This window comes from Pteronotus mesoamericanus, unplaced genomic scaffold (assembly GCF_021234165.1).
Source record: "Pteronotus mesoamericanus isolate MK-2021 breed Mesoamerican mustached bat unplaced genomic scaffold, CSHL_Meso_final scaffold_21, whole genome shotgun sequence".
Classification (NCBI taxonomy): Eukaryota; Metazoa; Chordata; class Mammalia; order Chiroptera; family Mormoopidae; genus Pteronotus; species Pteronotus mesoamericanus.
The window spans coordinates 935716-1007804 of record NW_026555310.1 but is presented as its reverse complement, the minus strand read 5'-3'; the positions used below and the strand labels follow the sequence as shown (position 1 = coordinate 1007804).

The 72089-nt window shown below is 39.3% G+C and overlaps 2 protein-coding genes and 1 non-coding gene across 3 annotated transcripts; 2 read left to right on the top strand and 1 right to left on the bottom strand.

Moving 5' to 3' along the window:
- Positions 1 to 36114: 36114 nt before the first annotated feature.
- On the bottom strand, positions 36115 to 61556 carry TESPA1 (thymocyte expressed, positive selection associated 1). Its single transcript, XM_054590730.1, has 10 exons — positions 61394 to 61556; positions 60451 to 60493; positions 53416 to 53465; positions 52804 to 52857; positions 52015 to 52051; positions 51650 to 51748; positions 47287 to 47495; positions 44804 to 45612; positions 43593 to 43686; positions 36115 to 36323 (listed from the first exon to the last, which is right to left on the bottom strand). The coding sequence occupies exons 1-10, from the start codon at positions 61554 to 61556 to the stop codon at positions 36115 to 36117; spliced, it is 1767 nt and encodes a 588-aa protein (XP_054446705.1).
- LOC129084538 (mitochondrial import inner membrane translocase subunit Tim8 A-like) lies at positions 48929 to 50162 on the top strand. The gene is made up of 2 exons (XM_054590732.1): positions 48929 to 49060; positions 50004 to 50162. The coding sequence occupies exons 1-2, from the start codon at positions 48929 to 48931 to the stop codon at positions 50160 to 50162; spliced, it is 291 nt and encodes a 96-aa protein (XP_054446707.1).
- Positions 61557 to 61933: 377 nt separating the features above from the next.
- On the top strand, positions 61934 to 62038 carry LOC129085138 (small nucleolar RNA U13). Its single transcript, XR_008530645.1, has one exon. It is a non-coding gene; the product is annotated as a small nucleolar RNA U13 (small nucleolar RNA).
- Positions 62039 to 72089: the final 10051 nt, after the last annotated feature.

Sequence of the window (72089 nt, the reverse complement as noted above, 5' to 3'; positions counted from 1 at the left end):
CTTATATCCATTTCAGATAATTTTCCTTAATTCTTCCTTCCTAATTTCCAAATATCTTTAATTTTTTCTTCTTTGTTGTGGTTGTTTTTACCTGTGGTCTTTTACAGAAACTGCTATGAGGTCTGATCTGTGCTCTGGGGATACAATGGTGGTCAAAAAAAAAAGTCTACAGAGCTCTAACATTTCCTGCTCCAGCTCGCTCTCTTCCTGAGGATGGCAGCTCTTCCTCCCAAACCAACCTGGCGTCGTAGGTGAGGACAGTGCTGTCTGCTCTGACTCTTGAGTACTGCCCTCTCAGGATTTAATCTGCCTCATTCGTCTGACGGGGCCACTCTAATGGCTCTTGTCAGCCTAGTGTCTGCTGTCACTCCTAGACTGCCTGGGGGAAAAGAGATTGGCATATTATTTGCTGCTCAGGAGACAGACCGACAATCAGTGAGTGGAGTTCATGAGCGTAACGTAAATTTATCCAGGTATTTACTATTTTTCTTCTCCACATTCGTAAGGCATTTCAAAATACACATCTTCAATACTGTGTTCATTATTCACTCTTCCTCTGCCCCTTACCATTCCCACCTCCTCAAAGTTAGTCCTAGTCCTTTTAAAAACAAGACTTTCTATTCTATTCCGTTGATCTGCGTGTCTGTTCCTTTGCCAGTACCATGCAGTTTTGACTACTATGGCCTTGTTAGTATAGTTTGATATCAGTTAGTGAGATTCCTCCAACTTTGTTCTTCTTTCTCAAGATTTTTGTGGCTATTCTGGGTCTTTTGTGGTTCCATATAAATTTTTGGACTATTTTTTCTAGTTCTGTGAAATACCCCATTGTTATCTTGATAGGAATTGCATTGAATCTATAGATTGCTTTGGTAGTATGTATGGACATTTTATTTTATTTTTTAAATTATTCTTTTATTGTTCAGATACCTTTGTCTCCATTTTCCCACCACCACTTTCTCCCGCCCCACCCACCTCCACCTCCCACCCTCAGTCCTTCCCCACTTTGGCTTTATCCATGGGTCCTTTATACATGTTCCTTGACCCTTCCTCTTCTCTTTCCCGTTACTCCTCTCTTTTCTTCCCTCTCGTTTCTGTCAGTTTGTTTTTTTCTTTCATTGTTGCTGGTCATATTTCTCTCGCTTGTTTGTTTTGTGGATTAGGCTGCACTTATAGGTGAGATCATGTGGTATTTGTCTTTCACCCCCTGGTTTATTTCACTTAGCATAACGCTCTCCAGTTTCATCTATGCTGTTGTGAAAGGTAGTAGCTCTTTTTTTCTGCTGTGGAGTATTCCATTGTCTAAATGTACCATAGTTTTTGACCCACTCATTTATTGATGGGCACTTAGGTTGCTTCCAGCATTTGAATATTGTAAATTGTGCAGCTATGAATATTGGGGTGCACAGGTTCTTTTGAATTGGTGTTTTGGTATTCTTAGGGTATAATCCCAGCAGGGGACTTGTTGGGTCAAAAGGCAGTTCCATTTTTAGCTTTTCTGAGGAAATTCCAAACTGTTTTCCACAGTCGTTGCACTGGTCTGCATTCCCACCAACAGTGCACTAAGTTTCCTTTTTCTTTACAACCTCGCCAGCACTTGTTGTTCATTGATTTGTTTATGATGGCCATTCTGACCGGTGTGAAGTGGTATCTAATTGTGGTTTTAATTTGCATTTCTCTGATGGCTAGTGATGATGAGCATCTTTTCATTTGTTTCTGATCCCTATGTGTGTCCTCCTTTTAGAAGTGCCTGTTCAGGTCCTTTGCCCATTTTATTATAGGATTGTTTGTCTTCCTGGAATGGAGTCATGTGAGTTCTGTATATGTTTTGGAGATCAAACCCTTGTCTGAGGTATCATTGACAAACATATTTTCCCATACAGTCAGTTCCCTTTTCATTTTGCTGATGTTTTCTTTAGTCATGCAGAACCTTCTTATTTTGGTGAAGTCTCATTTGTTCTTTTCTTTATGTCCCTTGCTCTAGAGGACATATTGGTGAAAATATTGCTGCACAGAATATCTTAAATTTTCCTGTCTATGTTGTCCTCTAGGACTTTTATGGTATTGTGACTTATATTTAAGTCTTTTATCCATCTCGAGTTTATTTTCATGTATGGTGTAAGTTGGTTGGTGGTCAAATTTCATTTTTTTGCATGTAGCTGTCCAGTGCTCCCAACACCATTTGTTGAAGAGGCTATTTTTACTCCATTTTATGCTTCTGTCCCCTTTGTCGAATATTAATTGACCATAGAGACATGGGTTTATTTCGGGGCTCTCTGTTCAGTTCCATTGATTGATGTGTCTGTTCTTATGCCGGTAACAGACTGTTTTGATTACAGTGGCCTTGTAATATAGTTTGATGTCAGGTATTGTGATTCCTCCTACTTTGTTCTTTTTTTTTCCTCAAAATTCCTGCAGCTATTCAGGGTCATTTATGGTTCAATATAAATTTTTTAAATGTTTGTTCTATATCTGTGAAATATGTCATTGGTATTTTAATAGGGATTGTGTTGAATCTATAAATTGTCTTTGGGTAAGTATGGACAATTTGGTGATGTTAATTCTTCCAATCCATGAGCACGGTATATGCTTCCATTTATTTGTGTCTTCTTTCATTTCTTTCTTAGTGTTGTGTAGTTTTCTGAGTACTGGTCTTTTACCTCCTTGGTTAAGTTTATTCCTAGGTACTTTATTTTTCTTGTTGCTACAGCAAATGGGATTTTTTCCCTGTTTTCTGATTCTGATATTTCATTTTTGGTGTACAAAAATGCCTTTGACTTCTGAATATTGACTTTGTATCCTGCTGTATTGCCAAATTCACTTATTAGGTTGAGTAGCTTTATGGTGGAGTCTCTAGAGTTTTCTATGTACACTATCATGTCATCTACAAACAAAGACAGTTTTACTTCCTCCTTTCCAATTTGGATGGCTTTTATTTCTTTTTCTTGTCTGATCACTGTGGCTGGGACTTCCAATAGTATGTTGAGTAGAAGGGGTGAAAATGGACATCCTCGTCTTATTCCTGATCTTAGTGGGAAAGCTTTTAGTTTTTGCCCATTGAGTATGATGTTTGCTGTAGGTTTTTCATATATGGCTTTTAGTATGTTGAGGTATGCCCCATTTACTCCCACCTTGCTGAGTGTTTTTATCATAAAGGGATGTTGTACCTTATCAAATGCTTTTTCTGCATTAGTTGATATGATCATGTGATTTTTGTCTTTCCTTTTGTTTATGTGATGTATTATACTTATTGATATATGATTATTACACCATCATTGCATTTCTGGGATGAATCCCACTTGATCACAGTGTATGATCTTTTTAATGTATTGCTGGATGCAGTTTGCCAATATTTTGTTGAGGATTTTAATATCTATGTTCATCAGCGATATTGGCTTGTAGTTTTCTTTCTTTGTTGTGTCTTTATTTGGTTTTGGGATTAGGATGATGTTGGTCTCATAAAAGGAGTTTGGGAGTCTTACCTCTTCTTGGATTTTTTGGAATAGCCTGAGAAGGACAGGTTTTAGCTTTTCCTTAAATGTTTTGTAAAGTTCTCCTGTGAAACCGTCTGGTCCAGGGCTTTTGTGTTTTGAAGCACTAATTGATTACTGCTTCAATTTCACCAGCTATTATCAGTTTGTTCAGGCTTTCTGCTGCTTCTTCATTCAGTGTTGGAAGGTTATATTTTTCTAGAAATTTGTCCATTTCACCCAGGTTTTCACACTTTTTGTCATATAATTGTTCATAATAATTTCTTAATATCCTTTGTATTTCTGTGACATCAGTTGTAATTTTTCCTCTTTCATTTCTGATAGTATTTCCTTGGGTCCTCTCCCTTTTTTCCCTGATGAGTCTGCTTAAACACTTGTCGATTTTATTTATCTTTTCAAAGAACCAGCTCCCAGATTTCATGATCCTTTGAATTGTTCTTTTAGTCTCTATGTCATTCATTTCTGCTCTGATCTTGATTATTTCCTTCCTTTTACTCACTCTGGGCTTTGTTTGTTGTTTCTCTAGCTCTTGAAGATGTAGGATTAGGTTGTTTATTTGAAATGTTTCTATCTTTTTCAGGTAGGCCTGTATTGCTATAAACTTCCTTCTCTGGTCTGCCTTTGCTGTGTCCCATCTGTTTTGGACTGCTGTGTGTTCATTTTCATTTGTTTCCAGAAACTTTCTGATTGCTTCTTTGATCTCATTATTGACCCATTCATTGTTTAATAGCATGCTATTCAGTCTCCATTAGTTTGAATGTTTTGAGTTTTTTCCTTGAGGTTGGTTTCTAGTTTCAAATCCTTGTGGTCTGAGAAAATGCTTGTTCTGATTTCAATTTTCTTGAATTTGTTAAGGCTTGTTTTGTGTCCTATCATGTGGTCTATCTTTGAAAATGTTCCATGTGCATTTGAAAAGAATGTGTATTTTCCTTCTTTGGGATGAAAGATTCTATATATATTAGTTAAGTCCATTTGATCTAATGCATCATGCAGTTCCACAATATCCTTGTTGATATTTCATTTGGAAGATCTATCCATTGTTGACAGTGGGGTGTTAAAATCCCCTATTATCAGTGAGTTGCTCTCTACATCTTTCTTGAAGTCCTCTAAGATTTTCCATATTTATTTGGGTGCTCATATGTTGGGTGCATATTAAACCTGTATGTTTATGTCTTCTTGATGGATTCTTCTTTGAGTATTATAAAGTGTCGTTCTGTGTCTCTTTTTATGGCCTTGTTTTGAACTCTATTTTGTCTGATATAAGCATTGCAAGTCCGGCTTTCTTTTCCTGTCCATTTGCTTGGAATATTTGTTTCCATCTCTTTACTTTCAGTCTGTGTAGGTCCTTGGTTCTCACGTGGGCCTCTTGTAGACAGAATATGTGTGGGTCATGTTTTATAATCCATTCAGCTACCCTATGTCTTTTGATTGGAGCATTTAATCCATTTATATTTTAAGTTATTATTGATAGGTACTTATTCATTTTTTTCCCTTTGTACCTGTGTTCCTCTCTTTCTCACTCTTATTCTTCATCTTCTTAAAGCAGTCACTTTAGCATATCTTGCAATGCTGGTTTGGTGGAGGTGTATTCTTTTAGTTTTTTTTTTTGTCTGGGGAACTCCTTATTTTGCCTTCCATTTTAATTGAGAGTCTTGCTGGATAGAGTAGTCTTGGTTGCAGGCTTTTGCTTTTCGTTTCTTGGAATATTTCTTCTATTTCCTTCTGGCTTGTAGTGTTTCTGTTGAGAAGTCAGCTGCTAACCATATCGGGGCTGTCTTGTATGCTAACATCTCTTTCTCCCTTGCTGCCTTTAAGATTATCTTTGTTTTTGATATTTGCGATTTTAAATATGATGTGTCTTGGAGTGGGCCTCATTGGGTTCCTCTTGAATAGGACCCTTTGTGCTTCCTGGACTTGTGTGAGTTTTTCTCTCCTCAAATGAGGGAAGCTTTCCATCATTACTTTTTCAAACAGATTCTCTATCCCTTCCTCCTCTTCTTCTCATTCCGGTATCCTTATTATACAGATATGATTGTTTCAGGTTGTCCTGCATTTCCCTAAATGCCTCTTCATTCTTTTTGAGTCTTTTTTCATTTTCTTGCTCTTTCTGGGGGCTTTTTTCTAACTTATTCTCCAGCTCGCTTTCAATCCTCTGCTCCATCTAGGCTGCCTTTGATTCCTTCTCCTGAGTTCTTCAATTCAGAAATTGTGTTCTGTTTCCTCTTTCCTTTTGTTGATAGTCTCTATGTCCTTTTTCATGCTTATACATTTTGCAGTAAGTTCCTTGTAGTTTCCCTGTAGTTTTTTGTACTTCTGTCTGAGCTCAGTGAGTTCATTGAGCTTCCTTAGAACTGTTGTTTTGAATTCAATATCTGATAGTTTACTTGCCTCTATTTCCCTTAGTTCTCTTTCTGGGGATTCCTCCTTTCCCTTCAACTGGGTGTTGTTTCTTTGTCTTCCCATTATTTGTGAGACTTTTTTTGCTTTTGCTTCTTAAATTGATCTGTCTTGACTTTCTAACTTTGTGGTGTGAACTTCTATGGTAGGAGGCCTGTGAAAATCAGTGGTGCAGTCTCCTTGATCTCCTGAACTTGCTGCTCTTTGGATGCCTTTTATGATGTTTATGTTGGCTCTTTGTAAGGAATTGGGTTTTGATTGTTGTTTGGTCATCTTTTGGTGGGTTCTACCCTCCAGCTGATTGACTGAGGGTCACTCTGCCCACCACGTCTTGTGCGTTTTTGTGCAAGTGGTTCCAGAACAAAACCACAAAGCCCAGGAAACAAAACACATCTACAAAAACAACTCCTCCCTGCAATCCCACTATCCACCACAAATGAACCAGTATTAATAAGGGTGTAAAGAGATTAAGACTATTATAAGAAAGGAGACAAATTAACTATTAGTATAAAATCTAATGACTTAATATGCACAAACTTGATGGACCTGGAATGAACATTAAAGAGCTATGTAGTAAAGAAAATATTGCAAACCATGGAAAAGACCACAATGGATTTCATCTTGGTAGTTACTGTTGTTTTTTCTCTCTGGATCTGCCTCTGATGATATCATATGTTGACCCTGTCTGACCTTAGGCAGTCTGTTCGAGAATTTCATGGATCTACTGTCTGTGACCCTTCATTCAGTTGTTAATCTAGTCACTCTGCACTCAGCAGTCAAACTTAGGCACCACAGAGCAGGGCAGAGTCCCTCCTGAGGGTGGGACTGTTGTTTCCTCTCAGGCTACTGCCTCTCAGGGGAGTGGTCTGCCTGAGCCAGATGGCTGCTGCCATATGAGGGGTGAGTCAGCACTGGGATCCTGCGGCCTAATCCCTCAGTTCTTTCTCAAAAGCATCCTTCTCCAGTCTCCTCAGACATCTCCAGCCCATTCTGCTCTGGCCTTTGCTGGAGCCCAGGGTAAGTGGATGCATATAAAAATTTATGCATTGGCCCTTTACACACCTCTTTGCATCTCCAGCTGCCCATCCCTGGGAGAGAGCAATCCTGCCATTTTTTGTAGCTGGCTGTTATCTCTGTACTTTTTGGATTCTAGTACTTACAGTTTAGATCCTACTCTCAGGGGGAATCCAACTGGCCATTTAAATATCCCTCTGGCGCTGCTGCCCATGGGTGCCTAGCCAGCCTTCTCAAGTCTCCACCATACTCCTTACCAGTCAGGTTGTGCTAAAGCTGGTTCTTCTATCGGTCCGAGCTTATAAGGTATTTCTATTTCTGTTGTTCAGTTGTTTGTTCCAGGTGATTTCTCCACAATTTAGTTGTAATTCCACATTGGCCCTTGGAGGAGGTCAATATGACTTGCATTCACTCCTCTGCCATGTTGCCCTTGGACATTTTAATAATGTTAACTTTTCCTATCCATGAACACAGTATATGCTTCTACTGATTTTTATCTTCTTAAATTTCTTTCTTCAGTGTCTTATAATTTTCAGAGTATAAGTCTTTTTTATCGTTGGTTAAATTTATTCCTAGGTATTTTATTCTTTTTGAAGCAATTGTGAATGGGATTGTTTTCTTAGTTTCCTTTTCTGCTAGTTCATTATTCATGTGTAGAGATACAACTGATTTCTGTGTATTTTGTGTCCTGCTGCTCTACTGAATTCATTTATCAGTTATAGTAGTTTTTTTGTAGAATCTTTAGGTTTCTCTATATACTGCATCATGTCATCTGCAAATAATGACAGTTTTACTTCTTCCTTTTCACTGTAGATGGTTTTTATTTTCTCTTCTGGTTTGATTGCTGTGGCTAGAGCTTCTAGTACTATATTAAGTAAGAGTGGCAGAAGTAAACATCCCCATCTTGTTCCTGATCTTAAGGGAAATGCTTTTTGTTTTTGCCCATTGAGTATGATGTTGGCTGTGGATCAGAGAAAGACCAGTACTGTATGACTTCATTTATATTTGAAATCTAATGGACAAAATAAACTAACAAACAAAACACAAACAGACTCATAGATATAGAGAAGAGACTGACAGCTGTCAGAGGGGAGGGGAGTTAAGGGGCTGGGTAAAAAAGGTGAAGGGATTAAGAAAAAAACAACAACTCAGGCCTGACTAGTGTGGCTGAGTTGGTTGAGGTTACCAGTTTGATTCCTGGTCTGGACACATGCCTGGGTTGGGGGTTCAGTCCCCGGATGGGGTGTGTTTACAAGGCAACTGATTAGTGTGTCTCTCTCACATCAATGTTTCTCTCCTTTTTCTCCTTCCCTTCCCTTCTCTCTAAAAATAAATAAATAAAATATTAAAAAAGAAAACAACTCCTGGACACAGACAACTATATGGTGATTACCAGAGGGAATGGGGGGTGGAGAAAGGTAGAAGAGCATAAAGGAGGAATAAATGGTGATGGGAGAAAACTTGACTTGGAGTGATGAACACAATACAATATACAGATGATGGATTACAGAACTGTACACCTGAAACCTATATAATTTTATTAACCAATGTCACCCGATTAATTCAATTAAAAAAATAAAAACTATTATTAGAAGTGCAAAAAAAAAAGTTAGAGCTATTATTCCATTTGGCTTGAACATAATTGCATGGCAAAGAACTTCTAAAATATCTCCTACAGCAGGTAGAAAAACAGTGAGAGTGGTTTATTATTTTCTTGTTTTCACACAGTAATTTTAATTACACTGTGTTTTATTACTTTCTGAACAAACAATTGAAGAACATGACCCAGACATAATGGCTGTCATTGCATGAACTGCCTTATTGCTTTTACAGTTCGTAAATATTTCTTCAGCCAACTTCACAATAGCTGGGTGAGACCCAGAAATCTCTCTGAAAGCAAGTATAGAGAGCAAGATAAATTTATCACGGATCCATCTTGCTGTCCAAGTATCTGATGCTATCAGGCACTGAAGCAGAACATTATATAGCATCAGTGAAATAGAATTCAGCTACATATGTTCTACAAAGAACTTCGTACCTAAAATCTAAAAATCATTCTTCAAAAACTGAAAATGGTTATTTGTCTATAGTAATAATTTCAATAATATTTTTACTTAAATTTTTAACTTGGGCTCAAAGCATCATCTTCTTAAATTGTTATTGTAAAGCCTGTTGGTTTAAAGTTTGATTAGAGTACAACGTGTTTTTCCAGTGTTTCACAAAGTATTTCTTTATTATTTTCCTCGTTTAGTTATGTCCTTTGTAGCTGCTATTAAAGGCTATTTTGTTTAATGTCATGTATGTTGGTACATTAAACATTATCAGTATCAATTAATCTTCCTTTTATTGTTTAAAATATATTTTATAAATATTTGTAGGTTCAAAAGAATATGCTGTTATTTCTAAGTTCATCTAGTCAATGCCAGATAAATGTACTATGTTCTTATTTGCATTAATCAACAACCAATCTATTTAACTATTTAAAGGTTCTTAAGAATTATTTTTATATATACAATTAATGGATGTTATAATCATTATTAATTGATACTGTGTCAGAGGTAGGTTCAATGACTTGTTAGTAGGACTTAGAAAAGATGTTATGCTCATGGTTACAGTTTATTAGATCAATATTATATAGATTAAAATCAGAAAAAAAAAAGTTGCATAAAGTAGAATCCAGGAGAAACCAGGCATGAGCCTCATGTTGTCCTCATTCTCTAGAAATGGTATGTGACAATATGCATGTACTATTGCCAACCAGGAAAGCTAATCCGGGGTTTTTATTGGAGGACAGTCATGTAGACATGGCACATCCATGGGACTGACCTTAGCTATTAATCTCCAGCAACCCCACAGATTGAACAGATGTAGGCATGGTGCTCGGTGTGACTGACCTGAGACACTTAGTCTCTAGATCTTGCTGACATTAAACTGATACGGTGTGGCCTATAGCCCCAACTAAATAGAAACAAGTATTCACCATAAATCATGTTGTTAATAAAAACTATTTGACATGGCCCAAGTTCCTAGGTATTCAAAGACAAATTCCCAGGATATTTGAAGATCTTGGAGGTTCTCTCCCAGGAATCAGTCAAGAGCCAGTCTTTTCTTTAAATTGTGCAGGGTTTGAAAACCCCAAGCCTGCTGAGTTAACCTTTCATTGCACACTTGCAGAATTCATTCTTTCAACACAATGCTTATGTGAAGGTTAGCAATGTCTCTGATATGACACATAGTATTTGTATTACTGATGTTTTTAGGTTATTAGCTGTGAAGGTACTTATGAGACAGTCTGGTCATTGGTCACGGGAGCCTCAGTAATGTCAGAAATGGAAGTAGGTATTTAGATAAAAGGCTGAGGCTGAAGTCAAAGTGGAAGAGCAGATTCAGAGAGAGGAGGAGTCCTTAGTTTTTATAGATTCCACAGCTGCATCTTCCTCCTGCTCCTCAGTCCCGGTGCCAAGCCCTCATGAGTTAAGTCCTAAAGGCCTGTGTAGTTATCTAACAGACACACACATACTCTTACACATATATATCTACTAGAATATTTAAAATCCACTCTTCTTTACTTTAGATGAGTTGACCTTCCTGGAACAGTGAAATAACGAGGCACTATTAAGATGAAATTATGTTAGGAGCACCAGAAAAACCAGAATCCTATTGCAACGCAGTCATTCCTCCAGTCCTTAGAGATCCTAAGGGGCTATATGTACACAAGAGAAAGAAAGCAAAGTAAAAGCAAAAGGAACATCAAAGCAATTCTTTATATTTAACCAGGGCTTTGGTGGCAAATTCCAGTGGCAGGACTCTGGTAAGTTAGGCAGCATCATATAGTTCGTTCATTCAACAAATTTTAATGAGTGCTGAATATGTATCAAACATTGTTTGATATGATGGAGCTATAGGAAGTGTAGGATGGATCTATAGGAAACAACAGCCAGCTAAATAAGGAGACTGATTTTATTCAGGCTCTTCCAATGAGAGCCCCCACCCCCGCACTGTCTCCCCGTTTGGAAATGGGTGTCAGTGGGGTGGTTCTGCCTTAGATATTACAGAAAGGAAAAAACAAGTTGAAGATGGTGTGACTTAGAATGTAAGTAGTTGAAAGTAGGGAAGTCCACTCAGTTATATGAAGAGAATGTGGGTTTCTCTGTGGTTAGATGTCATGAGGGGACACAGGGAAGCTGGAGGTTCTAAGTCTGGCTTTGTCAGTAGGTTGGGCAAAAACAGAAAGGTCTGTATTGGGCCTTGTTGAGCAAACAAAGCAAAGCTCCTATTCTCACGGAGATTGCATTCTAGTACAGGAAGACAGACAATCAAACTAGTAAACATAAATATATAATACATCAGATAGTTAGACACTTTGAAGGCAGGCAGAATCAGATACAATATGATATTTTTCTTTATGGCAGTATGATTAGAGAAGAATTCTCCTTGGAAATGACATTTAAGCAGTTATCTGAAGTAAGTGAGGGGGTGAGCCTGGTAGATATTTGGGGATGAGTGAGTCAGGCAGAAAGAACAGGAATATAGACCTGCTGGGGCAGAACATGCCTCCCCCGAGTGAACAAGAGCAAGGAGGCCACCATGGCCGGGGACAAGTGAAAAAGGGGGTTTGGATATGATCAGAGAAGTGGCTGGAGACCAGATCATGTGGGGCTTGTGAGGAACGAGAAGCCATTGGGGGTTTCTCAAGTAGGTTCTCATAAGCCCAAAGCCACATATTAAAAACTCTGACGATATAAAACCATACCTGAAATAACCAGTAGAAATTGAACTATGAATAAGTACCAGAAGAGGACTGTTTATATCCCATTTTTTCTATTAGTTACTGGATCCAGTTAGCATCCTAAAATCTGACCAATCATAACCATATTCCTCTTTTTGGGGTGAGAGGAAAGAAGAGGGTAGAGAGTATTTATTTAAATTTTTTTCCTGGAGTTTAACAAACTTATGATTAGCTCACTATGTGCCCAGGCACTATTCTAAACAGCTTACATTGATGAATTAGCTTGATTCCTAAACACCCTCTAAATTAGGTGCTATTAGTAATCTCATTCTTCAGATGTGTAAATTGGGAATAAGAGAAATTAAATAATTTGCCCAAGGTCTTCCTTGGTCAAGTTGTTAAGTTGTCAACTTGTTAAGTCGTCAAGTTGTTATTCAAATGCGGGCAACATGGTTGTAGTTTATGCCGTGGAAAATCAGTGATATATCACATATATACCCACTTGAGACCAAAGCAATTGACCATACAGCTTGTTTGATGTTGCCAGAAAAGCATACGGGTTGTGTCAGTGTAGAACTTAAGTCAGTTAGTTACAGCGCAATACAGAAAGAGGTCACCTCTGCTTCTTTCCACTTCCTGTTTTTACATTTGGGTGCAGTGTCTGAACTTTGGTCACGGCACAGTTTCATAGTGACCACCAGATGGCAGTATAACACAAGTACAATGTCAGTAATTTAAAGAAATGTCCTGTGTTGAACAATCTTGTTTTCCTTCCATTTTCATGCTTCCATACAAAAATAATGTCTACAGAGATATTAACAGATATTAACTATCGATAATATTTACATTCTTTTTTCTCAGTTACAGCCTCGTGAATCTTTCCAGTGGTCTGGGTGGAGCCTGGGTAGGTTCCTGTGTGGCTGTTTCACGGCCTGGGCTGCTTCCACTGGTTATATTTTCACATCCAGCATCTACACCAGCTTTTTGGTGAATCACATCCAACTGTTGAGAGAATACAATATTTCATTTTCCAAAGAACTAAATGTGAAACACTAATATTATTTTCCACCCCCAGGGATTTACTGAGGCCTCCTTCTTCCCAATTGTGGCTTTTCTCTTTTCCTTTGGTGCCAGGACTCCTGACATTTGGATGCTGAAATTAACGTGGGTGCTGTCTGTGGACATCAGTATGGTCTCGCCTCACCTGCAGCCTGTCCTGCTCATCTGTTTCTCTGCTTCCTGAAGGACCTTGAAAATATTGAAGCTTGTTCTGGTATTTATGGCAGCTGCCATAGCCTCCAAGGAGGTTTTCACATCAGAGAAACATAAGAATATCTGGCCTTGGTCAAGCCACCTTTCTTCTAAGAACAGATCCTTGGGGAGATAAGACTACAAAGAAGTCAAGAAAAGCAAGAAACAAGGGTTTTGGTACGTGGTTAAGAAATTTCTTGAACGACTAAGCTATGGCTGGGGAACACAAAATATGATATACAAATGATGTATTATAGAATTGTACGCTTGAAACCTGTTTAATTAATCAATGTAACCCCAATAAATTCAACTAAAAATATGTATAAAAAGAAATTTCTTCACACTTAACACCTGTTTCTTCTACGTTGTACACTTACCTGAGAATTGGCTCTCTCTTGTGGATGCTTATACTTTTGGGACCCTCAAAGTGGAGACTGTTTATGATCCCACATTTCATGTTCAAATGAAGGATCTTCACTTATCAGTACCAGCTTCCAACTTCCTCATTGTCAGACCTCCCTGTCACACTGTGAAGCTCACTGTCCTCCTCCCTAATTTAAGCCCTGATGCCATCACCCGGTCTTCCTTCCTCTATTTATCCTTTTATAGCTTTTTAATCACTCTGGAAACACCCACACCATATCCGTCTTGTTCTTTGTTGAACATTTTTTACAACCTGTTACTTAGTAGTCAGTTATTAAGCAGTTATGAGTTTGATTGATTGAAATAATTGTTATCTTGTATTTGTCTAGTAAATTGAGATATCTAGTAAACAGGGTTAGACTAGTCATCTTAAAACTGGGGCGCCATAACTTAGAGGTATACAGTAACATAGCATAAAGGGAATACATTTCCAGATTCTCAATTTTCACATATTCTGTCCTGAAATTTATCTCCCTGAGAACCTGCCTATGGTCAAGAAATCATGCTGGCTTGCTTTTTCCTCCTCCCCTTTCACAATTACTTGTCTCCTACTTTAAAAAGAAAAACATATTTTTCATCTATGCAGATAAGATGCATTAGCCTGATGTGTAAAAATATCTAGGTTTTCAAATAGAAAGATATTTGACGTATGGTTCTTGTGCTAAGAAAGTGACTTTAATAATGAAATAGTCAATCATTTTTGAAATCAAGTTGTTTCTAAATTTTTTGTCATCTGATAGATTAATTTTTTGAGGATGTTTTTATTGATTTTAGAGAGAGAAGAAGAGGGAAAGAGAGAAAGAAACGTTGATGTGAAACATCAATAGGTTGCCTTGCATTTGCCTGCCCGTGCCCCCACCTGGGGATGGAACCCACAACCTAGGTAGTGCCCTGACCTTGGACCAAACCTGCAGCATTTTGGTGTATGGGACAATGCTCCAAGCAACTGAGCTACCTGGCCAGGGCTACTACTTTTTCTCTCAAATTGCTAATTCACTCATGTGCTTCACTCAACCTATTGTTTATTCCTTCTAATGTATTCTTCATTTCAGATATTGTATTCTTTATTTCTGCCTGGTTCTTTTTTAATCATTTTTTATTGTTATTCTATTACAGTTGTCCCAATTTTCCCCCCTCTGCCCTCCTCCACCCGTCCCACCCCGAGCTCCCACAGTCATGACACTGTAGTCCATGTCTGTGGGTCCATTATCTGTGGGTCATTCATACATGTTCTTTGTTTGGTTCCTTCAAGAAGAAATCTAATAAACAAAATAAACTATCAAACAAAATAGAACCACAGTCAGGGAAACATGAAACGAACTTAAAGTGCCCAGATGGGAGGGAGGAGGGAGATAATGGTAGAAAGAAGAGGAAGTGACTGGTTCTTTTTTTTTTTTGGTTTTTATGTCCTTTTTAATGTTTGCCATTTCTTTTTTAAAAAATTATATTTTATTATACTATTACAGTTGTCCCAGTTTTTCTTCCTTTGCTCTCTTCCACCCAGGACCCACAAGTCCCTCAAGCAATCCCCCCACCTTTGTTCATGTCCATGGGTCATGCATATAAGTTCTTTCGCTACTCCATTCCCTATGCTGTACTTTACATCCCCATGGCTTTCTGTGACCACCAATTTGTACTTATTCCCCTCACCTCTTCACCCATTCCCCCAAGCCCCCTTTCAATCTGGCAACCATCAAAACGCCCTCTGTATCCATGATTCTGTCCCTGTTCTTGTTTGCTTAGTTTGTTTTTTTGATTCAGTTGTTGATGGATATGTGTTTATTGCCATTTTATTGTTCATAGTTTTGATTTTCTTCTTTTTCTTAAGCCCTTTTAACATTTCATATAATAATGGTTTGGTGATGATAAACTCCTTTAGTTTTTTCTTGTCTGGGAAGCTCTTTATCTTCCCCTTTATTTTAAATGATAGTTATGCTGGGTAGAGCTGTCTTGGCTGTAGGTCTCTGATTTTCATGACTTTGAATATTTCTTGCCAATCCTTCTAGCCGGCAGAGTTTCTTCTGAGAAATCAGCTGACAGCTTTATGGGAACTCCCCTGTAGGTAACTCACTTCTTTTCTCTTGCTGCTTTTAAGATTCTCTCTTTATGTTTCACCTTTGGCATTTTAATTAGAATGTGTCTTAGAGTGGGCCTCTTTGCATACATCTTGTTTGGGACTCTCTGTGCTTCTTGGACTTGTATTTTTATTTTCTTCACCAAATTATGGAAGTTTTCTTTTATTATTTTTTTTCAAGATTTCCAGTTTCTTGTTCTTCCTATTCTCCTTCTGGTACCGCTATGATGCAAATATTGGTATGCTTGAAGTTGTCCCAGAAGCTCCTTACACTATCCTTGTTTTTTTTTTATTCTTTTTCCTTCTTGTTCTGATTGGTGTTTTTTTTTTTGTTTGTTTGTTTCCTTACATTCCATATCATTGATTTGATTCTAGGCTTCATCCACTTTACTGTTGTTTCCCTGTAAATTGTTCTTTATTTCCATTAGTGTAGCCTTCATTTATGTCTGGATCTTTTTTTATGCTGCTGAGGTCCTCACTAAGTTCCTTGATCATCCTTATTACCAGTGTTTTGAATTCTGCGTCTGATAGATTGTTCATCTCCATTTTGTTTATTTTTTTATTATTATTTTTTTTTTGGAGTTTTGATCTGTTCTTTCACTTGGGCCATGTTTCTTTGTCTCCTCATTTTGGCAGCCTCCAATGTGTTTATTTCTATGTATTAGGTAGAGCTGCTATGACTCCTTGTCTTGGTAGCATGGCCTAATGTAGTAGGTGTCATATAGGGTCCAGTGGCACAGCCTCCCCTTTCACTAAAGAAAGGTGCTTGAAGTGTGCCTTCCATGTGGGCTGAGTACGTCCTCCTCTTGTAGTTGAGCCTTGATTGTTGTTGGCTGGTCAATGGGAGTGATTTACCCAGGCCAGTCAGCTGCAAGAACTGGATTGCTGACCACCAACCTCCACTCTCTGTGGAGGATCAGCTGTGTGGGGGCAGGGTGATGGTGCACCGATGTTGCTGTCCATTGGGTGTGCAAGCTCTGCCATTTCCCAGGTGGTGTAGACCAGGGTCAGCCACCTCCTGTGTTGTGCCCGGGGCCACCAGCATGAGCTACCAAGCAATCTGCAGATGGCTGCTACTTGTGCTGGGCTGTGAAGCTCCCAGGCAAAGCCAAACTGTGATCCAAAGCTGGCTGCTGCTAGTGCCAGGCCTAGGATGCTTAGCAAGACGTAAAAGGCTTGCCAATACTGGTTGTTGCTTGTTTGAGAGGATTTAGGAAGATGTGAAGCCTGAGCTGAGACCAGCCATTCATATGGGAAAGCGACTCTTAACAGCTTGGGTGAGCCTGTAAGTTGGGTGCAACAGAGCCTCAGGGATTCATCAGGATGGAACCAACTGTGTTAGCCAGGTTGAAGGAGTCTCAGATATGGTCCCTGTTTGCCAGCTCTGTGGCTCTGTTTGGGTGGGGGGCTCAGAAAAGGAGCAATGCCCATGTCCACCTTTTTGTCTGGGAGAAAGCTGTCTCCCAGCTCTTGCCTTGATGCCAGACACTTCAGTTTCTCCATATATGCTGCTGGTGCCTTTCAAGCTGGCACACTGGTGCTGGGGCTCAGATGCAGTGAGTCTGAGTAAGTCTGTGTGTGGCCACTTTAAGAGGAACTGCTTGATTCCAATAGTTACTTTCATTGACTCCAGCCCCACTAGTTTTTATAGCAGAAGTTATATCTGATTGGCAGAAGTTAAGGGGGCTTATTTTCTTGGCACTGGTACTTTGGGCTGGGAAGCCTGGTGTGGGACTGAAACCCCTTGTTCCTGAGATATCCCTCCTGAAATTTTATCCACCACATGTGGGTGGAGGACCAGCCAGTTTCACTTCTCCATGTCTCCTACCTGGACAAATGTGGTTTCTTTAGTTCTGTAACTGTCAGACTTCCATTCAACTTGACTGATGGTTGTTATATAGTTCAGTTGTGATTTTGATGTAGTTGTGCAAGGAGGTAAGCTGTGTTTGCTTATGCCTCCATCTTGACTGGAAGTTGGATCTGCTTGCTATCTCTTTGTTGAAGTTTTCACTAAGCTCCTTGGGCATCCCTATTTTGAACTCTTTCTGGTAAATTGCTTGCCTCCATTTCATTTAGATCTTTTTCTGGAGATTTATCTTCCTCTTTCATTTGGGGCTTTTTTCTTTGCCTCTTTGTGTTTATTTCTATGTATTAAGTAGATCTGTTATGACTCCCAGTCCTGGAGGGTGCTTTTATGAAGGAGGTGTCCTGTGGCACCCAGTGGTGCATTCTTCCTGATCACCTGGTTGGGTGCTCTAGGAATGTTCCTTGTGTGGGTTGTGTGGGCCCTCCTATTGTAATTGAGCTTTGGTTGTTATTGGGGTGTTCATGTGTTGGGTTGACTTTCAGGCTGAATGAGAGGACCAACTCTGACCACAGTGTAGAAGCTGCTGTGCAAGTGATGACTACATAAAGCAGAATTTGTTTAAATAGTGTCTGGAGCCTTCCAAGACCTCTCTTTTTGATATGCCATTTGTGAAACTACTTGGATCTTGCCCTGATGTTGCCTGAAGCTGACCACTGGGGGTGTTGGTTCTGGGGCATCTTCAGAGGGACTTTAGTACATGCCAATGTCAGATGTTTTTTGTGACTGGCTCTTGGCAACCTGTTTGGAGCAGTCAAGATGTGGCTTCTTCTGCAAATTCTTTGTTATAAGATAGCTTTTATTCAGCTAGTCTTTAGTTGGTTATTCAGGTTGATCGTTCTTATTTTAGTTGTAATTCCAGTTTGTTCCTGGGAGGAGGTGAGTGTAACATCTACCTAGTCTGCTACCATCTTGGATCTCAGTTAAATGATATGTTTAACACATAACTTCCAAGGAACCCAAGAATTGAGTAACATTGTTAAAACAAAAGTTTATCCTTTTCTATCAGCTGGTTTATTTGAAAACATTTTGTTAGTGCTCACAAATAAAATTAAAAAAAGAAATGGTATTGATGCTGAACCATTCTTGGATACATAAGTTGATTAGAAAAAGTCCATCCATGAAATGCATAGCCAATTATATATTTTTATGTATGATATTTGTCAATATTTATAATTTACACATACTACTTCGATCAATAGTGAATAAATAAAATTTGTACTAATAACTAAATTCAGAAGTACATTTTTAGAACTTGGCATTTTCTGACTACAGAAAAGATTTAAATAATATACATATTTTTGTTGAAGAAAAATATTGTAGAGTAATCAATAAAATACTTTTAAGCATAAAAATATACTAAAATATTTAGTATTTAAATATTTCTCTGAGGGGTAGAATATAAATATAGGTTAAGGAGCAGAAGAAACTTTGTAAAAATTTTAACTTTAAAAACAGCTTGTCTTTTAAAAAGGTTTGACAGTGGGTGTCAAATTGCTATGGCATTTAGATCTCATTGGATGCATTTTAAAAAGTGAAGTAACAGTTTTATTTAAAATGTCAATAGTATAATGTGTTGTAAGTTATATCACTTGTAACTATTTAAACTTAAATAATTTCTTTAAAAATCTTAAATGTCAATTTAAAAGTGTGTGAGAGGGTATATACTTTTTTCCAAATCCTTTTAGGGTGCTTGTGAGTAAAATGTTTAGTGGTCACTTGACTAGGCCACATGAGTGCCTTCTTTGACTTCAGTCCTAAATGGCCCAAGATTGAATCTTGGAAGTCACTACTCAAGTGGGATGAACAGTTTATACCTACAAATATTAGAGGAGAAAGAGCCAAACTGAAGATTCTCTAATTGCCTTTACCTATTTAAAAAAAACCCATCTTCACACTTGTTCTGAAATCTGACCAATTAGAGCATCATTCCTTCTCCCGGAGAAAAAGTGAGGTGTCAGTGATGGGAAAGATAGAAAGGGGTTTTGTACAGCTCCCAAGTGATAGTGTGAATTAAGGAATAAAATAAATGAAACTGGAAATAACAAGTTGGGATATTCTCATGATAGCAAGTCACGACCTGCTTAACCTGCTCTTACCTTTGAACACTTGCCACTGAATTTAATATTATGCAACACATCTACTCCTCATTTTCCACTATCTTTTAGCCCTGGTAATCACTAATTTGTTCTCTATCTATAAAATTTTATTATTTTACATCACATTTTTTAGAATGATTTTTCTATTATATGGAAGGTAAAATAAAAATTAAATTATAGGCATACTTCATTTTATTGCACTTTATAGATATTGTACTTTTTACAAATTGAAGGTTTGTGGTAGCCTTGAGCTGGGCAAGCCTATTGGCATGATTTTTCTAATAGCATTTGCTCACTTTGTGTCTCTGTGTCACACTTTCATTATTCTCACAGTTTTTCAAAATTTTAACTATTATTATGTTTGTTTTTTGTGATCTATAATCATCAATCTTTGATGTTACTATAGTAATTGTTTTAGGGTTCCAAGAACTGTGCCCATATAAGATGGTGAACTTAATTGATAAATCTTGTGTATGTTCTGACTGCCCTGTCAACTGCCTTTTCCCCAGTCTCTCTTCCTCTCTTAGGGCCTCCTTATTCTCTGAGGCAACAATATTAAAATTAGGCCAACTAATAACTTTGCAATGGCCTCTAAGTGTTTAAATAAAAAGAAGAGTCATGTATATCTCACTTTAAATCAGAAGCTAGAAATGATTAAACTTAGTGAGGAAGGCATGCCAAAAGCTGACATAAACTGGAAGCAAGGAATTTTGCACTAAACAGTTATCCGGATTGTAAATGCAGAAGAACACTCTTGAAGGAAATTAGAAGTGCTATTCCAGTGAACGCACAAATGATAAGAGAGTGAAATGGCCTGATTGCTGATACGGAGAAAGCTTTATTCCTCTGGATAGAAGATCAGACCAGCCACAATATTTTCTTAAGCCAAATCCTAATCCAAAGCAAAGTTCTAACTCTCTTCAATTCTGTGAAGTCTGAGAGAGATGAAGAAGCTGCAGAGGAAAGTTTGAAGCTAACAGAGGTTGATGCATGAGGTTTGAGAAAAGAAGCTGTCTCCATAACAGAAAAGCACAATGTGAAGAGAAACTGCTGATCTAGAAGTTGCAGCAAATTATCTAGAAGATCTAGCTAAGAAAATTAATGAAGGTGGCTAAAACAAACAACTTATTTTCAATGTAGAAGAAAGAGCATTAGTGGAAGAAGATTCCATCTAGGACTTTAATAGCTAGAGAAGAAAAATCAATGCCTAGCTTCAAAGCTTCAAAGGACAGGCTGAATCTCTTGTTAGGCGATAATGCAGCTGGTGACTTTAAAATGGAAACCAGAGTTCATTTTCCATTCTGAAAATCCCAGGGCCCTTAAGAATTATGCTAAATCTACTCTGCCTTTGCTCTATAAATGGAACAAAGTCTGGATAACAATACATCTGTTTATAATGGTTTACTGAATATTTTAAGCCCACTATTAAGACCTACTGCTCAGAAAAAATGATTCCTTTCAAAATATTGCTGCCCCTTCACAACACCATGTGGTTACCCAAGAGGTCTGATGGAAACGTACAATGAGATTAATATTGTTTTCATGGCTACTAACACAAAATTCATTCTGTAGCCCATGGATCAAGAAGTAATTTCAACTTTCAAGTCTTATTATATAAAAAATACATTACATAAGGCTATAGCTTCCATAGATAGTGATTCCTCTGATGGATCTGGGCAAAGTAAGTTGAAAACCTTCTGTAATAAATTTACCATTCTCAATGCCATCAAAAACACTTGTGATCATGGGAAGAGGTCACTATATTAACATTAACAGGAGTTGGGAAGAAGTTGACTACAACCTTTCAGTGCAGGAAATGACCACCAAAAGATTGAAATTAGCAAGAGAACTACAATTAGAAGCACAGTCTGAAGATGTGACTGAACTGCTGCAACCTTATATTTAAACTTTAATGGATGAAGGGTTGTTTCTTATCGATGAACAATGAGAGTGGTTTCTTGAGATGGAATCTACTTTTGGTGAAGATGCTATGAAGACTGTTGAAATGACAACAAAGGATTTAGAAGATTAAATAAACTTTAATGATAAAGTAGTGGTTTGAAAGGATTGACTCTAGTTTTGAAAGATGTTCTACTAGGGGTAAAATGCTCTCAAACAGCATCATAACCACAGAGGAATCATTCGTGAAAGGAAGAGTCAATTGAATTGGCACCCTTTATTGTTGTCTTATTTTAAGAAATTGGCCACAGCCACCCCGTCTTCAGTAACTGCCACCCTGATCAGTCAGCAGCCATCAACACTGAGGCAAGAGCCTCCACCAGCAAAAAGATTATGACTCGCTGAAGGCTCAGATAATAGTAATCTTTTTTTTTTTTTTAGCAATAAGTGTTTTAAAATTAAGCTATGTGTATATTTTTAGACAAAAGATGATTGCATACTTAACAGACTATAGCATACTATAAATATAAGTCGTATATGCACTGGGAAATGATAAAATTTGTGTGACTCACTTTATCATAATATTTGTTTTATCGTGGTGGTCTAGAACCAAACACACAATATCTCCTCAAGATACCTGTTACTCTAAGAGTCCTGCTAGACAATAAAAAATTGATCATATTTAATTTGGACTAATAACATCTTTGTGTTTGGGTTCTTTTTATGCAACAGTATTTACTGTCCCTCTACAACTCCCAAAACTGCCTAGGAGAGGTAGTACTGGAATCTTGCCCTTCTCTTTAGGTGAGCATAGATTTTATTTGTGGTTTAGAAAATTCCTTACCTTTTTCTTGTTATTCTTTATTTCTAATTCACATTGAACTTGAAACATATTTTCACTTGCTGATTTCCCTAGTACAGTCCCTCCTTACAGTTGCAGATTCTGGGTCTCAATTTTCCTCTCCCACACATCCAGATTCTTGGTAATTTATATTTGACACTTTCAATTTCATTAAAGTAAATAAATAAGGTACTCGGTATGATTTTTGTCCTTATTCCCAAGTCCACAGTTTGCATTTGTATATTCCACTCCTCTGCATGCTTTGATTGGCATCAACATCATGTGTTCATCTGCTATGCTTCAAGAGTTGTCAAAAGGTGGGGATAGGCAGAGTGTTAAGTCAGTGTTTGTAGTCTTAGAAGAATGGCACTTGGTATTCTCTTCTGTCAACCTGTCTACTGCTTTATGCTCCAAGAGATTTTGTGGCCTCCTTTCCAGTATTGAATCAACCTACACTGTGTACCTAGAAGATATGGACTGAACAGGTGGGGGATCAGGTATACTGACAAATATTATGAGTAATATATATTGCTACCTACTGATTCTTCTATTGATTAAGGAAAAGAATACAATTTTATATTGTATTAAGGAAAAAGATGGTGAAAGTAACTACAATAGAAATAGAAAAAAAAAAAGACAGCAATGGTACGAGTGTTAGCTATGGCAAATAATTGCAGCTGTTGTAAGAGATAAATGCTTCATTCTCAGTAGCTTAACACACAAAAAAGTTTCATATATTGCTTATACCACAGATCAATGAAGACTTGTAAATGGGGCATTTGTTAAGATACACAGTCCCCTTTCATATAGCTGCTCCCAGATTATCTGGGGAAAGTTGTATATTGGACACTGTGTCTCTGGTGAAAAGATAGGAGAAAAGAGACAGGTAGAGACAAGGCATTTACTCACCTTGGTCCAGAGAGGACACACATCACTTCTACTCACATGATATTTATGAAAACTAGTTAGATGGCACATATAGAAATGCAGACAATCTGTGTGGAAAAAAGGCAGAAGATATTGGGAAACAATCACCTTGTGGCAGGTAACATCTTCTGAAATGCATCCACATTGCTAGCTAATAAGTCTACAAAATAGGTAAAAATATTTTACAGGTGCAACAATACCTTCTGTAGCAAAATTTTGTTGACTTAGTTACCTGAGTACAGTCTTTGGCTGCAGACTATAATATGCAAAAGGAAGAATTTAAAGGAGGAAGAATGAAAGTGCTTTTTACTATTGCTGCAAATGCTTGGCTCTAGAGTCGCTTCTTGACCCCATGGTCCCTTTCTTCATTCCTGAAACCACAGATTTTACTAAACCACCACAGTTTTAATAACTATGACTCTTGTAAACATTTATACACAGACACATATCACTTCATCATGAGGTACAACATCTGAAAATCTCTGGGAAAATTAACTATCTATGTAAACATTAGCCTTTCTATACAACACATTTATATTAATTTTTCTGCTTTTGATCAGCTATACTGTTCCTTGAGGTATATGTCTGTGAATACAAGAAATGATATTTATAAAGAAATAAATTGATATTGGTACTGTGCTTTATTAAAAAATAATTAGCAATCCCAAATCTCTTTCTTTTCTCCCAAGAAAGTGTCTGTAACTCACAATTGATGATATTTCCATCCCCCACTTCTGCCCATTTAAATAGCACTGAAAAATAGAGGACAGGTGGGTGGTTGCAGGAGATGAGGGGTGGGGAAATAGGTGAAATGGGTGAAAATGGTAAAAGGTAAAAAAAAAGGTAAAAAAGGGCCAGTTATAAGATGAGTAAGTCCTGGGGTTGAAATGCACAACATGGTGTCTATAGTTGACAGCATTGTATTGCATATTTAAAAGTTACTATGAGAGATCTTAAAAGTTTGCATCACAAGAAAAAAAAAAAAGAGTGTGAGGTGATGGTTGTTAAATAAAATTATTGTAGTCATCATTTCACAATATATACCTATACCAAATCATGCTGTATACCTTAAACTTATACAATGTAATATGTTAATTATATCTCAATAAAATCAGAAAAAAATAGTACTAGATACTTCTGAGAAAAATTCATATTGGATGGTCAGTTCTGAAAACCACTCATAAGCATAGGTATTGCTGAAGATGGGAGCCCTTGAATCCTCCTAACTGTGAGGTCCTAGACATGGCACATAATATTTCTAATTTAATTTTCCTTTGTTTTGAAAAGATGTGAAACTAATAAGTCCTAACTCACAGTGTTGTTTGGAAAATCTCATTATGTAAATGTTTGGAAAACACTCTGAAATGCATGAAATGTCTTTAGAAAATATTTGCTAGTATAGATATATAGCATGTAGTCCCCCTTTTCTTGGTAAAACTATTTAGACTTACACTTAAATATCCATCTGCTCATTGTGCTTCTGGGGAATCTGAGTCTACTCAGGACCCTCAGGGGTGGAGCATGTGGCTGAAATCTAAACAAATCATCATATCTCAAATCCCCAAAGTTCATTGTTCAGGAGTGGAGGGATGAGGGAATGGCAAGGGACTAGGTTGAACCAATTGGATTGAGGCCCAAAGCTTTCGTATGACATAGGAGGAAGGGATTCACTCTTCAAGCCATATATACTCAAGGAAGAATTTATCCCAGGATTGAGTGGCAGTCATTTCTGGATTATGAAAGAGAAAGCTACTGAAAATAGAACCATCATTAAAGAAGCAGGAGTAATAAATGGAAGAATAAACTGCTTTGGTAACATCATTTGAATGATAAGCTCAAGTCTCAACTAAAAACCTCTCTACATTTGAACTTCACAGGTATATGAGACAACACATTTTCACTGTTATTATAGATGGTTTGAGATTTTCCCCCTGACAATTAGAAGTATTCTTACTAGTACAATTGCTAGCGTAGATAGCTAGTTAATATTAATAGAGGAAAGGAGCAAATGGAATCAGATATTAAGCCTAATAAACTAGGGAGCTGATTTGGACATTAATCCTAATTTACTAGGAAGCTATAACATTCACAAGTTCCCCAGGGAACAGTGATGTCCTCTGCCCTTGGGACTTAATCTTTGAGCAATCCCCAAGAAGGCAGGAGGATCTCCCCAGGAAACAACTGGCTTGGTACCAAGATGATGGGAGAGGTGGAGCAGGGTGTAAATTCCTTTGGTCACATGTGCAGTAGAAACCAAAATGGCAGAGGGAGAGATAAGTGCACACACAGTAGAAACCAGATGACACAGCAAACATTTGGAGCATGTATAGTAGGAACCAAAATGGTGACATAAAGGGGTGGAGTCTAGCTTCAGAAAAGAACCAGATTAGATAAGGGCATGGAACCCTGAATGGTCCAGGAAAGGGATTTGGTGGGTGGCGGGGAGGGCCCAGGGCAAACCTAAAAAAGCCTTTAAAGTAGGTTGGATAGTTTGAATGACAGCCTGCTCATTCCCAAAACCCAAAAGAATATTGGAGGATTATCAGGGATCTTGGAGCAGTTGCTGCTAGAGTTGTTCAAGTCTAGATCCTCGAGAGTTTATTATTTCTTTTCACGCCAATAAATCCTGCCACTATGCTTACAATTCTCCCGCATGCATGCCCTTTGAAATTCCTTTCTTATATCACTGCAAGAACCCATTTTCACAGGCAGCACAATATTGTATAAACATAAAACATTTAAAAAATTACTAACCAGCACATAGATTAATGACTGGAACATGATAAGTGCACTTGTCTTACAAATATTTTTGTATTAATAAGTTAATTATTTTCATATATAATGAAGGAACCAAAATTCTGGCACCCCGAGGCTGCTTTTTATATTGACCCAGGCAGAAACTTCGACCTGTCATCCCTTTCTTGCCCAAGAGATTGAGACAGAGAAGCCTGCTTTAGGAAGGAGAAGCTTAGCCTAGTTTGAAATCAGTATGGTAAACCAGAGACCTTGAGGCAGATGCTTGTTAGCTAGATACCTGCTGTGTCCCGCTGTGTCTGAGTTGCTGGCAAAGATTTTCCTGTCATGTGTGTTCACCCTTCCTCAACTACCTGCAAATCACCCATTCTCACTTCTGAAATCTAACACGCCATTCCCTCCCTTTCTCCCTTGTCCAAAGGTGTCCTATATACCCAGTGTTGCCTTGCTGTCTTTGGAATTTTCATGAAATTATCATGCCTATGTGAATTCCCCATGCACATATATTAAACTTTGATTTTTTTCCTGTTAAACTGTCTCTGTTAATTTGGTTATTAGCCCTACCTGGTAGAACTTAGAAGGGGAGAGGAAAAGTACTAATATTTCTTTTAGTCCCCACAATAACAACAGTAAAATATGGCAATGAAAATAATGATCACTTACGTCATCATTGCCATCACCTACTAATGCACAGTTCATGTTTTAACAGAACATGAATAGACCCCTGGCTCTTGAACTTGTTTCCTTTGACATTTAGACAAGGTATGCTTCTCTTATTCTCCATTTAAAACCTCTCATATTTCAGCTTCTTTATCGGGACCCTACAGGGGTACAGCCACATTAAGAAAATGGGTCATCTGAGATTAATCACACCTTTCTAATCCCAAGGGTTCTCCTTGTCTACAAGTACAGTATACCTCAGTACTTGTGGACTTCAGAACTTGTCAAACTCTGTACTCATCACATTTTGATGAGGAAAAAAATGTTTTAGTACTTGACGTTTGTTTGGAACTTGTTGCACTTGCGAGAACTTGTATAAGTCACACCACCGCCACACAAGAGAAACTGCTTCATTGTTCAATAGTTGTCGGTTTCAGCACTCATCACAAGTTCTGTAACAAATTAATGATAAGTACCAAAGTATGATCTTTAATGGCATTTCTCAATTGCCATGAATCTTTAAAGTTTTTCTAAGCTCACAGCAGTTTGAGTTCTATGGAGAGTTTTTGCTTGTTTATGTTTGCAGGTGGTCCAAAGCAGAAATTTTTTGTAGCATCTTGCTCAGTCCCCTTGCCATGTTGCTTTATCATTATTACTAACAATTAAGTACCGCCTTGCATTTAGTTGTAACTTCCTTCGGCTGAAATCATAGCTCATTTCTCTCTCCCATCCTTTAGAAGCAAAGAACAATTCTTGCCTATTCCCTGTAGGTAACGATGAGCATAGACATGTAAGCACTGACTCAATCCTCACTCAGTCTGCTTTTTTCTCAGCTGAATCATTCTAATGTCTACTGGACAGATTGAGACTGCCCAGTCTATTTTTAAGTAATTTCTGGCAACAGAGATCTTAAAAAAAAAAAATCTCTATTTCTAGGTAGGATCACTTCCCGCCAGGCAGAACAATATTCTTTCTTCTTTTGAAGCACTGGAATTGTAGTAGGCAGTGAGACAGGCACCAGCAGAGCAAGGGTGATAAACCAGGTACAGAAGGTCACCAGGGCAGAAAGCCCTCGGTGCCTAGCAATGGGCAAAACTGGGAAAACAAGGACCTCACCCCCAGGGTAAACCTTCCTCCCTTTGAATGTTGCTGGTCATGTGATTTAGACCCCCTGACCTTTTATATCACTTGCAGTTTGGACCCTCCCCTGACTTTTCCTCCCCTAGCATGTTGCTAGTGATACGGTAGACCCCTTAGGGGAGGAAGAAGGAGGCCAGAGAATAGCCTCATATGATTCCCATACATGCCTTTGTACAACCACTCCCTTGAGTGTTAAACCTCAAGACAATAAGGTTTTGACTGAAATCAAATAACTTAGGAACAAAGCCTCAGGTCTGTTGATCACAGACAGAGTTTTGCTCAAATTAGAGATAACATCTAAGTCTCAGTAGTGTTTCAGCTCCAGGCCCAGAAAAGCAACAAAATCAGAGGAAGTGATGCCTTGGCTGACATCAGGGCCAGATGCAATGACTAATGACCCCTCTCCTAGCACCAACCAATCAGTAGAGACCACAACCCAAGGACATGCCTGGAAAAGCTGATGAATATTACATTGAGTTCCTCCCCTGGGAACTCCCTTAAGATCCCCACCTTTAGAGAGGGGGTAAAACCCTCAAGACAAAAGACCCAGCGTGCACTCTCTCTCTCTGGAGCATGCCCGCGCCTTTCCCCCTTCTTCTCCTAGGACATTACCTTTGCTTTTCTTTCTCTTAAGCTCCAAGGGCTCTTCTTTGCCTCGGTACCTTGTTTCCTGAGCCCATGCAGCCCCAGCTGGCTCATTTCCTCCATGGCTCACTTCTACCTCTGTGACTTTCTAAATAAACATTTGCTTGTATTTGAGTCCTGACTCTAAATTCTTTGTGGGAAATCTAGCACTGAGATAACCGAACTGAAGTCCAATGGTTGGTAACATTCTGGTGCCATTCGTCACTGACAGATCCCCAAAGAGAGGGAATGAATCCTAGGCTTCTCTCATACTGCTCCTTCAGATAGTCACTTAAGCTGTACTTTTAAATTGCTTACCTTCTTTCTTGGGGTGTACAGATAAAGAGAAGGTCCCAGTCCCAGTGCCTGTCTTTTAGTAGTTTTAATATACATTGGGAGATAAATTTTATTTAAATGGCATAAATTGGGAGCCATTTCTGGTGCAATAGCTAACATAAATTTTATTTTAAATGTATCAGAAAGGCTTTATATCTAACCTGAATCTTTGATGCTATAACAAAGTCCATGAGATAATGGAAATATTTATTACAGTTCATTGGAGGAGGATGATACAAGGCAGAATGAAACCAAAGAATGAATGTCTCGTGACTACAGAAGATATTTGAGCTAGGGATGAGATAAGGTGCCTGGGGCTTCAGAAGATTATTGCAGAGAGAGTACAAGTTCAGCAATTAATAGTTGTCTCTGATAATCTTATGAGCAAGGCCTCTAATTCAAGTTCTGGGTAGTTAAGGGAGGGCCAGAAGTTTCTCTTGAGCCAGGGGCTAAAGTTGCCTTTAGCTTAAAAAAAAAAATCCACATACTGCAGAGGCAGATGATAGGGTGACTTGCTCTGAACCCCCCTATTCCTAAGGTACTTCTCTACCCTTGAGGATACATTGTAAACAAAACAGACAAAAAAAAGTCAATGAACAAATTACATAAGTAAACATAGAATTTTAAATAGCAGAAGTTCTATAGAGAAAATTATAGAGAGGGGGATATGAATTTTGGGGATTGCTAAAGGTGTAACAGAAAGGGAATGAGGACCCAGAGGCTGAGAAATGGAAAGAGACTTGTCTGGGGTTGGGCTGCAGGTCAGAGCAAAGGGTCCTTAGTCCTGTGTTCATTCCTTTATTCCTCCTGCATGTCCCAAGGTCAGAGGCACCTTACAAAGGTTGCTGCACCCTAACTTACATGGATGAGAGTTAACAGGAAAAAACCCTGAAGAATGTACTTTCTTAAAATATAGATACATTAATCTTGATTTTGATTATAGAATAAAATTAAATGTGCAGGTAAATTTGGGGAGTGGTAGGATCTGTAAAGAAAATAGCTGTGTCTTCAACTGCAACTTGTAAAAAGAAATAATACAATATTTATATATGATTTACAATTCACAAAGCACTTTTACTCTTTTATCCAATTTTCATGACAATAATCTGAGAAATAAGCAACTTTCATGTTATTAGCCTCATTTTTAATAAATGAAGAAACTGAGGCCCATGGAGAGTAAGTGATAAAATTGTCAACTGTGTGGGCTTCTTTTTCTCTATATCTATCTATCTATCTATCTATCTATCTATCTATCTATCTATCATCTATCTATCATCTGTCAATCATCTATCCATCCTCCCATCAAGTTCTTCTGACTGGACTAATAATCAGATTAACAGAAAGAAATCAGTTTTAATACATATGCATCGGGAATACATAGGCATGAAATACATAGGCATAAATACTACATAGGCATGAAAATTCCAAAGTCACTGAGGCAACATGGGTTACATAAGACATTTTTGGACAAAGGAGAAAGGATGGAGGAATGGGGTATTAGTTTTCAGAAGTGAGAATGGGCGATTCACAGGTAGCTGAGGAAGAGTGAACACACACACACTAGCAGGAAAATCCTCGCTGGATGACTCAGAAACAGTGGGACACAGGGGTATCTAGCTAACAGGCATCTGCCTGAAGCCCTTATTTACCATACTTAATTTGAATTAGGCTAAGGTGACATGCTAAGATTTCTTTCCTGAAGCAGATTTCTCTGAATCTCTTAGGCAGGAAAGGCAGGTGGGTCTAAAGTTCTTTCTGAGTCTCATTTCTTAATAAACAGCTTAAAATCAATATCCTATAAAAAAGCTTCAGGTGGTGAAAGTTTGGTTCCCTTCACAATGAAAGAAACATCCAAACCTGTAGAGAATTTTTGTAAGAGTTTATTTGAGCCAAATTGATGACGTATGTCCAGGAGCAAGATCTCAAATGCTCCAGAGAACAACAACCTTTTTTATGCGTTTGAAATTGAGGGGGACATAAAGGGAAATTACACGAGGGTGGGATAAAACAAGGCGAGGTCACATTACTGCATGGTGAAGATTATCGCTCTCTTGAGGGCGGTCAACTTTAGAAGAAGGGGTCTGAAAGGGGACATTTCAAAGGTGTGTTAGCCTAGATGCACAGGGCTGTGCTTCAGGCAGAGAGAGATAAGCCTTCTACTAAAAAAAGTTATGTGCCCGGGGCAAGACAGCTCACCAAGACCTGCCCAGTTAGGAGTTCATGATTGGATGACCCTGTGACGTTACTTTCCATGGAACCCCTTTTTTTTTAATTCACAAAATTCGCTTTGATGAAGTTCTCACAATAGTGAATAGCTTCTGTGGCTCGGAGTAAGTCACCCTTCCCTAATCAGTCTGACTGAGGGAGGATGTGTGCACAAGATAATGTACTAAGGGCGTTCCCTCCTGCAGCCATGCTGCCTGTTTGCTTTCATGTAGAATCACCGCTTGCATATGGTGATTGATTGGTGACTAAATACAGTCATAGAAATGTGTATGGAAGAGAAGGTTATATTGGGGAATGGTAATTTTATCATGTACCCAAGAAAGAAATTTTCTTAGGGTAGACGATTGTTACAGAAGTTTCATTGGAATTGTCTGGAGTTTTTTGCCATCCAAGCTTACGGCTTCTGTAGTAGCCCTAAAGGGAAACATGCCACAGGAAGACAGGACTGAGGAAAGATGTATCAAGCAGAGGTGTCTTCCCTGGCCACCTTTATACTTTTAACCCCCATCTTTATACTGACAAAGAGGTGGGTATAGGGGAACTGCTCATGCCAATCAGCAGGTAATACAGGTCATTTTGGATTAGACCTCAAAAAGCACCCAATGTCAGCCTTCACCCCTAGAAGTTTCGTGTAACTAATTTGGTTTGGCTTATAAAGACTATGAAGTCAGTTTATGTTTCCTCAGGCCTTAGGGACTGTGTATGTTTTAGAACAGTCAGCAGAATATGCGCTGAGCAAGGGCAGGAAGGTGGCTGGAGGTGGAAAGTTCACCTCGGAAAACTGCCTAAATACAAACTGATGCCTAGGTAATTGACATTTATCATGGTTTCACAAGAGAATGTTGTTTTCCTGCATTAAAGAATTAATGAACCTCAGAAATGGAAGAAATCTGAGACATCATTTATGACATTCATAATTTTAAACCCTTTTCTAGTTATTAATAAGTGCAAGACACTCTTTTCTGCTCTTTTTGTAGAAGAATTCATTCAGGGCTCACAACAAGCTCATGAAGTGAATATTATAGTCACAGGAGTGCACAGGTAACCAGGTTCTTGGTGATCGTGGACAAAAAATTGAACCGAACACACAGAGTGTGTAGCAGAAAGTGAGAGAAAGCAGATTTATTAAGCTACACAGAACATGGGAGCAGGCCATCTCCAAGTAGAGCAGAGCAGAGCAGAGCAGAGCAAGAGAGAGCCTGACCTCAAGGCTAGAGGGCTTTTATTCTTTTTGGGTGGGCTTTTACTGTGCACGTACAAGTAGTTATATTAAAGTTACTGTGCCTGTGGTCTCCCATGATTTACTTGATGGGTCACGGGGAAGGGGGTCCTGCAATGCTAATTTATTATAATGCTGTTATAATGAAGCAGGGGTCAGGTGGCATCTTCTGCGCAGGTGCATTCCTGATTCACTTGGATTCAGTGTTTTTCCAGAAAACAGGGACTACCAGTCTTGGAGCAGGGGCTTTGTCCTTTATCATTGTTCTTTATCTTAGCCCTGGGGCACCTCTGGAGTTTCCTCCTTCCTGACTATCTCCTATCTCATTATTATTATTGAACAAGATGGCCTTAATATCCCCTTCAGTAACTTTTGTTAGGCTTCTTTCTGACTCTAGTCCCTTGACCTCCATTTTCATAGAGCATTTACTTTAGGAAACTTGCCATTGTAAATTCTTCCTCTGCCCCTTTGAGATGTATACCTACCTCCCTCTCTCCCCCACTCTTGCCAGTTTTACAACTCTAGGATGTCTCTCTTAAAGACAGGGAACCATCTCTGTAAAATGTAATCCTCAAAGATTAAAGCTTTTATCTCCCACATTCTTTGGGAGGGTAGGAATTTAACATCTGAATATGCCTAGTTCCAAGTTGTAGAACTATCTCCTGTAATAAAGATATGAGAGAGATTTTTCCTTTGGATAAAGCCAATTAGCAAATACAGGCATGGCCTATGACCTCTCCTAAGGTCATCCGGACCTTTCCATTATTTTATTCCAGCTCTTAAAAACTCTATCACTCTTGCTTCAGCAGAGATGACTTCAAACTTAATCCTGACCTCTCTCCCCTCCTGGAATAGCCAGGTATAAAGTCTTTCTTGCCTGCTTAACTTTGGTGCAATTTTTACTTTGACACTTTCCAGTTTATTGATTAAGAATCTGAGGCACAGAAAAATTGAGTGATATGCCGAAGATCTCATATTGGTGAGTGGGATTCTAGTCCTACCTCCTTGCTTTACTGAAGAACTGATGCTGTCAGTCAGGGCTTTCTGTGTGTTTGAAATATTCCTAAATAAACATCACTGTATTAAAAAGTACTTTTATGCCATTATTTTATGTGGTCCAAATGAATATACTAGGCAGGACAGGTATTTTTGTATCTTTATGTTTGAAAACTTAGAGAGGTTAAACACCTTACCTAAATCACACAGTTGGCTAGTGAATGATTCAGGTAAATATATTTGTTTCCATGAATTTAGGGCCCCCAAGGTTTAGTGTTCAATCCTCACTAAACTCTTCAGCTGTGAATCTAACTAGAACCAGATACCAGGGAAGGGTTAACTCCCACCCAACTCTGGAAGCCTGCAAACACCTCCTTACCGAGATCCCTTCATCCCTGTTCCAATAGGTCCCCAGCTGCTGCCTTCCACAACAGCCTCCAGAGGCCTTTCTGAAGTCAGAAGAGCCATCTCCTACAGCCTTCTCTACCCGCATTGCTTTCCTTTGAACCAGCTCCCTGTAATGAGCCTGCCTTTCCCCAGCCTCTTAGTATTCACTTGGGAACTCTGGTTTATATATGAACACCTGTCACTTTGCCCTGTGAGGCCGCAAGTATGAGCTCCAGCCTGTTTCCTGTGGGTGCCCTGCCTCCAATCGGCTGCTCTTCCTTTAAACAGAGCTTCCCAAATAACCCAGAACAGCATTGGGGTGGATGGAATAGGTAAGAGTAGTTGTGGCAGAGATAAGTCAGCACTGAAAGGGTGTTGGTGCAGGAGGACTGTGTGTGGAAATGCTTTGACAACAAGAGAAGGGATCTAATAGAAAAAAGTCTCCCACCCAGGCTGGGGGACCTGACCCCTTGCTCTGGCTGCTGGCATATGATTTTGGTCACATTTATTTCCTTTCTCTGGGCCTTTTTTTTTTCTTTACAATCAGACCACTGGGCTAGTCCTTTCAGGCTGTAGATATTCTGGGATTTTCAGGCCTCGGATTTCCCAATAGGAATGAAGGTATTTACCCCTTCCCTGCTGGGCTCACAGGGAACTCGGTTGTCCCGATGGGAGGTGGCTTGTCTTGGAAAGAACAGAAGAGCTGGAATCTTGGAGCTTTATGAGGACTGCAGCGGCTGCGCTGCACTTAGTGAGCACTGCATTGCCACGCGTCTGATCCGTGTTTCCTAAACGTGGCACGTTCTGCCATGCCCCTCCCCCACCCACGGACCAGAGAGGCAGACACTGCCGTCTGGCCTGGGGACTGTTATCTGTTGTCCTGCGCCGACCTGCCGACCTGCCGGGAGCTCCGTCTCACACGCCTCAGTCACGGGCGGACAGTGTGTGGCTGGGAAGCTGGCAGAGGAGCCTGGCTCTCCTTGCGGGGAGGCCGAGCCCACGCACGTGTTGGAGAAAGGAGCTGGGAAGCTTTTGTTCCAGGGCTAATAATAGAACCTTCTTCAAATGCTTCAGATTCGGCGTCAGAGCTCTTCAGAATCTGCCTGGGAGGGGCTGTGGAGGATGAATGCCACGTGCCTTTTTCTCCCTCCCTGGTATTGCCTATGCTAGCCCATCAGTTCCTCCTCACAGGCTGTGCGCGCGGAGGAAGGGAGCAAAGAAAGCTATTTGGACGATACCCTGCCTCCAGAATGCTGTTCCCACCTCCCGCCAGACGCCCTCCTTAGACAGTCATTCATTCCTGTATCTATTAGCTTCTGGCGAAGCTGAATGTAGGGATCGCCTCATTCTGCAGCCCCAACCCATTTCCTCCACGAGATGGGGCCGGATGTGTTGAGAGTCTCTTGGGCTCTTTAAATGAAAAAAGTCGCAGTCCTTCTGTTCCCTCTCCTGACCAAGATGGCTTTAACGTTCCCTCGGCTTGACGGAAGTTCGGACAGGCTTTTTCTTGACACTAGCCCCTGACCTTTTAGAGAATTTTTTAATAAATCTTTTCTTTGTCCCTTTGAGATGTAAATCTTCTCCCTGCCACATTCCGGTTGGACCAGAGAACCCTGTCTCTATAAGGTAAACATGAAGGAAAACAGTGCCCTATCTCCCAGTTTCTATGGAAGGGTAGGAGCCTAACTTCAGTGCTGGGGCTGGGGAGGCCCTGGCTCCAAGTTGTAAAACTGCCTCCTTTCATGAAGACCCCAGAAAGTTTACTTTTTCCTTTGGGTAAGGCCAATTACCAAACACAGGTGTCTACGGTTCCCCCAGCCCAGTTCTTAAAAACCCACAGCCTGTTGTTTCCACCCAGATTTCATCTATGCTTTCTCCCCTATTGCTGGCAATAGTATCAGAATAAAATCAACCTCTGTCAGCTCATGGTATCTGTTTTTGTTGTTGTTGTTTTTAATTTAACACTCATCGTGGTTACGATTTCCCTCAAATCCCTCTCTTCTAGTCTGTGCTGCCTTGCAACTTATGAGTCAACCAAGTAATACATTACTGGAAGTGTGGAGCGGGGAGGGCAGGGAGGGAGGGAGAGAGAGACCTCTCCCACTGTACTAAATTTTTCTTGGTGGAGCAATGTATCTATTGGATGTCTGTCCCACATACTGCCTGGTAGAGTACTGTAGGTGCTCAAGCCCTGCTTGTGGACAAAACATTTTCCATTCAACACAAACCTCTAAAAACATTGCAAGGTTTTGAAATATTTTTATTTGTATTGTTTTCTGCCAGCAGAAAATATTGTAAATTTTTTTCAATGGCCAAGAAGAGGGACTCTGAATCCCAGTCATCTCTTTTCCTATGAAAATACAAAATTTGGGATAGAGGGAGAAGCTGGTTTTAAGGGAGAGGCTTCCAGAATGGAAGACATTCTGGAATTTGATTGGGAGCAGGTAAGGATGAGTAGAGGCTCAGAGGAAATCCCACCGCAGGTTGCACCAGGGTTTCAGAGCCTCACAGTGGGATTTTTCCTGCCTCACTTAGCCTGAGCCCTTTGAGAACATTCCAGTAACAAGCTTTGTTTTTCAAACTTCATCATTCTTAAATCCTCTGTCTTAGGCAGTGTCAAAGCTTGGGAGAAAATTAAGTCTTTATCTAGTTTATCACTGTCTATATAGCATGTATTCTAATACCCACACCGCAGAGAAACCAATGTGCAGAGAAAGGAAGGGACGCGTCTAACGTCTTTCTCTGTGCATGCAGTGTACGAAAGCATCAGGACGTAGATTCCAAGTCTCTCACCCTGGTCTTCTTTTCCATGAACCATGCTGCCTTTCTGCTGCTGAGTTCAGGAATCTGCGGGGCCTGGGAGCAGGAGGGGGATGTTGGAGGCAGTGCCACCTCCTGCAAGAAGGGGTGGGAATTAGGCTCTTCTATGAAGCCACTGCTGTCAGAGCATGTGCTGCTGTGGTGGTGGAGAAAGCCTGCAATGGGAAGGAAAAGGAAACACATCATGTGTTTTTGAGACAATTTTTGGGTACTGACATTGGTAGAAACTTTCATACCCCACCTGTGGAAATGTTTCTCACTATTATATTTAAAATTATTTAAATGTTTAAAGTTATTAGTAGCAGCAGCAGCATCATATGACAGGCTTTCTGATTTTCTCACCATAAAGTGAGAGTTCTGGGAGCATTCACATCTTATTTTTTATACTTATAAAAGTACATTTATACTTTGTTCTTATTCTTTGATGTATATTGCTGAGCACTGTTGTGGAAAATAGCAAAATCATTGCCAACCCATGTTCTTCACCTTGAGCTGAGCGCCAACGTTATTCACTTATTCACCTGTTAGTACATGTTCCTATTAACACATATTTCTCTTGTCCTTTCTCCATAGTGACTATCTTTACTATCTTGCTGAAATGTCCTGCATCATACTTTTAGTGATGAGACAAACAGGAAAAAGAAACTAACAGGTGGCAATTTCCTGGCTCCCTCTTGAAAGGACCAATGCAACTGTATCCACACCTGTCCTTTTTCCTTTCCTGTAATCTCAGATAAAAATCTGCACCTCTAGTTCATGGCTAACTCACCCTAAAGTGCTTTGGATCTCAACTCATTCTATTTCTCCAGTGACTTCAGTTCATCATTCTCCCTTTCTTCCTGAACCATAGTCTCTCCCACCCTATTGTTTCTTTCCCTTCAGCAAATATATATGCTTTTGGTACAGGGTTAGTTTTGAGTTTCTATTTACATGGCCATTTTACTATTCTGTAGGGGAAGAGGTTGCCTTGAAGATTTATGTTGAACAGAAATCCAAATAATTTCTTTCCAGTGTGATCAGTATTTCCAGAGATTAATTTATGGTATTGTTGAAAATGAACCAGCTTTGTAGGTAACCGGGCAATGTATTAGTTTGTCTGTTTATAACTAGCTTCTCAAGTATTCTTTGGACCAGTTCAAACATATTACTATTAACCTTATTAATAAATAAAATCTTTGAACATGTTTATCTTATATTTTCATGAGAGCCATTATTTTGATTTTTGAAAATTATACTTTAAAATATTTGCCTTCCAACTTGTTACTACTGTATTCTGTTCTTAATAAAAGGACATTAATATTCATTTAGTCACCCAAGAAAAAAACCTGGAAATGTGCTGTTTCTTTTCTTCACCGCTCACCTCTTAAATATGAGTCCATTGGTTCTGGATTTAGCTATTGTATATATTAAACTTCTCAAAATGCCACCCTTCTTCCCCTCCATTCCCAGTATTCTCATCTTATTTCTGGCCATCGCATTTGTCCTCAGTCTTCTGTGATGGACTCTTGAATGATTTCCCTTCCTCCATTGGCTCCCTAATCTATTATTTCTCATACCTCTGCCAGAACGAGCTAAAAGATAAATAGAATCAGATCATTTTGTTGTAAAATTTTAAGTCGCTCCCTATCTCCCTGGACTAAATCAAAATACTTAAAATAACATAGAAGACTTTACTTCATAATTTGATTTCTATAAATCTTTCCTAGTCTTAATTTTTATCTTCTCTCACATATCCCCTTCCTCCCACTAGGCACAGGCATAGAAGATCTTGAAGATTTTCTGAAGATTTTGTGATTTTTCCAGTCTTCTCTGCCTTTGAACATATTATTTCTCTAACTAGGACAGCAATATCATGCTTCTTACACTTCCATTCACTTCTTTTACTCTTCTGTCCAGAGTTACCTGGATATGAATGACCTCCTTTGGGAGGTTCATTTTTTATGTCCCCATGACATCTGGTGAAATTAAATCAAAGTGTTGAATTTTCTGTCATGCCTTTCACTAAACTATGAGCTACAAGTGTCTTGTGAGTGTTCTTCTTTGATCTGTATAACATCCTCTGCCTGTGATTTTATAAGAAGGCAAGCAAAATCCGTGGTGACAAAGCTCAGAGGGTTGGGGCAAATCCAAGCACAGAAAGCGGGGCTTGCTCTGACCCCCGGCCGCAGCCTGCACTCCTGCGCTCAGGGCAGTGTGATCTCATGAAAAGAGCATTGGTTCTGATTCTGAGATTAACTAACTAGCTACATGAGCTTGGTAAGTCATTTTTCTTCTCAAATAGTCTATATGATTATAAGACTTGCATGAGATAATATCTATGAAAGTGCTGTATACTCACTGGAGGTACTTTCTACCGGAAGGGCTGGGTAAGGTGGTATGGATGGAGCCGGGGCCTAAGCTCTGGACATCTCCAGGAGCAATGTCTACACTGCCGTCTGCGTGAATGGTGACCTGCAGTTGTGTGGCTCGGCAGCCAGCAACCTTAGATGTGGCCTTGGTAATCCATTGAAACATCTGAAATCAATAACTCAGAAAATAAGCATTCTGTGAGGCAGACAGAGATTACCCTTCTGCTCTCCACAGTTATAAAGAGCGGGTCTGCACAGAGAAAGGGAAGGCCAAGGTGGCGTGGCGGACTGGGGCTGGCGTGGGGAAGAAGATACACAGCCATGAACCGGAAAATACAAATTAAAAATAAGCTTAATTTTTCTTGTTGTGAAAAAGCTTCTTCCCCCCCAACCTCTTCTTAAAGTGTGTTTCTTTAGAAAAGCTGCAAGTTCTAAATTTGTATGTAAATCTTTAAAAAAGGCTAACTAAGCCTCTTGTCACCTTCATAACTCAGAAGTGTTTTTCTCAAAGGAAGCTCTTGCTTTGAAATGTAATAATCAAGGACTATAGTGACCCTATCTCCCACTCTTCATGGGAGGGCAGGAGCAGAACTTAGGCGCCTGGCTCCAACTTACAAAACTATCTTCTGCCATAAAGATAGGAGAAATTTTATTATTCCTTTGGATAAAGGCCATTAGCTAACACAGTTGGCCACTCTGCTAACCATGTAAATCTAGGATGAGCCACGAGTGACAAATGGTGCTGTCAAGTTCTCTTATGTGAGGACTGGTTGTTGTTTATTTTGACACGTATGTAATAGGTCGTATTTGCTTGGCTATATAAAAGGTGAGATTTCTTTCTGTCTTCACAATTGTGTTCCTGGATTGCCTGTGATGCACATCATATTCTGGTTTACTGCTTATTTAAAAAGAAAACTGTTTCCTTTCTCTTAGACCTTTTTGGAGAGGTTTTTCTGGTGTGGAAGAAGATTTTGGTTTAAATTATATTTCCCCGGTAGGCACACAACAATGTTGGAAAGAATTATAAATAAGGCAGAAAAATAACTGTCACATTCTTACGATGTCCTCTTTCCTTCCCCCCTCTTTTTTCCCATCTCTCCTTGTACTTCCTATCTAGTAGTTCCTCTTCAGAATTTATTTTGGTATAAAAATAACTGCCCAGTGTCGTCATGAATAGAATGGGAAACAATAAAAACATACATCATAAGATTAAATGATTTAATTCCCCCAAAGTACTAAAGATAGTAGTGTCTGAAATGTAGTGATCCCTGTGGGTATTTGTTATTGTTAATACTATCATATGGAAAAATCTTACATCAAAGAGCAAGTCTGTAGCTACCCAGCCCACATCGGTTCCACCAAGTTCAAACAAGTAGCACTTTGAGTAAGCCCCTGTGGGATTATGTCACACTAGTTTCCTTCTTTATCCTATGCTCTGCACAAGCCTCCCCACCTAACCCTTCCTGTCTCTTCTCTCATGGCCACCGGAAGAGTTGACTATAAAATGAAACCTTCCATCTCATATATGATCACTTCGCAAACAGAATATCTGTTGATCTCTGCTACCTCAGATCTGGTAAAAGAAACAAACAACAAAGATTAAAAACCTCCTCAGCCCCTGCCTTTTATAATGGGGTAAAGATCAAACAGTTTACATTTCAGCAATAGGGCACCAATAAAAGGGCTGTGAATTTGAGATTCTTGAGCATGGTGCAAATGATGAAGAATGATGAGGCTCATCCTTTCCCAGGAACTTGGAGGAAGAGTAAGACTTCTTCTCTGGTAGAGGCTAAAAGATAAGAGTGGGAGGGAAGAGAGCTGATAGCTGGGACCAGATTCTCTTTTAACAGAAAAGGTGCCTTTGTGCTAATTACAGAAAAGCACTCACTTTATGTAAATGAATTAGAAGAAAAAAAGGAACTCTGCCTTAGAAGATGAAGACCTTTGAGATTTTTGGTGGTAAGCTCCATAGAGCTGGATCTGAACCCAAAGTTACCTTTTTACGTGGGTGTCTGTGTGCATTGTGAGGACTATACAAACTGGACACAGTAGCTGCTTGGGAGCTGCTACCATTTCTTACCCCTGCTCACACACCTCCCTGTCTGATAATCAGTAGTAGATTAACTTCAGGGACTTGATACAGAAATCCTGTATCAAGATACAGGAGATAATTAATCTTTTGGAGATAATTACAGACTGCAAGAGGCAGATCGGGGCTGTTTTTCAGTAGAACTGAGGGACTGCCCCACCTATCTCTGCTTCTGATGGTGGTAAGTACATTTCCCCCCTTCCATATTTCTCACACAGTCTTTAATCTTGGCAGTTCTGAGCTCTTTTCATAGCTATTCTCCACTTCCTATGATCTCTTAAAGGATAACAGAGTGGACTGAGAGAGAGAACTCATAGCTTTGTGAAAAGATGATTAAACAAACTCAGAGACTTGGAAAGATTAGGGAACCGCTGCGATCCCTGTCTCAGCCAAAAACAGTGTCCATGAAGAACAGATCTCGCATTCTAGAGAGGCATGACAGGAAAATCTATGAGATCACACCCTCATTTACCTGAGAGACTAAGTGCATTTAATGTCTAAAGTTACACTGTTTCTTTGAATCTTATAAGCCATCATTTGTAAGACATAATTATTTCATATTCCACTAAGGAAGCAAAAAAAAATTAGACAATTAAATTGGTTGACAATGACAATTATTAAGATTCATTCTATTTGAGAGATTAAAATGTGGAAAAATATATGCTTTAGAATATGTGAAATACAGCATTTCTAACAGCAACTCTCTTGCTGTAGTGAAATCACATTGCCATGGCAGAAAATGAAATCTAGTAACTTATTTGAAGTCTGTAACTCCTAGAAATACTTGCTCTCTGGCACAACCATATAGGTACTGTACTCGCCCTTTGCTGGACATCTTGGTATTTTTCTTGTGCAAGACTGACATCTGCTGGACAAATAACACTTGATCAAAATTTTGCACAGTAATCCCATGCTATCTGCAGTTTGGCTTTCTACTGGTTCAGTTACTCATGGTAACAGCAGTTGGAAATATTAAATGAAAAATTATGGAATAAACAACTCATAAGTTTTGAATTGTACACTGTTCCAAATAGTGTGATGAACTCTCTCACTGTCCTGCTCTGTCCCACTCAGGATGTGAATCATCCCCTAATCCAGCGTCTCCTCACTTTAAACGGTCCCTGCCCATGGGTCACTTAGCCGCATCTCATTTATGAGAGCGACTGTCAGGGTACCCCAGAGCTTGTCTTCAAGACACTCCTACTTTACTTAATAATGCCACATTCCCATAACTTTTGTTATAGAATATTATTATAATTTTTCTATTTTATTATCAGTTGTTAACCTCTTACTGTGCCTACTTTATAAATTAAACTTTATGATAGGTATGTGTTATTAGAAAAACATTGTGTATATAGGGTTCAGTACCGTCTGTGGTTTCAGGCATGCACTGTGGGGCTTGGAACATAGCCTGTCCCTGATGGGGGTGTGTGTGTGTGTGTGTGTGTGTGTGTGTGTGTGTGTGTGTGTGTTATTTTCCTATTTTGTAGGACAAAACTAAAGTGATTTCTGCAAAAATTAGTATGAGGCATGTCATGTGGCTCCATATCTTAAACCTTTTCACTACATACAACATAATGCTGCCTTCTGATATTTACGTCTTTTGTGAGTAACTAACTGTATACAAACAATCTGTATACCTGGAGTAAAGGTAATGGGTAAGAGAGAAACAAGAGCCATTAGGCCTCTAAAACCACAGAGAATTAGGGTTAAAAGAGTAAAAATTGTAAAGATCTTTGTTAATATGGACTAGTAACACTGAAATTCTGGAATAATAACCAAAAATCTATTGTGCTAGGAAGTCCAGTAAATAGGACTAAGACATGCAACATAAAGGGAACTCTAAGCCAGATGAATCTTCATTCATTTACTTAATTCAAGAAAGGTTTCAACTTCTACTATCTTGGAAAAAATTATTATCCCTGGTGCTGTCTTCTCAGTGGTCCTAGGATAAGTGTAATAAAAACTATGGGAGATTAATTTTCACTTAGTTTAAATGATAAATCTTTAGCCAAAATGTTCAAAGGTATAGGGGTTACCTCTGAAAGAGTTAATACTAAAAATTCACATCAAAAGGAAAGACATTTTAATGGAAATAACTACTTATGTGAGATTAATTGTCTTTCGAGGAGGGGAAGGGGAGCTACATACATCAAACTCTCTTTGCAGAAAGGAACTCAGAGCCTAAAAAGACAACACAGTGAGATACACTGAGGAGTCTTCCCTAAGTCCTATGACGTGGGCTGATTAGAAAGTACCAAAAAAAGTACGTGCTGGCATATAAATCTCCATTGTCTGTCCTAACCTGTTACAAAACTTCTACAACAATGCTTCTTAAACTTCAATACGCAAAACAATCACTAATAATCTTCATACAGTCACTAAGACTCATCGATTGGGTCTGGGGTAGGGGCTGGGGTTCCAAATTTCTAACAAAATCTCAAGTGATGTTATGCTGCTGGCCTGCAGACTACATTTTGAATACTAAGGTTGTACAGAATTTCCCCTAGAACAACGGTTATCAGACTGTGGATCGTCAGGCCAGCCGCAACAGCATTACCTGGGAACTTGTTAGAAATGCAAATTCTCGGGCCCTGTCTAGACCTATTTCATTAGAAACTCTGGGAGTTGGGGCCCAGCCATGCATATTTTAACTTTTCCAAATGATTCTGATGCTAACATGTGAGAACCACTGCTTTAGAGAATTATTTATTCAGCCATAACAGAATTACCCTAGGAGCAAAAAAAAAAAAAAAAAAAAAAAAAAGAAGGAAAAGGAAAAAAAAAGAAAAATCAGCTACTTGCTTTCATGCTCAATTAAATCAGAATTTCAGGATGTGGGACCTTTTATTGTGAGCATTTTAAAAACTATAAAATATTCCCAGGTGATTATGATGTGCAGCCGGGTTTGAGAACCAGTGCCAGAAAACTAGTGCCAGATTGAGAGAGAGAGAGGGGGAGAGAGAGAGAGAGAGAGAGACACTTACTTCTTGAGTCTTTGCCAGCAAAAGTCTGGTAGAGGTGAGGGAGTCTGGGTCTGCTGGCCCGGTGCATCTCCTCCTCCTCACTCTTGCTTTGTACCTGTAACCAAGATCCCAGCAGAACTAGTCAGAGCCAGTGGTGGGGAAAGGTGCAGGATGGCAGGCAGCTGTAGGGGAAGGAGGCTGAATGTACTTGAAGGACTTGGCCTCTTCTGCGGCAGGAACCCAGCAGTGAGGAAAGCAGGGACTGAGTTGCAGTTCTACATTCAGCGAAAGGTGATACATATGCAAATGATATTTTGAATCATAACAGCTTCTCTTTGTGGCAAAGACTTGAGAGCTTTTCCAAGAGACCCTTGCACTTGATAGCAGTACTATAGACCTAGGCCAGAGGAGTCCTGAGTCTTTCAGAGTCCATGGGACAAAGAGTTAGTGGACCAAGGGGATGTGCCCACCTGGATCTTATGCTACCCTTTCTAGACCATGCTCTGGTTCCCTGGAATCCCAAATATGCTGCCCAGATGGCTCCAAGCCTGCCTCAGTGAACTGCACTGGTTTTACCTGGTATCTGTTCTCTCGAGGGCCCTCTTCTCTACAAGTATATGCACTCTCGGGCCTGAGTGATGACCAAGGAATGGCTTATTTGTGTGGGTAGGAAGATGAGGCATTTGGATATACAGGCTGGGCTGTTCACACACTTGTGTAGGAAATCCCTGATGGTTCAGGATAGACTTTGGCCAGGGAAGAGAAGGAGGCAGGCCAGGGGCTGGGAAATGCCTCTGTCCACACTTGTACACAAATTCTAAGACTCTGAGAATTCTAGATTTGAACCTGGACTTGCAGGTCTTTATGGTTACATGTTTGCCAAGGTAGAAGAGAAGCTATTTTATTTATAATAATAGTGTTCAGTTTATTGTATAACTGACCGCTACTCTTGTGTGGATCCCACAAATGATAGGAGCAGGAGTGCTTGATGAGAAACTTCAAGATCAGATCAGATGAGGAATTAGAAAAGCAGTTTTGGGAACCTAGATGCTTTTAGGAAATCAGACCTATTTCTTTTTCTCCTTTTATATTAACTCACTCCCAAAGGTTTCTGAATATAATTCAAGAATCAATATATCTGATGAGGACAGGGAGTCTGGATTCCCTTTACCCAAGGACAAAAATTTAGAGCCTTTCTCTGCCAGCCTCTCCCTCACCTCCAATCCACTCACCAAATCCAAGTCAAAAGTGTCCCACAGCTGCTGGGTTAGAGATCGGCACAGTTCTGGTCTCTCTGGGTTCTGCTTCCATTTCTGCTGGATGATGGACAGGTCCAATGATTTAACTTTCCTGACTGTGGGATTCTTCTGAAACAGGCTTTTTCTTGCTCTGCTCTTCCTTTTCCAAAAAGTCTCGTCCGTGGCCAAAGGGGTCTCTTTATGGGTGGCCTGTAGACCCCACGGCTCTCTCTTTACCTGTGCAGAGTCTGTGTTCCACTGTAGATCTGCTCTGGGCAAGGAATGTGTGCAACAGGGTGTCTTGGGGTTAGAGTGCAGAGTTTGTGATGGTACATGTGCTGTGGACATCCCCAGCTGTGTTTCCCCTTTAGGGCAGAGGACACATGAACAAGAAGAGGTAGGCAGCATCGTACCATGGATGGGGGGTGCAGGATCATCCTGTGAGCCTGGCTCAAACTCAGAGTCTTGCTGGAGAACCAGCTTCTCTCCTCTCACTCTGTCCATCACTTCCCACACCACTTGGTCCAAACTGTTCCTTTTGGGGGAATCATGGGGTGGTGATAGCCGAACTCGGGGGCTCGTGTACAGGCACATTTTGGAGATGGCTTTCCGGAGGCGCTCTCTGGGTGACTGAGGGTCAGATTCGGGGGACAGAATCTTGATGGATGGCACATCAGTTGGGTTGCAATTCCAGAACATGTGGGATGGTGTAAACTTTTGGACAGGAGTCTTAGACACATAGGAGTAGAGGCAGAAGAAGGCATCGGCAGTGACAGCCAGTGTTTGCACCTGTTTAAACCTGCCTGGGTACAAGGGTTGAAGACGGTGAGTCTGGGGGCTCATCAGCAAATTAGCTCTTGAATTTCTTCCTTCAATAGCCTTCCTAAACTTAAAATTCAGAAAGAAGGTGCAATTTCCCCACTAGTATTTCACCACTTAGATTTCTGACACCCAGGATCCCCTTTCTGGACTTTTTTTGATATCTTTTTTAAATTTTTTATTAAATTTATTGGGGTGACATTGGTTAATAAAATTATATAGGTTTCAGGTACACAGTTCTATAATATGTCATCTGCATATTGTATTGTGTGTCCATCATCCAGAGTCAAGTGTCCTAATTTCTTGATTTCTTGACTCCCCATCCCAAATAAGTATTTTACTTTAGTTCTATGTGGATTCTATGTGGATAAGAAACATTTCTATATCTCGAGTTATAGCTCCTATATCTTTCTGCTGTCAGTATATTCTAAATAGTGACCTTCATCACTTTTTGTTGTAGATGATAAACATGATAAAAAAAACAACAAAATTAACATTATTTTCTTAGTAACAAAACTTTAAGATTATAGATGTGTTCTTGGTATCAATAAATTTGAGGGATAGCGATAACTGGGCAATGGACTATATTAGAGAAATTTAGATGGAGTCCATCATTACTCTTAGATCTTTGCTCCTTAAAGTGTGGTTAGTAGTCCAGTAGCATTGGTATTGCTTGGCACCTTGTTATAAATGAAGAATCTCAGACTGTATCCCAAGCATTTTAACAATACCCTTTGGTAATTCATCCATGTTTGAAAAGCTCTGTGATCAACCACATATCCATTAAATTGTAACCTTCCTGAAGGCAAGAATTATATTCTTCTTGTTATTGTTATTACAGAATTTAACACCAAATTATGTAGCTGTCACATAAAAAAATTCAATAAATTATCCTCAAGTGAGTGTGACTAAGAATCATCTAAGGTGTGAAAATACTCCAACTCAAAATTCTTGTTTCAGCAGGTGGTGCTCAGGAGGTTAGTTTTACCAAGGTTTTAAGTTGAATCTGATATAAAGAATCTGGAACAACACTGTCAGAAACACCATCATGTTTCTGTTATAATTTGAAAAATATCCTAACACAAGGAGTCAAATAGAGTCTTTTATACCTCATTAAGGTACAGAAGCTCTCTCATATCTTTCCTTAGTATTAAATCAGTACATCTTAAATTATTGTTTCCCTACATGTGGTGTAAGGATTATGCATAAGAATCATCTGTGTGCTTGTTTAAACTAATATCCCCGAGACCCCTTTCTCTGGAGGAAAAAACCTATAAATATGAATGCTTTGTAAACACTTTGTGCAATTTAACATATTGAACTTTGAGAATCACGGTCTTAAATGGAAATGATTTTAATGCAGTGCCTGTAAATAGGAACATTCAATAATTCCAACTGAGAAGTAAAAAATGGGGATGAGATTTAAAGATATTATTCTACTTTGAGATGGACTATAGAAAGCAACAGTGATATGAGGTCTCTTGAAGACAGAAGCAGATGTCAAAATTCATCTTCACTGAAGACAATGTAAGAGAAAATAGACACAAGAGACAAAGGATCACGTGAAGCTAATCAAGAGAAAATAGGATTTGGATCCACTGATCCCTGTCTGGAGCCTCAGGGAGAAGCAGAGCACACGGATCTGTGGGAACACTCACTGGCCAGCATGAGGCAAGGGTCCTCCATCTCGATCCTCCGCACCTGGGCCTTCAGGAAGAGCTGGAAATCAATGCCTCTGGCCTGGGAGGGGTTGGTGAAAAATCGGGCAGGAATCCGAGAAGTGTCTTTGTGGTCCTCTTGGCCAAAGCCCAGACTGAAAAGGACATCTTCTGCATCTTCTTGCACCTTGTCCAGAATCTCAGAGATGCTGAAAAGAGGGAATTTGGGTAAGCAGGGGCAATTTTGAGACTCAGGGTAACCCAGAGTGTCTTTGACTTTGAGAAAAGCTTTCATTTCCCTGAACCTACATTCTCTGTCTGAGACACGGGAATTACAGTGTAGCTCTGGTTTAAAAATTGAATGAGACTCTATCATAGTGCTTTGAATAACCAATTACAGGTGAATGAAAGTTTACTATGAGAGGATTTGAACAATCAAAAGCAGTACAATGCAAAAAATCTGTAGTTGTGTTATTAACTAGTCAGTTCCTGTGTGCACACATGTACTGTGACATAACTGGCTCTTGCCAAGTGCTTTGCATCTTGCCATCCTGTATGCTCTTAGTGGTTGTGTGGGGGCAACTGGAGGATGCATGTATAGGGAACATAAAACTCATTTTATTCTCACCTTCAGGGTAAAACATTTTCAATATGGTAGATCCTCACTTAATGTTGTCAATAGGTTCTGTGACTTTAAGCAAAACAACATACAATGGCCCTGGCTGGTGTGGCTCAGTGGACTGAGTGCCGACCTGTGAACCAAAGGGTCACTGGATCGATTCTGAGTCAGGGCACATGCCTGGGTTGCGGGCCAGGTCCCCAGTTGGGGGTGTGTGTGAGGCAACCACACATGGATGTTCCTCTACCTCTGTTTCTCCCTCCCTTCCCCTCTCTTTAAGTATAAATAAATAAAATCTTAAAAAAAAACCCAACAACATCCAATGAAATCAAATTTACCATAAGCTAATTGTCATAAATAACTGTTAAGTTCCTACAGCATATCGTCAATGTTGTTAACAAAATAGCATTGAACAAAACAGCGTTATTTGAGGACCTGCTGTATAGTTATGTTCAAAAATTGGTTTTGAGAGGTAGACTCCTTTGTAACACCCTCTTCAGTAAGAAGCCCTGCATTACATAAGGTCAAGTACTCCTTCTTTATGGCACCAACATGTGTCTACACCTGAATCTGTGTTTCACCAGGCTGGGTGGCACAGAGCTCAATAGCTATGCATCTCAAACAACAATGGGGTGAGGTGCTGTGGATTATTTGAGACTTTGAATAATCACTGTCACTCTCTTCAGAAAAGATGCCAGTCTTTTGATCCAAATAAGTGCCATCTTGTTTAATTAATAGCTGGATAATTCATTGGAATCCCTGGCTCTATTTTTATGTTTGTTACCTAAGTGCTGATTTTATTTCCATGGCCCTAAGTTTCCTGATCTGAATTGTGGGTCTAAATCTGGATCATTGGTTCTCAATCATGGCTGCATACTAGAATCACTTTGGGAGGGGACTTTTAAAAAATGCAGATATCTGGGTCTCCAGTGCAGCAGGTTGTGGTTCCAGTTCTGTCGAGTCAGTATGGGAAGGTTGGTGAGTTGCTGTGGAGTTCATTTCAGCATGCATGGCTCAGCTGGGATGGATTCCTCTTCGTCTTTCTTCATGGCGGGTTTGAGCTCAGAGGACCTGCAGCTGCAGCATTTCATAGAGGTGGAGACTGAGAAGCAGCACTTCCAGCAGCTGGTGCACCATGTGACTGAACTTTGTTGGGTGAGAAGCCTGGGGCCGAGACCTGGCCACTGTACCTAGTTTCCCCTTGTCCTTGCCCTGCGGGACTTTGGGAGGAGGAAGCACCCGTTGGTTTCCTTAGATTTCTCAGGCCGACCTGGGTGGGAGAATAAGTGACTCTGCTTCTTAGGCAATTGCCACTCTGGGCCTAGACTGTGTTGGTACAGAGGACTGGGGATCATAGAAGACTTATGCCACTGTCCCAATCAGCACTTTAGGCACCTGAAGGCTGCCTAGTGCTGGTCAGCAAGACTGGTGAGAGTCCCCAGTACTGGGATCTAATTTTTGGAACTCCAAGTCCTGGGGAGTCTGTGAAGCTCCTCTTCCTGGACTCCTCATGGTTTACCTTGACTGCCCACTTTCTCTAATGTCCCCTGTGACAAATGAGTGTCTCCAGCCTATTAACTATAAAAGTGGTGTAATCTCTCCCAATGTACATACTTCTTTGCCTTTTCGATGGATTGTTTTGTAATATTAAGCCATTTTGGGTCCAAAGGTTAAGGAATTGAGTATGCCTGGTAAGGGGACTTTGGCAAAAGGGTGGAGGGTACTTGCACCTTGGGATCAAAGTGTTCTCTCACTGCCAATGATAATGTAACTGCCCTGCCCTGACACAAAATTCACAGAATTCAGAGGCCAAGGGTAATTTTCTTTGGAAGAGGAGGGTCTAAGGCTTATGTACACCATAGAGAATATTAACCAATATTCATTTGAACTGCTTAACTTGAACTACATACAGTTATCAGTTTCTGAAGTCCTTTTTTCATAAATTTATGGTAGTGCTGGGCTCTGACCCTTGACAAATGCTTACTTAACTCCTGTCTGCCTTGGACCACAATACTTCGATTCTTTAAAAAGAAAATCTATGATTCATTACATTTGGCCCAGTGTTGGACATGGTTAAGGACTCCTCTAAGAATTGGAGAAATGCATGGACAAGTCTAGGCCACAGTTGGACAGTTGGGTTGAGGCCTATTTTGTGAACTGTGTTGAGCTCTTCATTGATACAAGCCAATTCATCTTGAATGGACTGGAACAGACTCAGAAAGCCAAGCCAGTCTTCTCAGAAAGCCTTTCTGACTGATTTCAGCATTACCTTTTTGGAAAAGGAAGGTAGTTGAAGAACGGTTGAAGAAAAGACTATGGGAGGGTTAGCTTCCACCTTTGGCACTCATGGAGCATCTGGTCATCAGAGAATGAACAAAGACCAATTTATTGTGTGTTTGGGGTTTAAGAGTCATATATGTATTTGGTTGTGTTTTTTTAACTTTAATCTTGTGAAAATAATGGACAGACGAATGGAAAACTTTCCTAGATGCTTACTACTATTCATGGGACTATGTTTTTCTCAAATTCCCATTAACTGCTTCATATAATTTGGATAGTGGAACTGCTTTCTGTAATTTGATAGTGAGACCACATGGATAAAGTCTGTCATTTGTGTGGACTTGTTTCAGATTTCTAGGGACATTGATACACATCTTGGTGTCTCCAAGAAAGGGTGGCATTGGGGGAAGAGAAGGGGAAGAGTTATGGAGGCCACTTAACTGTAGGCCGCCATAACTAGAGTTTTGACTATCAGTGTTGGAAAAATATGGAATGTTCATAGAATAGTTCATCTTTCTAATTTTAAAAAATAGAAAATAAAAAAAATAAAAAATGCAGGTACCTGAGTCTTATCTCAAGAGATGCTGGTTTAATTGAACTGGAGTGTGGCCAGAGCTAGGGCTCTGTCAAGACAAACCACTCAGGATAGTTATATGGCCAGTAAGTCTTAGGACCAGGTCTCAAATTCAAACTTCGACTTGATATTCCAGGCACTTTTAATTATACCATGCTAGTTTTCATCATTTTCCATCTTGTTTTAAAGTTATTTGCATGTTATTTTATTCATCCTATTAGATGGTTGAATTACTGGGGCCAAGCTCTTTGTCTTCTTCATCTTTTCTCTCTTTTTAAAAGATTTTATTTATTTATTTTTAGAGAAGGGAAGGGAGGTAGAGAGAGAAACATCAGTGTGTGGTTGCCTCTCAAGCGCCCCCTTTTGGGGACCTGGCCCACAACCCAGGCATGTGCCCTAGACTGGGAATCGAACCGGTGACCCTTTGGTTCACAGGCTGGTGCTCAATCCACCAAGCCACTCCAATCAGGGCTTCTTCATCTTTTCAAATTTCATACAGTCATTGTCTGGCCTACTTTCAGGGATACAAAATTGCCTAAATGAATATTTTATTGCTTCATTCAACCAACAAATCAATCAATTAATTAATACATTTATTGGTTGTTTAATGAGCACGTAGCATAAGTTCAGGAGCTGTGAATGTACCGATGCTATACTTCCTAGGGTATAAAGTTCAGTGGAAAGACACCTTTTATTTTATATACCACATCCAGCTCTAAGCAGTAGATTTCTCTGCATTCTCTACTATTCTTGAAGCAATATGTTCATACTTTTCATGTATGTGACTGCATAGAAGATCCAGTAAGAATAATGGGCAGCGGTTCTTGGCTCCACTCTCTTCTGCCTCTCATCTTCCCCATCCTTCTACCCATGCTGAACATGGTACATACCTTGAACTAGTCTTGTTGGTCCCACCAGTCATGCTACTGGAAGCCAAACTGCAGCCAAGGTCTAGTAGCTGGCAGGGCCGGGCTGTCTCTAGGAAACTCCTGCAGAGATCAGAGATAATGTCATACTAATCCTGTAAGCAGTTTGTACACTGGCTGCATGACATACCTGTTGGGCACAGTCACTCCTTGGGGGTACGTTTAAACCATCTACCTTGAAAACTCAGTCTATGCTTCATTCCTGGTGGGGAAATCTCATTCTACTGTGAATTTTCAACTCTTTGTTTTTCATTTCTTTGACTCTGACATTTATCCCAGTTCAGTAGCTCCTGAAGGAGAGAGTTAGCCTAGCTGAACCTTACACTTACCTGGAGAAGAGTTTGCCATTGGTGGACAACAGTGTGGCTGGACAAGGAACAGAAAGGCAAAGAGAAAGTTAGAAGGGAAAATAAAAATCACCTAAGCTGCCCTGCCTCTCTGAATTTAAAACTCATCTCCCTGTATTCATCTCTGCAACTAGTACAGGATCGCTGAACTCCATGAACTTTACTCTTTACCGGGATATCTAAGGTTTATCAAACACAGACCTGGAACAGGGACAGATATGGCAGAAAACAATGGCTCCAAGCCTCTGAACTTCTGAACCATGACTGGCTTCTAGGCAAGAGTTTCTCTGTCCTGACTTCAGCCCTCCAGGCTAGATTTCCTGTCCCACCATATGAGTCTCTACAGGTCCCAGGAGACACTAATAGGTTGTTATACCTCCATCATTTATTCAAGCTCTTATCTTTCTGCAATGCAGTCTCTCTCACACCCAGCACTGTGGTTGCTTTTGGTTTCCTATACAGAAAACCATTTCAAAGATGTCTGGGCAGCCAATATTGCTGTGATTTTATACGTTATCTTCCCAGGGTTCACAGGAAAGCTCCAGTGATGGACCAGCACACATTCTGATAGGCTGGTGCAGGAGTATTTCTGGGCACATGATGCTTTCCAAGCTTCACATTAGATCCTATTGAGGCTGTTCTTTCCCTATGGATAAGACCCCAGGGATGGGCTGCTTTTAATCCTTGCAGTTATCCCCTTTCATTTTCTCCTAATTAATCCAATGTATAGCCTTTTACTCGATCTCAGCCTCAGAGAACTGTGCCACTTACCCTCTGCTCCAAGGGTCAAGTCATCTTCAAAGCTGGTTCCATGGCTGGGACACCCTGTCAAATAATAAGGCAAAGGTCACAGGAAATCAGGTTTGGACACACACACACACACACACACACAGAGTCACATCAGACACCCACATGTTTGCAAAACTACCCTCAGCTGTACATACATATACTACCTCAGAAATCACATTCATATTATGACTCAGAAAGAATCGCATGAACACTCATCTATAATTAACCTGTCCCCTACATCACATAGTTGTGTACACAATCCTCTGCCAAATAGCACATGGGGTGCGCACTCACACACATAAACACACATTTTACAAAGTTCTTTTCCTATAGCAGTGATTGTTAGCTGAGCAACCACTAATGGAAGATAACCTTTGAGAACTGCTGAGCCTGTGGTCTCTAAGCCAGTGCTTACTCTATCTTCTGGACCTTCCCGAGTGCCTGTGACCACTAATAGGTGTTTTGAAGAGATTTATGAGAGAGTCAGCCTTCTTACGGATGCACATGCCTGTGCATATACATACACATTCACACACAGCCATATCACAATCCAGGTAGAAGAACAAGAGAAGAAAGAACAGAGCCTGTACTCACCATTATAGATTGACTGTCCAGCTTCCTCAAAAAACCCTTCTTCAGAGTATCTAAAAACCAAAAATAATCTTATAGGTCCAAATCACTACATTTTGCAAGGGACTTTCCTCAAATATGTCTCACAGGTTCACATAATCTTCCAATGAGAGTCAGTAGTATTTAAACTGATTTTACGTTGAAGAAAACAAGACAGCATGGTTATTTGACTGACACATTCTGGAGGTGGTCAGGGGGAGCTGGGATTGGAGTGCTGCTGTTGTACTGACCACATTGTCTAAAGTTGGCTTAGCAAAAATTCTCCAGCTGAGTTCCTAGAAAAAACAGGACGTAAAGTCTTTGGAAGCAAAACTGGAGAGATACATTTATAGAAGCAGGGATTTGGGTGCATAATTTCCACATTACAAAAACAAATATAGAAATAAAAAAAATTTTTAGTAGGCCATCTTATCTACCCACACCCCTTTCCTTCTCTCTAAGCCATAGTCTTGCAGAACATCATGTCTTTCAGGAAGCAGCAGAAACTGAATCTTGGTTAGAGATTATATTTTCACATTTTGAGATATGGGCTTATCAAACATTTACTATCTCCAGAAGAAAAACAGATGGAAATCAGCATAATTGGTAGTGAGAAACAACTTAATTTTATAAACAAGGAAGAAATTCTCTGTCTAAAACACATGAGTGAAGGAGCCTGTGAAAAAGCTTTTGACCTGGGACCAGAGCACCTGGATTCTAATCCTGGCTCCTTGCCGGTGCTACGTTCTCAACTATTACATAGGGGACTGAATAACTAGATATTATTATTAGTTAAGTCTACTTCAAGCACTGATGTGTTGTGAGTTTCATAGAGTTTGCTTTCCTGAGAGTTTTATGAAATGGAAGTTGCACATGCTGCTTTGAATGCAGTCTTATGTGGAGGCTGGAGCAGAGACTTGTTAAGTGCGTTATCAGGGAGACAGACTGGAGTGCATCTTAAGTGAGCTTCCTCCTTTTTCAGTCTCCAGCGATGCAATAAAATCTCAGGCCATTGCAGCATCACTTCATGAAATGTTTAATAATGGCAATGGGTTTACTAATTGAACATCTGTAGATTAGTTGTGTTAAAATTTTACTAAATAAATCCTTAGATATCATATACAGACATCTTTTACTGGTACTTTGTTTTTAATAATGAAAAAAGTCACCCCTGTTTTACAAATTCTATATTTTTACATGTCCTTGTGAAAAAACTGGACATCAAGGTGTGATATAAAGTGTGAAATCAAACAAGACAAGTATTAACAAGTGTTGGAGAGGTTATGGAGAAAGAGGAACCCTCATTCACTGCTGGTGGGGAGATGGATTGATACAGCTACTATGGAAAACAGTCTGGAGGTTCCTTAAAAAATTAAGAATAGAGTTACCATATGACCCAGCAATCCCTCTCCTGGGTACCTACCCGAAAAACTTGAAAACATGTGTTCGCAAAGATATATGCACCCCTGATGTTCATTGCAACAGTATTCATGGTGGTCAAGACATGGAGAAAAACAAAGTGTCCTTCGATAGAGGATTCGATAAAGAAGATGTGGTGCATATATACTATGGGATATTCAGCCATAAGAAAAGATGAAATACTGTCATTTGTGACAATTTGGATGGACCTTGAGAATATTATGCTAAGTGGAATAAGTCAGTCAGAAAAAGCTAAGAGCCATGTAATTTCACTCATATGTGGGATGTAAAACTGAAACTCATGGACACAGACAGCAGTGTGGTAGTAGTTAGAGGGAAGGGAGAGAGGGGCGCGAGGGGTGGAGGGGGCCTGATATATGGTGACAGAGATAGTTTGGTTGGTGGGTATACAGTGCAATATACAGATCTTGTATCATAGGAATGTACATTTGAAGTCTATATAATCCTATTAACCAATGTCACCCCAATAAAGTTAAAAAAAAGTGAAGTGATATACCCAGGTTAATTAAGAACTAGTAACTCTAATATTACAACTTGAACTACAAATATACACTTTTCTTTCTAGTATATAATATTATACATAAACTTTTTTAATTATACATATAACATTATACCAATATATTTTAATATAATACTACAAATATGTTAGTATATATAATATTACAAATATTAGTACAAATTAATATTTACTATTAAAACACAATGATAACTAATATAGTCAAGTACTAGATAGAATACTGAGATTTACTACTGCATTTAATGCTTGTGCTGTAGCTAAACATTAATGTAGTAACAGTAATGTAGCTACTAAAGCCAAATATGATTATAACTACAATAAAAACACACTACTATTGCACTTCTGGGTGTATTTTCAGCGGATATGCCTTTATATATTCACCAAAAGAAATGATTTTCATAATAACCCACAATTGGAAGACCCAACTCTCTAATTATTGTAAAATGGATAAACTGTAGGATGAATACAATTTAATGCTATAAACAGTAAAAAGTGTGACCTGTTGCTGCTTGCAAAACATGAAATCACAAACACAATGCGAAACAAAAGAAGCACACATAAAATAGTATATGTTGTATGATTTTATCTACATAGAGTTAACCAACTGTAAAACTTATCTATGATGTTGTAAGTCAGGTTACTGGTTACCTTTGAAGCTGGGTAATGAATGGAAGGGGACAGACAGGAGCTCCTGGAGTGCGGGTAACATTCCTGAAGGTTTTACAGGTGTGTGCCCTCTGAGAAAATTCCTTGAGCTATGTATTTAATACTTGTTTATTTTTCAGTAAATACTTTATATTTCAATGCAGTTTATATTATTGTTATTGTAGCAGTTTTTCTGAGGTATAATTGATATATTGGGTTGGCCAAAAAGTCCTTATGGTATTTTCTGTAAAATAAAATACACATTTTTCATTTCCGCCAATAACTTTATTGATTTGGATATTTTGATGACATTGGTTACCTCCCGTGTGGTATAATGTGATTTTCTCAGTTAATATCTCAATTTGATCACTGTCAACTTCAGCTGGTCTACCCAACAATTGGAGCATCGTCCAATGAGAAATCTCCAGCACGAAACTTTACAAACCACTTTTTACATGTTTGATGAGTCACAGTACCTTCTCCACACTGCAGTAATCTTTTTGCATTTCATTTCATTTTTACCTTTCTTGAAGTAATAAAGAATAATATGCCAAAATGTTGCACATTTTCTTCCATCTTCAATATTAAAATGGCTATGCAAAAATTCACCAATTTTGATAAGTTTTTTAAAAAATGCACGCTGATATGACAGCTGTCACAATACTGTTTAACACAACACAATTTAACAAAATGGTTTTGCATGAAATTAAAGACAACTAAGCCCTTCTAGAGCCATCTTACAGAAAAAAAGAAACAAACTTTTTGGCTAACCCAAAACAAGGAACTGCACGTAATTAATGTATACAATCTGATGAGCTTGGACGCATGCAAACACCTGTGATACAGTTACGAATCAACAGACATACCCGACAACTCCCAGTTTCCTTTTTCCCTTTGTGTTCTTTTGTAGTAAGAACACTTAACATGAGATTTATCCTCTTAACAAATTTTAAAATGCACAATGCCACATTGTTAACTATAAGCACTATGCTGTACAGTAGAGAGTTAGAACTTATCTAGTATAACCAAACTGTACACCCATTGAGTTCTACCACAATTTATATTAAAAAGAGAAATACTACTAATATGCATGCTATACTTCAACAAACTTTACATTAAAAATATCACTGATAAAATTCCTAGTCTGGCCAAAGGAAAACTTGCTATTATTCATTAGATACAAGTTTTTATTGGACGTTCACCCTATATCTCTCTTCTCTAGCTGTGCCCTGGCAAGCATGTCCATAGTCTCTATATGAGGTCCAGCCCAGGACAACCCTTGGGGCAGTAGGTTTCTCTACGTGTATGTGGGATCTACAACAGTAGTATAGACGTGGGCCTGGATTTATCGATGTCTTCTTACTGAGCATGTTGATTTGAAACTTCACGTTTATCCCCTAAGTCCTAGGCCTTTCATGGGTTATTGCTTAAGACATAATGTCCATGACTGAGGACTAGATCCATAGCCGCACTTCTCTCCACCTTTTCAATGAAAGGTCCCTTAGAATCATTTCAAGCCTGAAGTACTAGAGCCAAGATGAAGTCCAATACCCAATTCATAAAGAAAGAGTAGGGAGGTGGATTGGATTATGAGAAGAAGCATGTGACTACTTTTTGCTGCTTCCAGAAACTTCCATAGGCTCCGTTTGCAGAGATTTTAAACTGAAGTCCACACAGAGGATTTTTGGGCTCCCGACCCTGCCTCTGATGCTTCACAAGTAACATATTCATGTCCTAGAAAATCCCCTGAGGGCTTAAGAGGGGAAAGAAAGGAGAGAGAGATATAGTAGATATGGTTTGTAAAGATGTACGTGATCTAAAGCGGCAGCAGAAGGGTCTGCTACTAGATTCGATTACCCTGAGAAACACTGACACTAAATTACCGAGGAAGTTGGTGAACTTTCTTGGAAAGCTTGTCATTAAACAAACCTGTTTGCTACCAGAGGGTGTTTGGCACTGGAAAAAAAATGGAAACTATGTAGTCTTGAAATAAAATTTGAAAGGTGCCTCCTAGGGCACCTGTCAACAGAGTGGACAGATAACCAGTGAATGTGGGTTCCTTGTCCATCTTCTTTCCTCTGTGGTCTTTGCAGCTTAAGAATCAAAGATGATGGTAACTCTGAAAGTCATATTTAGAGTACATATCCTCTAAATCTACTTCATTGTGTGTTATCAAAATCAAGTATTTTCTCACTATCATCAATCATCATCCTTTAATTTTTATGATTTTCCCATGTGGTTAAAAAGTATTACTTACTTATTTGGGAGGATTAGAAAATAGACTAAACTGGAAATATTTTATGAGCTTACTAATTCCCCTTCCAAAGACAAATATAAGCACACTAATAGACATTCTTGTGGCCTTTCTGAAGTTTAAATATTGAATTTTTTTCAACACATAGAAAAGTAAAAAAAAATTATGAGATACTCTTGTACCTGTCACTCTATTTTCACACATGTAAACATTTTGTCATATTTGCTTCAGATAAAAATAAAAATGAATAAAATGTTAAAGATAGAACTAAAGTCTCATCTTACTCCCATTCCTCCTTTACTTCTTCCTAGAGGTAACCACTACCCTGGAGTTGGTGCAACTCCTTCACAGAATTTTAAAGTAGCATAAAGCCCCTACTTTATAAACCTTACTACCTACATATTGCTACAGAGCATTACCCTGCTTGTACATACATCATAGCATTTAAATCTTTGAAAACTTTTGACACTTTTGAAACTATTATACTAGTTCTCCACTTTATAGGCGAGGATTCTGAGATAGAATTTCAGTAGTTTACTTGCAATTTACAAAGATAGATCACAAAAGAATTAGGCACAAATATTGGAGTCTTTTCACTTACCAGGCTACATTTTCAACTTGTATTTTGCATCAGTGTTTATCTTTGTAGAATACAGGCAGGGAAAGGTGATTTATGAAGTTTGCAATCTTATATTTCTGTGAATTTATTCTTTTCAACTACAATGTAGTATGTTTACAGGCAAGGAGCAAATTTTAAACTACTTAGTACCCCTCCAGACTATTTAGACTATCAGGCAGGTAGCAAATGCACAGTTAATAATTGTTGATGTAAATTGATAAGACTCAACAGTAATTAATGAGATAAAGACATTAACTGAGACAACTGGTTCTGTTGTACAAATCTGGTGAAACATTTTATTTTATTTTTAAAAATTTTTCAATTTTATTTCTTATTGAATTTATTGGGAGTGACATTGGTTAATAAAATTATATAGGTTTTAGGTATACAATTCTACAAAACATCAACTGTATATTGTATTGTGTGTTTACCACCCCAACTCAAGTCTCCTTCTATTACCATTTATCTCCCCTTTACCCTCTGCCACCTCCATGCACTTCTGTTTCCTCTGGCAACGGTGAAGGATTTAAAAATTCCAGGACAGTTCTCACACACCAAAACTTGTAAACGTTCCTATTCCTACATTTCTTTACTTCTCTATATTTTGATTACCCTTAATTGACTTTGAAGTCATTGAATTGTGAACCAGATTAGGACTATAAGGATGATATGTTCTGTAAATAGCAACAACAACACAAAATAAATCCTTCCTTGCATTACCTTCTGGGTCATAGTTGAAATAAACAGCATTGGATTATTCAGTGCTATTTATTTCCTACCAAATAAGCAAAGGTGGGTTTATGTGTATGTTAATAGATGAGTTTCGATTAAAGGCGCTATCAAGCTTAAACCATTCCTGGAGGGGAGATAAGGAGCAGACGGGAGTTATAAATTCTGAGAATTCATTTTCGCACAAATGGTCAGGCTTAAATAGGTCACAGAAGCATTCCTCCCAAGTCTGGGTAGACTGAGTTTAAAACAGTCTTACAGGCTATGGGGTGTGGGGGTCTCATATTTTAAAGTGTTTCTGAGGAAAGATACTACATTTTGCCTTGAAGTATCTGTTGAAATTCTTCCCTGCTTGGAATGGTTGGAATAAACCCTTAGCCCTTTGTCCTGTGTTCTGCCATAGAAATAAACAACATAGTGATGCATTACTCTGATCATAAGAACAATTAGGTTTCTAACCTCTTTTGTTACATAGTGTTTGACACTAGTCTGAAAGGAAAAGCAGTAGAGTAGGAATCTGGAACTCAGTCCAGCTATTCTCCAAAGCTGCAGATTTCCATCATTCTTGGCTTCAGACTAGATGCTGCCTATATTTCCAGACCGCACACTAAATTCGTCTCATCCCAGAGCTGCACTTGATGCATAGCCACAATGCCCACTCACCTCACCCCTTACCTCCCTCCCCATTTCAACCTCACTTCTAATCATTAGGCCCAATTCAAACCCATGCCTTTGTTTCTGAGTTCCCGCGAGTCAGTGCCTGTTGCATATCCAACCATCAACCGCGTTCAATCCCATTGCATGGCCAACACTCACCCACAGTCCTGCAACCAGTCTTCAATCTTAGTGACTGGATTCCCTAGGAAAGTGAGACATCAGGTCACTGTGAGAGCTGAAGGAAATCAGACTCCATCCCAGCAACTCACCCCATTTTCAAGTTTATCCTTATATAAGCCATGTCACCAATCCTTTATTTCCCCCCATTATACTTTTCTTTAAGATATAAGAGGAGTATACCCATGTATAACAATAGTGTATATTTTTTCTTTCTCTGCCCCACTGTCTTTTTCTCCCCAGGCACCTGGAAAATGCCTAGGATGTCAAGCCAATTGCTCCTTTTAGCCATGGATAGGGAAAAGGAGTGGATCCTTCCCCTTAAAAAAAAAAAAAAAGAGAGAAAGAAACAAACCCAAAATATAACTAGAAAAGCACTGTATTGCATTTGTGACTTTTGTTTCCTACTAAATAAAAAAATGGATTTATTTATATAAGGTTTTCCCCCCTTATAGCTGTAGTCTCCTTTGAACCTTGAAAAAGTTCTGAGAGGCATATAGAAAAAGTATTACTATTATATTATTTTAATGAGACAAATATGTCTTAGAGAGGTGAGTGACTTGACAAAGGACACAGCTTGTCAGTGACAGAGTGGTAGCCAGAGTCCAAGCATTCAGCTTGCGATCCTGTTACACAGACAAAATTGAAACATCGCAAAGCATCTGCAGAGCACCCTGGCCTCAGGTCCTACAGCTTCCCACGATGACACAGAAATGTGCCTCTTTTTGTTTCCTAGTCTTATGCCTGTCTTTTTCTCACATAATTCATATTTTGTATTACTTTACCCTTCTTCCCTTAAACTCATTTAAACCAGGCACAATGAGCCTCCCGGAGGGCCCAGCCTAGACAAAGGACCTACTGCCCACACTCTGCAGGCCTACCAAAGGCAACATGGAAGTCTGCTTGATGTCTAATTGCCTCTTACCTTCCTGGAAAACATCATCCAGGCTGGACGGCTCAGGATCTGGGACATCCTGCAGGGCAGCTGCAGCCTCCTCTTCCAGGACCTGGGTCTGCCAGTGACGGCTCTGACGGATCCAGGCCCGTCGCTTCTCCCAGGACGTGGGGCTCAGCACAGAGCCCTCCATGGCCCTGGTTCAGACTTCAGGGTCTCCTGCAACAGTGATGCCGCCCTGAGAATTGAAGCACAGTGACAGTCCCTCATTCTGTATTCGGACACCCCCGGGGTGTCACCTGACTCTCCATCTTCCCAATCTGCACAAAGGAGCATGGCTCCTCTGACCGTATTAGAGGGAGGAGACACATGTCTAGCCCTTCCTCCATCCTAAAAAAAAAAAAAAATGTTCTGAAGAATCCAAACAGCAGGGCAAAGCTTTCAAATCAGTAAGCCGGAAACTTCAAACATCACATGGTTTAAGGAGCATTGAAAGATCTCTTCCTACTTAAAGAAAAGCAACTTCTCATGATAATGGAAATGGTATATCAGAAAACATTTATCTTTTGGATCCTTTTGTAGTTCGTAAGTGTGATGATTGGGTCTTCACGCTTTTGTGTGACATGTACCTCCCAATAAACCTTGTTACGACGATGGCACATTACCCGTTTGACGTGAAACAAAACAAAACAAAACAAAAAGAAAACATTTATTTTTTTTAGAAAGAGCTTTGGATCCTTCTTCTTTTTAAAAATATATTTTATTTCTTTATTTTTAGAGAGGGGAAGAGAGGGAGAGAAAAAGAGAGAAAAACATCAATGTGTGGTTTCCTCATACTCACCCCCTACTGGGGACCTGGCCTGCAATCCAGGCATGTGTTGTGACTGGGAATCCAACCAGTGACCCCTTGGTTCTCAGGCTGGCACTCAAACCACTGAGCCACACCAGCCAGGGCAGAAAACATTTTTCTTTAATCCTTAAGCATTTTGTCTCAGAATCTTTTATTGACATTGAAATATCTATAAATTTGCAATTTATAAAGTTCACTTTATTTGATCCTCATAAAGGCATATGAAGAAGTCTCAGATCTCAAAGCTCTAGAACAGCTATTCTAAGGTCCCATGAACTCTAACTACAGTCATTCTGGGTTTGCTTTGCTTGATTTCCTTTTTTATATATTAGGGGTCCAGATAGGATTTCTTTTGGGGCGGGGGCAAACCTCACAATAAAAATAACAGAGACCTTGCCTTAAGCAGTTAGCAGCCCCCCCCTTAAGGATCATCATTTTTCATGTTGTGAATGTGGGTTTTTCTATAGCTATGAGTTCATTTCCTGGTTCATCAATGTGTTTATATTTCTTTTAGCACTACCTAATCAACTCCTCTATATTCTTTCAAAAGTTTTATCCTGATGGCACTAGCCATTTGTTCAAAGAGGAAGAAAGAGGAGAGGAATCATTTAATTGCCCAAATAGAGCTTTAAAAGATTCGAGGCAAATGGGCATTTATTGGTCTGTGCTCTCTCCTCCTGTCTCTTCCTCACTAGCCTCGCTCATGGCAGTGAGTCAGCGGAGGTGGGAGTGTTGTTCTCTACTGCCTTGTCCCGCTGTTCCCTGGAGCTGCTGTAAGAGCTTCATCATCTTTGCTGTACTTTTAGCTGTTGGAGTAAAGGGAACAAAAAATGAGGAGAATGCCAGTTTCCAGAGACTTCCGTTCTTCAAACATTTAAAAACAAAATCACTCATGAGGCATTCAACAACTTAGGCACTAAAATAGCTATATTTTGAAGAGAAAAAATTGAACATAAAACATGTTCCTAGGGCAATAAAATTGTTTTAAATGCCTCTGCCTGCTACATAAAAACTTTTCCAGAGGAAAAATAATACATGATTACTGTTGTCTGATCTAAATTCTTTTACTTCGTGTCTAATCTAAGAATATTTTTCTCCAAGGAGTGATAGCAGTTGGAGCTATGACACTTCGTTTACTCTGGGCATTATGTCTGACCTTTTGTCCACTGCCTGTGCCTTTTAGGGGAAATTAAATTATTGAATTAAGCTGTGACATAGGGAAGCCACAAAGAGAGGTAGCAGAGATAATTTGTCCTGTGGTCAGAGTTGTTGTGAGGTAATAAAAAGAGGATAAAATTGTATCTAGGAAAATTTTAGGAAAAGAATATAAAAACCCTTGATCCTTGACTTGAGTTCTTGTATGACTTGTTTATAATCTTGTAGTTCCTATAATTGCAAACAGAAGTTGCATTTTTTCCTAACTATTTCTATTTGTTTTTCTGCCCTATGAAGAAAAGTTTTACTTAATGTAAATACCTAAAGAAAAATTCCTATGGAAAGAGAATCTTCAATGCTTAAGAGTTCCAATGGAAGCCTTATAAATAAATGATTATTATAGTTACGACAACAAGAAGGCTGGGCAAATTAAGGACTCTGCTGCATTTTGAGAATGAAGTAGAATCCATTTTCTAAGCAATCTGGGTAAGAATTGAAGAATTCCTTTTTTAAAAAAAAATAACAATGGTCTCAAATCTGAAATAAAAGGTGCAAGAGATATCTAAGCTAATCTTTTAAACTGTGGCAAACCAGGCAGGGAGCCAAGGAATTGAATAAGCTTATTTTCCTCAATTTCTGCCACACTTGGGTTGTAGAGAACTGTTCACGGGGTATTTTAAATACATTGATATTATGAGGCAGGAAGAAATAGAACTGACTGATTAGTGGTAATAGGAGGAAGCTGTGCTACTGGGAGATAAGAAAGGGTATTCTTTGTGGAAATGTAGAGGAAACAGCAAATGATTATCAGACAAGCACATCAGCAGTGAGAATGTTAGAAAGAATTGAAGGACGGGCTGCACACAGCTGTCAAGATGACACCTTTGAAGGCCTTGGGGCCCCTTGTAATAGAGAGAAAGGCATGGAGATGTTTTCTCCAAACAAGCCATACAAATCCACACACACACACACACACACACACACACGTATATAGTGGAAATTGGTTCAGTGAAAACAGTACTGACTGGAAATTAGGAGAGCTGGGCATCCTTCCAAACTTTTTGTTCAATTAATTGACTTCTGGTACATCAATTCGATTTTCTCTTTCTTTTTTTTCATTCTGGAATGTACATCTTGTTTTAGTTACAGTATGGTTGACATACAATATTATATTAGTTTCAGGTGTATAACACAATAATTTGATATTTATATACCTTAAAAGTGATCACCTCGAAAAGTCCAGTATCCCTCTGTCACTATACAAAGTTATTGTGATATTGACGGCACTCCCTCTGCTGTGCTTTACATCTCTCTGATTTATTTATGTTATAAATACAGATTTTTACCTCTTAACCCCCTTAACCTTTTTGCACAACCCATATCTCTCTGGCAACTATCAGTTTTCCTGTATCTATGATTCTGTTTGTTTTGTTTGTGCATCTTAGTTTTTTAGATTCCACATATAAGTGAAATGACATTTCACATAACATAATATCCTCTAGGCCTATCCATATTGTTGCAACGGCAAGATTTCATTCCTTTTCATGGCTGAGTAATATTCTTATACATATACACATCCAATTCTTCTTTATACATTAATGTATTGGTGAATGGTGCTCACCTAGGTTGCTTCCATATCATAGCATTTTGTAAAGAAAAAAATGCTGCAGTGAATATAGGGATGCATATGTCTTTTCAAATTAGGGTTTTATTTTTCTTCAGATAAGTGCTCAGAAGTGAAATTACAGGGTCCTTTTTGTCTTTGTCATAGCTGTTGTTTTAAAGTCTATTTTATCTGATGTAAGTATTGTTATCCCAGCTTTTTAAAAAATTTTCACTTTCATGAAATAATTTTTCCATATCTCTACTTTGTCTCTGTGTGTCTTCCCACCTGATATGAGTCTCATATAGGCAGCATATGTAAGGATTTTGTTTTCTTATCCATTCAGTCATCTTCTGAATGGAGTACTTAATCCATTTACATTTAAAGTAATTACTGATAGGTATGTACTTATTGCAATTTTAATTGTTTTCACACTAGATTTATAAACAGTTGGTCTTCTGCCTTTATTATACGTTTGCCTTTACTAGTGACATTATTTTTTTCATATATTTTCTTATTTATAGTTTTGGACTTTTCTTTTCCATGGAAAGAATTCCCTTTAACATTTTGTAATGTTGGTTTAGTGATGATAAACTGTCTTAGTTTTTGCTTGTCTGGGAAAATCTTGATCTCTCCTTCAGTTCTGAATGATAACCTTGCAGAGTAAAGTATTCTTGGTTGTTGATTGTTCTCTTTAATCATGTTAAAAGTGTCATGCTACTCTCTTCTGGCCTGTGAAGTTTCTGTTGAAAAATCAACTGATATTCTTATGGGCAATCCCTTGTATGTATACCTTATATATACATTTGTAACTAGTTGTTTTTCTCTTGCCACTTTTAAGGTTCTGTCTTTATCTTTAACTTTTAACAATTTAATTACAGTGTGTCTTGGTGTGGGTCTCTTTGGATTCATCTTGTTTGGAACTCTCTGTGCTTTATGGACTTGGATGTCTTTTTCCCCAACCAGTTTAGGGAAGTTTTCAGCCATTATTTCTTCAAATAGGTTTTTGTCCCTTTCTCTCTTTCTTCTTCTAGGGCCCTTGTGATTTTTTAAAAAAGATTTTATTTACTTATTTTTAGAGAGAGAGGAAGGGAGGGAGAAAGAGAGAGAGGGACACATCATGTGAGAGAGAAATATCAATTGGTTCTCTTTCAAACACGCCCCAACCAGGAACTGAACCTGCAATCCAGGCATATGCCCTGACCAGGAATTGAAGTGGTGACCTTTCACTTTGTGAGATGATGCCCAAACAACTGAACCACACGAGTCAGGGCTAGGAACCCTATAATTCAAACGTTGGTATGCTTGATGTTGTCCCAAAGGTCCCTTATGCTAGCCTCATTTGTTTATTTTTTAATTTTTAATTTTTAAATCATGTTTATTCTATTACAGTTGTCTTAATTTTTCTACCTTTGCCCTCCTCCACCCATCCCACCCTGCTCCCCTCTCCCACAGTCAATTCCTACTCTGTTGTCCATGTCCATGAGTCATTCATACACGTTCTTTGTTTAGTACCTTCTCCTTCTTTCCTTTTAAAAAAGTGACCATCCCATCTGGTCACTATCAGTCTGCTACATGTTTCCATGCCTGTGGTTTATTTTGTTCATTAGTTTATTTTGTTGAATAGAGTCCACTTACAGGTGAGATCATATGTTATTTGTCTTTAACTTAGCGTAATATTTTCCATTTCCATCCATGTTGTTGCAGAAGGTAGGAATTCCTTCTTTCTTTTCTTTTTTTTAAAATGCAGATTGATTTTATTTATTTTTTTAAGTGTCAAAATCCATTATAAAATATTAAAAAATTTAAATCCATTATAAAGTCTCAGCAATTAAAACAACATGACACCAGCACAGAAATAATCAAGTAGATTAATGAAATAAAATGAGTATTCTAGAAAAAAAGTATATAATTGTCTAACGATGTAATATATGATTCAATTGATATTTCAAATCAATAGGGAAAATAAGCCTTATTTAACATTTAAGGTGCATAGATCATTATTACTTGAAATAAAACAAATATAGAGCCCTATTTCATGCATTATACAAAAAATATTCAGGTGAGTTAAAAATCAATATGTAAAATCTGGGAGTTTTAGGAGAAAATACAAAATAATATTTTCCTTACCGTGAAATAAAATATTCAAAGCCAGAAGCTATAAAGTAAAATATTGACAATATGACTATATTAAACATTTAAGACTATATAGTAATATACATATAAAAAAGTTAAAGGACAAGTAATAGAATAGGAAAGTACCTGCAGCACATCTAAAAAAGGGTTAATAGTTTGTTTTTTGTTTTAGGGAAAAAATTCTACAAACCTTTAATCAAAAAATGGATAAAGAATACCAAAAATTCATTTAAACCTTTTTAAAAATAATAGAAATAAGCCAGAAAATACAAAAACAAGTTTAGTTTCATCAAATAATAAAGTAACAATTAAAATAACACACCATTGTCACAATCAGATTAATAAGAATTATAAATATTGGTAACACCAAGTATTGGTGACTGTGAAAGGAACTGGATATTTAGAGACTCTTTTTCTTCGTCTTCTTAAAGCAGTCCCTTTAGCATATGTTGCAATGCTGGTTTGGTGGAGGTGTATTCTTTTAACTTTCTTTTGTCTGGGAAGCTCCTTATTTTGTCTTCCCTTTTAGTTGAGAGCCTTGCTGGGTAGAGCAGTCTTGGTTGCAGGCCTTTGCTTTTCATGACTCGGAATATTTCTTGCCATTCCCTTCTGGTTTGTAGAGTTTCTGTTGAGAAGTCAGCTGCTAGCCATATTGGGGCTCCCTTATATGTTACTACCTGTTTCTCCCTTGCTGCCTTTAGGATCTTCTGTTTGTCTTGGATATTTGCCATTCATGATGTGTCTTGGACTGGGCCTCATTGGGTTCCTCTTGAATGGGACCCTCTGTGCTTTCTGGACTTGTGTCACTTTATCTCTTCTCAAATGAGGGAAATTTTCAATCATTGTTTTTTCAAACAGGTTCTCTATCCTTCCTCCTCTTCTTCTCCTTCTGGTATCCCTATTATATGGATATGATTATGTTTCAGGTTGTCCTGCATTTCCCTAAATGCCTCTTCATTCTTTTTGAGTCTTTTTTCATTCTCTTGCTCTTTCTGGGGGCTTTTTTCTGCCTATTCTCCAGCTTGCTGATTCAATCCTCTGCTCTATCTAGCCTACTTTTGATTTCTTCTTCTGTGTTCTTCAATTTAGAAATTGCATTCTTCATTGCCTCTTGTCTCTTATTGATAGTATCTATGTCCTTTTTCATACTGATATAGTTTGCAGTAAGTTCCTTGTAGTTTCCCTGTAGTGTTTTGTAATTCTGTCTGAGCTCAGTGAGTTCATTGAGCTTCCTTAGAACTGTTGTTTTGAACTCAATATCTGATAGTTTACTTGCCTCTATTTAATTTAGTTCTCTTTCTGAGGATTCCTCCTTTCTTTCTGACTTGGGGTGTTTCTTTGCCTTCCCATTATTTGTGAGACTCTTCTTTTTTTGCTTCTGCTTCTTAAATTGATCTGTCTTGATTTCCTGACTTTGTGGTTGAACTGCTATAGTAGGAGAATGCTGTTTTTTTCTTTCTGGATCTGCCTTTGATGGTGTCAGATGTCAACCCTGTCTGACCTTAGGCAGTGTGTTCGAGACTTCCAAGAATCTACTGTGTGTGGTTGTCTCCTTCAGCTATTAATCTAGTCACTCTGCACTCAGTAGGCCGGCTTAGACAACACAGGATGGGGAGAGTCCCTCCTGAGGGGGCGGGGCTATTGGGTCCTCTCACGCTGCTGCTGCTCAGGGGAGTGGTTGGCCTGAGCAAGATGGTTCCTGTCTTATGGGGGATAAGCCAGCACTGGGATCCCGCCAGCTACTCTATCTATTCTCTCCCCAAATCCTCTGTCTCCAGTTTCTCCTTAATTGTCTCCAGATCACTATGTGCCCGCTTTAACCTGGAATCTACTATCTGTGGTTTCCACCCTGTACTCAGCAGTCAGGCTTTAGCACCACTGAGCCAGGGCCGAGTCCCTCCTGGGGTTGGGGCTATCATGTCCTCTCATGCTGTAGCCCCTCCGGGGAGTGGTCTGACTGAGCAAGATGGCTGCTGCCATATAGAGGATGAGTCAGCACTGGTATCCTGCTGGCTATTCTCTCAGTTCTCCCCGCAAAGACTCCTTCCCCAGTCTCTCCCCAGTTGTCTCTAGCCTACTCTGCCCCCTCCTTTACTGGAGACCAGGGTAAGTGGCTGCAAATAAAAATTTATGCGTTAACCCTTTAAATGGCTCTTTGCATCTCCAGCCGCCTGTCTCTGCCAGAGAGCAACCCTATTACTTTTCACAGCTGGCTGTTATCTGTGTACTTTTTGGGCTCTGGTGCTGTAGGCTGGAGAGCCCTGCTTATGGTTTAGACCCTGCTCTTCTCAGGGGGATCCCACTGACCGTTTCAATATCTTTTTGGTGCTGCCACCTGTGAACACCTCGCCCACCTCTTGAGTCTCTACTGCACTCCTTACTAGTTAGGTTGTGCTAAAGCTTATTCTTCTGTCTTTTGGAGGTTATAAGAATCCTTTCTCACTATTGTTCCATTGTTTGTTCCAGGTGATTCGTCCACAATTTAGTTGTAATTCCAGATTGGTCCTGGGAGGAGGTCAGCATGACTTCCACTCACTCCTCCACCATCTTGATTCTCCTACTTGTTCTTTTAAATTATTTATTCTTTTTTATCTTTCAGTTGGGTGATTTCCACTATCCTCTCTTTCTAATTGCTGATCCATTCTTCTGTATCATCTGATCTGCTGTTGATTCCCTCCAGTGTATTTTTCACTCCAGTTGTTATATTATTCAGTTCTGATAGTTCTTTTTAAAAATAATTTTTCTCTCTTTGCTGAAGTTTTCATTGGAGTTTCATTTGATGGAGTTTATTCACTTGTCTGCAGAGTCTGATGTGTATTTTTTAAAATTCATCTTCACTTGAGGACATTTTTTCCTTGCTTTTAGAGAGAGAGGAAGGGAGAAAGAGAAACATAGATGCAAGAGAGAAGCATCAATTTGTTGTCTCCCATACATGTAGCTAGACCAGGGATTGCACACACCCACAACCATGCTTGTGGTCAGACCAGGGATGAAACTGTCAACTTATGTATGTGTCCTGACCGGGAGTCAAGCTTGCAATCTTTCAGTTGTGGGATGACACTCCAACCAACTGAACCATACTAGCCAGTGCTGATGAGTATCTTTATGTTTATTACTTTGAACTCTTCATGTAGTATGTCACTTACTTCAGTTTCATTTAGTTCTTTTCCTGGGATTTTGTCTTGTTTCATTTATTTTTTGAACCTAGTCTTTTCCCATTTTGCCTGTTGGGTTCAATGTATTAGGGAGGGCAGCTATGTCTCTTGGTCTTGAAAAAGTGGCCTTATGTAGAAGGTGTCCTGTGGGGCCCAGGGGTGGAAATACCCCTTGTCATCAGAGCCAGGTGCTCCAGAGGTGTTCCTTGGGTGGACAAGTGTTGCCTCCTATTGTGGTGTGCTTCAACTTCTGTGGACACACTGGCAGGCAAGGCTGGTCACTGGCCCAGTTGGCTGTGAGGCCTGGCCACAGCTGTTGCAGCCATGCTGGTTTGCAGGGCATGTCTTCAGTGCAGTTGGCTGTGAGGCACAGGCATGCTGTTGCAGACACACTGCTCAGCCCTAGTGCTGACTGAGGCTGCCCATGGGGTGTGGCAGGGCAGGGACTGCTTTGGACAGGTGACAGCCTGGATGAGTTCTCAGGGAAATGCCAGAGTGGGGTAAACAGTGTTAGCAAGGTTAACAGAGTGTCAGAAATGGCACCTGCCAGCATCTGACCAGCTAGGTGGAAGGAGAGCAGAGGAAGGGGAAAGAAAGATGGTGCCCATCAGCACTTCTGACTCAGGAGAAAGTTTTGGCAGGTCCCTGTCCCTCCAGCACGCACTCTAAAATTAGTCAATGTATCACCTTCATGTAGATGCTTTTCAAACTGCCTCTGTGCTGGGACTTAGAAGGAACACAACTTGGGTTTCCTATAGCACTTTGGCTTTCCCAGACATAAGCCCCACTGGCTTTCAAAGCCGGTTGTTATAGGAGTTCCTCCTCCTGGTGCAGGTCCTCTAGGTTAGGGTTCAAACCTCTCACTCTTTGGGATCAACTTCTGCAGTTATGATATCCCTCCCACTTGTCAGTCACCGCATTGGGAATGGGGGTGGGGTGAGGTGGGTCCTGACTAGACTTAGTCTCTACCTCCCCTGCCTGTCTCAATGTGGCTTTTTCTTTATATATATAGTGGTAGAAAATATGTTCTGCAAGTCTTCAAGTTGTTCTCAGAGACATCTGTTCTGTATGTAGTTGTAGCTTTGGTCTAAGTGAGAGGTGGTGAGGTCAGGATCTTCCTACTCCGCTCTCTTGAACTCGAAGCCAGGAGGCTTACTTTTGAATGCCTATTTAGCTTGTCTGTAAAATACGATTCCTTGTGGTTGGTGCACTGCCGCCACAACCAACATGGCTCTAGATGAGATCACTGAGTCACTATAGATTTTCTCTTTGGACATTGGTGTTATCCTCTTAAAAATGAATTGATGGCCTTGCTGGTGTGACTCAGTGGATTGAATGCCAGTCTACGAACCAAAACTTTGCTGGTTTGATTCCTTGTCAGGGCACATGCCTGGCTTGCAGGCCAGGTCCCCAGTTGAGGTGTGCAAGGGGCAACCAGTCAATGTTTCTCTCACACATCGATGTTTCTCTCCCTTTCTCTCTCATTCCCTCTACTCTCTCTAAAAATAATTAAATAAAATCTTAAAAAAATAAAAATGAATTGATGGGACTTGATGTGTAAGTTTGCTGCCAATACCAATGTTTCAGTGTTTATAAATTTATTCTAGTTGATTGAAATATTTGTAGGAATAATACCTGTAAAATGCATTTGTATATTTTTCTCCATAAGAATTAGAAAATGGCCCAGTAGCCTCTGAAGTTACTTCCCATTTAGCAAATTCCCTTTCAAATTAACCCTGACTTACTGGATTTCTGGACTTTGAACTTTCACTGACCCAAGAAAGAGGGGAGCCTGAATGAAGGAGGCTGAGAAGGAACCCAAATGTA

Excerpts from the sequence above, each read along its gene's own strand:
- LOC129084538 (XM_054590732.1), top strand. The coding sequence starts at position 48,929 with ATGGATTCCTCTTCGTCTTTCTTCATGGCGGGTTTGAGCTCAGAGGAC. Across the intron at positions 49,061-50,003 it reads ATGTGACTGAACTTTGTTGG|AAATGCATGGACAAGTCTAG; the intron begins GTGAGAAGCCTG and ends TAAGAATTGGAG.
- TESPA1 (XM_054590730.1), bottom strand. The coding sequence starts at position 61,556 with ATGGAGGGCTCTGTGCTGAGCCCCACGTCCTGGGAGAAGCGACGGGCC. Across the intron at positions 45,613-47,286 it reads CCCTTGCCTCATGCTGGCCA|GCAGGTTTAAACAGGTGCAA; the intron begins GTGAGTGTTCCC and ends CCTTGTACCCAG. Across the intron at positions 43,687-44,803 it reads ACACTTTTGACTTGGATTTG|GTACAAAGCAAGAGTGAGGA; the intron begins GTGAGTGGATTG and ends TCTTGGTTACAG.